Source organism: Tamandua tetradactyla, chromosome 1 (genome assembly GCF_023851605.1).
Source record: "Tamandua tetradactyla isolate mTamTet1 chromosome 1, mTamTet1.pri, whole genome shotgun sequence".
Taxonomy (NCBI): domain Eukaryota; kingdom Metazoa; phylum Chordata; class Mammalia; order Pilosa; family Myrmecophagidae; genus Tamandua; species Tamandua tetradactyla.
The window spans coordinates 118,506,900-118,578,988 of NC_135327.1; the positions used below are offsets into that span (position 1 = coordinate 118,506,900).

The following is a 72,089-nucleotide window of genomic DNA, read 5'->3' on the forward strand; positions in this document are numbered from 1 at the left end:
TTTCCCTCACCATTCTCTTTGCCTTCCTTCTCCCCATCTCTTTCACCCTTCATTCTTCCCAGTCCTTCCCTCTTCTCTTCCCTCCCCTCTGACCACAAAATCTGATAATTTATAAAGTGGTTCCCAAATCCATCCAGCCAAAATATGGTCTCCAGACCAGTATCACCTAGAGCTTAATAAGAAATGCAGATTCTCAGACCCCAACCCAGACTGGCTGACAGAATCAGAACAGCAATCTGCATTTTAATAAACTCTGTAGACAATTCTGATGCCTTCTCAAATTTCCAAAGCGCCAGGGGGCATCTTTTAAAAATATGAATTCCCTGGCCCCAAATCAACTGAATCTACAGGGGTGGCATGAGATAATCTAGGTTTTTTTGTTTGTTTACAAGTTCTCAGGTGATTCTGATGAACACCCAGGTTTAGGAAGCACTGCTTTAGGGCAATGATTCTCAAACTCAAGGGAGCATCAAAATGATCTAGAGAGAATGTTAAAACACAAACTGCTGGAAGCAGGAACATGAACAGACCTTAATACACCAATGTTCATCTTGGTATTATTCACAATTGCCTAAAATGGAAACAATCCAGGAGTCCATCAGCAGACAAATAGGTAAACGAAATGTGCTATCTACATACAATGGACTATCATGCAGCAGTAAGAAGGAATGACGTCCTGAAGCATGTGACAACCTGGATGAAACTTAAGGGCATAATGCTGAGTGGAATAAGCCAGACACAAAAGGACAGATATTGTATGATTTCACAAATATGAACTAGCTAGAACACGTAAACTCGGAGTTTTAAAATATAGACTATAGGGTACTAGAGATATATAGAAGTTAGAGAAGGGGGAGCAGTTACCTAATATACACAAAATTGTGAATGAGGTTGAACTTAAATGTTTGGGAACAGATAGAGGTAATGACAGTTCATTATTGGGATTATGTGTAATAGTGGCCTATTGCAGTTGAATTTGATAGAAAATGGTTGTTTAAAGTTATGTATGTAAATAAGTTCCCGCATGAACTACTACAAATGTAATCAAAAATAGAAATAGAGAGGTAGATGGGGAAAACATAGCCACTGCAAACTATGGACTATAGTTAACAGTAATATTTTAATATTTTGCCATCAACAGTTACAAATTTACTTCACCAATACTATAGGTTAAAAATGGGGGCAGGGGGCACAGTGGCTCAGCAGGTAGAATTCTCGCCTGCTGTGCTGGAGACCTAGGTTCGATTCCTGGTACCTGCCCATGCAAAAAAACAAAAAGAATTGGGGGGAATAAGGGGTATGGGAGGATTTGGGGGTTATTTTTTATTCCTGTTTCTGTGCTAGAGTAATGAAAATGTTCTAAAATTGATCATGGGGCTGTATGATGCACAACTGTGATGAAACTGTGAGCCAGTGATTGCCTATTTTAGATGGTTTGTGTGATGTGTGAATATATGTCAATAAAATTGGGGGGAAATACCTACACGGATTGCTGGGCCCCACTCCTTGCACTTCTGATTCTTTCGTTGTGGGTTGAGGCCTGAGTATTTGCATTTCTAACAAGTCCCCAGGTGCTGCTGGTCTCATGACTAAAGCTAAAGGATAGCTTTAGGCCACATGACCCTTCTGTCTGCAGGTGGTCACATATCTTTTGTGCAGGCTCAAATTTTGAACTCCCTCTTAAGTGTTACATCTGTACCCCTAAACATACGAGGGGTTCTACCAAGCATTATTTTTATTTGTCTTGATTTTATTCGAATCACCTTGATTTTTTTTTATGACTCATACACATAGATCAGTATACTTATTTTCGTGGATATTTCAAAATTAGAATTTTATTTTCAATGAGTTTTTTGGATGTATAAAACTTCCTGCACAGGTAGCGAAGAAAATCTTCAAGATCTGTAAAATGCCTTTCTCTTACTGAGCTATATTTAGCATTGAGAGACACTTCTGTGAATGTCATGGACCTTATCCTCTGCATCTAAAAGTTCATGAAAATGGGTAAAGTACAGACCCAGCTGGGGAAGGACAGAGGAAATTAGAAGGAGTGCACAATAGAAAAGCTAAGGGGAAAGACTAAGGTGGAAAATTAATCAGGCAGCCTCAGCTGATCTCCCTGAGGAGAGGCCATGGTAGGCTTCTCCCTATGCCCCAGCTAATCCATGAAGAGTCATAGCAGAGGAAGGATGTTTTCATCACATGCCTTCTGTGCATGGACACCGGGGTGATTGACAATATTAAAAGAGCTCGTTTTAGATCGATAGCAACTAGCATTGTAGCCAGCTTCATTTGCTAAAAGCACCACTCTGGGAACCAGCAGGTTTGTCTTGCTTGGAATAAGAAATCCACATTTTTCTATAAACATTTATCTTTGAAAAGATTTATTAATGTTTAATCTCCTCATAAGCCTTTCCTTTAAAAGATTATTGTAATAAATTTTATCAAGTGCTGCCTATGTTCCAGGGGCTTTCTAAGTACTTTAAATGGATTATTTCATTTAATCCTCACAGGGACCCCCTAAATAAGTACCATTATTATTTTCCCTATTTGACACATGAAGGTTTGGAAACTTAAGTAGCTTGTCCAAGGTCAAGTAGGAAGTGGCAAAACTGGGAATCAAACGCAGTGAGTTTAAATCCAGGGCCCTCATTCCTAATTACCACACTATTTTGCAATTATGCATTTGTGCAACCCTGGATGCACATTACAAGTACCTGGGGCATTGTCCTTGGAACAAAACAGAATTGCTTGGATCCCACCTTAAGATTTGAATTTAATTAAATCTAAGTGGGCCTGGTCACAAGTGGTTTTAAAAGCTCACCAGGTGATTCTAATATACTACTAATCTGGAGCTTCAAAAGGTGCTGATGCCTGGGCCCCACCCCCAGAGGTGTGATCTAAATGTTCGGAGGGTATATGCCCTGAGCTGTGGGAGTTTTCAAAGACCCACATGTGTTTCTAACGTTCAGACTAGTATGGGAACCTCTGCTCTAGTGGTTCTCAAACTCTGGACATTCTCAAATCCGAGGAAGAACTCGATGAAAATACATATGCCCAGGCCTTGTTCTTCTTCAGTGGGTCTGAGCCTCCGTAGATCTCAGACTTTAATATGGGTCTGAATCACCTGAGAGCTCGTTGCAAGACAGTTTCCTGGGCACCACCCCCAGAAATTCTGATTTCACAGAATAAGGTGGGCCCCCAGATTTGCATTTCTAACAAGCTCATATGTGGTGCCATAACATCATAGGGACCTCAAAGAAAGAGAATTTGCCCCTTCAAGGATGTTTGGCAATGTCTGGAGACATTTTGGGTGGTCAAAACTGGGAAGAAGGCTGTAACTGCATCTAGTGGGCAGAGGCCAGGAATGCTGCTAAATACCCTGCGATGTTCAGGGCAAAGCCCCCACAACAAAGAAGGGTCTGGCCCAAGATGTCGGCAGTGCCAAGGTTGTGAAACCCTGTTGTAGTCAAGACTAGAAGAGTATTTACGTCATTACAAACCAAGGAATTTGATAGATTTGCAGCAAAAATCAAGAACTCTTGAATTAGTATCATTGCTTTTTTAAAATTGAGGTATAGAACCAACTGCATGGTTTAAATATATATATAAGTAAAATAGTGATTTTTTTAATTTCAAAATCAAAAACTGGCAGTCCTTTGCACGTGAAAAGCAAAAAATTTTTGCTGCAGCATAAGTTGGTATTATAACATTTAGGTGTCTTCTAAAAAGTCCCAAATCCTCTGTAGGGTTGCCTTGAAATGGTGTAAAAAATTCTGAACTTACCAGAGGAACCCATTAGATGATAATTATTCTTTTTTATAAAAGCATTCAATATGGAATCTGATTTTTAAAAGCTAGTGTTCATAGTGTATTTTTAAATGTTTTAATTTTTAAAATCTGAATTATACATTTTTAGAAATGTCTATTTTGTAAAATGAGATGAAATAGATATTAAGCATTTATTAAAAGTCATTCTATGCTTGAGATTTACCAGGTAGTGAGGATTTAAGAATTTTAAGAAAACTAAGGCCCTGTCTTCAGTGGGTTTAAAGCAAAGACGTGTGTGTAGGTCTCAGGATGCGAGGCAGTGAGTGAGAAGTGCTGGGAGGGCTGTGAATATGTGCAGGAAAAGTGGATGTTTTCGAGAGCATGGGGGCGGGGGAAGGAATGCTTCGTGAAATTGGTGGTATTGGAGCCTGACCAAAACTAGGGCTTACAATACTAGCAAAATCCAGAGACTAGAAAATTAGTCTGGACACCTGATATTAAGAGTGGTGGAGGCAAAAATCTGGGAGCCAGCAATGCAGAAATCATGGTCCCGGGGTAAGCATCTGCCCTGCCCAGGAGCTCATGCACTAGACCAGGTGTCAGTCCTGCAGTGGAAGAAGGCAAGTGGGTGAGCAATCATGAGGGAGTTCTGGGAACATAGGGAGACTGGAATTTGTGGTGAGCTTGATCATGGGTCTCAGCCAAGACTCCGAGATGGACCCTTAAGGGGATACAACCCAATAACATTTGGATCTGACCCTTCTGCTGGGGTAAACCCAAGGCAAGTGAACTTTACAAATGAAACACAAATCCAATGACTGGGCCAAAATCTCAGAACAAGTTATTAGGCAGAGTGTCGGTAGACCTCTCCCACCATCCTCTTAAGTGCATTATCCTCTGTGACAAGCATGCCATTTAACGTTATGTTCCATTGTCTGTGTCATAATTATATGCCTATTTTAGTCTTAGAAAATACCAGGCTGATATTTTCTTCTTTGCCATCTCTCTTTTGAGCTCTTTTCCAGGTTTGTGCACTCTTTTAGATACCGCGTGGGTGAGGAAATATTAGCACCAATAACTCGTGGTTCCTGTTGAGATAAAATGGGAAGATACAAGCAGGTGAAATCTGTTGACATGATTTATCTGTGTCCAGGGTGAGCAGGGATGATGTTCACCTCCTGCATGCAGAATCTATGTGACTGTCAACATTTAAACAACAGCTTTCCTTTCCCCCTCATTTGCAAGCATTTTTTACATCTATTGATTACTTTAAGATGATTGTATGAATACATTCCTTCAATAAATTACAACAGGTTAGAGGACAATTTTTCTCAGTTGTCAAGCTTTACAATAGAATTTGTAGCAAAAGGCTCTTCCTTGATACTTTATTCCTCTTTTCTCTGAGACTAAAATGTTAAATAAACTGGCATTCTTTAGAACTTATTGGTAGGGTTCTGACACACATTTGAGTTCTGGGATCTCAGAAGCATTTGACTGTTTTTAAACCAACAAAGGGCTTAAGGTAGGAGCCTGGAAATTAATATTTCCCTGTATTTCTCCATGACTCTTGAGGAGAATTGGTCTTCCTATCATCTCTTAAGGAAGAGAAGCCCTTCTGGCTTGCTCTTCAGATTCGGAGATGGCACTCACAAATAGAGGTTTTCACTGTGTGGATGAACGAAATGGAAAAAGCATTTTACCCACAAGCTCTCTCTTCCTCTTCCCCTTAAATATTTACTGAGCAAAACAATTGACACTGTGGAGATATAAAGATAAATTAGACTCATTAAGAAGTTGTAATTCATAGGTGAAAGTAACTCACCAGTTTTAGGCACTTGACAAAATCATGGTTGGCTGCCTTCTCTGGATGAGGCTAATTTAGGTCCTTCGAAGACAAATCAGTGAGACACAAAGTTCTAGAAACCAAGAGATAAAGACCAAAGAGTTTTCTACTGTCCCTTCATTCTCTATTCAAAATAACATTGAACAACTTTTAGGTATTCCCATTGGTTTTAGTTCTCTGTGAGACTGTTTTCCGTTTTCCAAATATCTGAGCAGCTCTGAACTCAGAGGTTGCGGTGAGAGGAATGAAATGATACCATAATACTTCCCTGGGCTGAAAATGAGACCATGGGAGCAGCCCACATAATACTGCATTCAGCCAGGTTCCCTGGAAAGACCCTTCACTCCATAGAAACAGACAACACCATTGGACAGAGGCACTCTCCCAGGAACTTTGCCAGTTTAGGTGCCTAAATGTTGTATCATGTAAACATTTCCTTCTGGGAAAGAGGCAATATATCCGTTTGAATTTCTAAATGTATAAGGGCCACGATTGCTACACCCATTTGTTTCCCACATGAGGAAAAAAGAGCCCTTTTGTTTGGTGTATACCTGGAGGTGTGTGTAGACACCTTTAGGGCCATAAAGGGGTGTCCAGGCCAATGCTTTGTATAGCTTCTTTGTTCAAAATGACTCCCACTCCAGCCTCTACTTACATGGTAGGTTGGTATATGTCAAACTGTCATGTGCCATAGACCAGTAGCTAGATATATAATGTTTAGGATTGATGCATAGCCAGAACTTTGGTCAATATACCTGAGAAAAAAATTAAGCTTTATTTTTAGGGAAATCTTTTTCACTATGTGCGCAATCCCTATTCATGGGTTTCTCCTCCTGTTGATACAGGTATTCTAGTTTGCTAGCTTCCAGAACTTATTAATTTATTAAGTTGCTAGTTTATAGTTCTAAGGCTGTGAAAATGTCCCAATTAAAGCAAGTCTATAAAATGTATAAACTAAGGTATCCAGGGAAAGATACCTTGGTTCCAGAAGATTGATGACATTCAGCATTTTTCTCTCAACTGGGAAGGCATGTGGCAAACATGGCGAGAGTCTGCTGGCGTTCTCTCCTGACTTCTTGTTCCATGAAGTTCCCTTGGGGGCTCTCTCCTTCTTCATCTCCAAAGGTCACTGGCTGATGGAATGACTCTCTGCTTCTTGTGACTATGTCATTCTGAAGCTTTCTCCAAAATACTTCATTTTTTATAGGATTCCATTAAACTAATCAATACCTATGTAGTATGGGTGGAGACACATTTCCATCTAATCAAGCTTAATTCCCACAATTGACTGAGTCACATCTCCGTGGAGATAACCTGATCAAGTTTCTAACCTATAGTTCTGAATAGGGATTAGAAGAAAATATTGCTCTCACAAGATTGATTAGGATTAAAACATGGCTTTTCTAGGGTACATAAATCCTTTCAAACCAGCATACCAACATACTTGGAGTAGATAATCTCAATACCACAGAGTATAGCTTTTAGATTTTCTTTGTAAACCTGGGGATTCACAGGAGAAGATAAAAAAGTTTATGTGGAGAAATAAAACCGTTTTTTATTTTAAAAATAACAAAATGTTTTAAAATATATATATATACATATAGTCAAAATAGCTAAGTATTTAAATATGTAATAAGTTTTTTCATACTAAGCCTCTGATAAGTATTCCAGAAAATCAGAGTTTAAAACCACTGCAAGTTTTTGTAGTAGCAAAGTTGTAACCGAGTCATCATGAGTTGTTGAAGCATTTTAGAAATATGATAGTCATTTTGAAAAATTATCAATATAAATAAAGCCATTAAATCTTCAAAAAAATAATTTTGTGTGACAAGTTAAAAATCTAAGATATATACAGAACAGAGTTTTTTTCAGTTATGTGGTATCCATTTCCATGGTGTTGCAGCTGTATGGCTTTCCATGATGCCATCCCATACATCAGTTCTGTTGACAGTTACCATAACTCTTCTTTTATATGTGCTGGGAGTTTGGCTTTGGAGGTTTACCTAACTTGGTCTTCAGGTACAAGTTATATTACATTTTAAAAGATTAAAATAATTCAGTGAACAAAATATTATTTAAAGGTATCAGTCCAATGAAAGTTTAAATAATTTGTTGATAGGCTAAATGAGAACAAAAAAAATGATGAATAATCTTACTGTCTTTTATTAGAGTTTGTAAGAACTAATGCTTATGTGATGAGAGTAGCTGTCACATTTGGTAAAATAATTTAACTGATTACAAGTTCCTCTCTCTCTCCCTGAATTTTCTTTAAAGAGTAAGATTTGACCTTTCATTCCATAAACTGACAATATTCAAACCTAAAATGTTTTTTTACTACATTAAATATTTAAGATATTTGTACTTAGTAAATAAAATATTGGTCAGCACATTTTAACATTTTAAATGTTTTATATCACAAATTCACACAGAAATCATATACTTATGCTTTTTTGTATGCTATATGGCAGGGGTCACATTTCATTCTTTTTCCATGTGAGTATCTCGTTATTGCAGCACCATTTATTGAATTTTTGTTTGTCTGTTTTTTCTTTCTTTTATTTGCTTGTTTGTTTGGGAAGTGCATGAGCCAGGAATCAAACCCGGGTCTCCCTCGTGGCAGGTAAGAATTCTACCACTGAGCTACCCTCGCACCCCAATATACTTATGCTTTTATGTGAGTCACAGTTTTAAAAATTAACTAAAACTTTCCAGGATTACTAACCCCATTAAGCTGCTCCCCACTCCACCCCCCCACCCACAATTTAAGACCTGGATAAGGAAATAGCTTTCTTACAGCCCCTTGACAGTAAGTAATGCAGCATCAGTATAGGTTGTAATAGCCGTATATATCTCCGAATCCCTCATTTCTCATTGACGTTTCATTGCTGGCTCTTACAGAACCTTAAGCAAGCATCAGACATGACAGGAATATTTCAGCAAAACAACTGAAACAGACTCAGAAATTATTGTTAATGAGGTGCGTGGCCTAAGGTTCGTTATTCAACTTCTGTGCAAGTGCTTCCTCACATCAGCCTATCTGCCAACTTCAGAGATTTATTGTGAGAAATAAATGAGATGAGATTTCATTGTAGATGTTCCAAGAAATGCTTCCTGATGCCTCCAAAAAAAAAAACTTGATAAAATATTTTTTAATTTTTTAAAGTGATTAGCAAGTGGCAAAATCAGGGATTGTTTTAGAGACTTGGAAGTATGGAAAACTACAACAATTGCAAGGAGCAAGAAACAGAAACACAGGCTGGGTTCTGAGCATGGGATGTGGTGGGGAAGGAGAGGGGCGGTTCAAACCAGAGATACCCCTACACAAATCTAAGACCTCTGAAAAGAATCCCTATCTTTCCTCAATTCATATGAGACACCAGTTTTTAAAATTAGGAAATCCAGCATATTACAAGCAGCATAAATAAACATGAAATGACACGTAGACAATACACATATGAAATATTACCTTAAAATCAAATTTAAAAGCTATTAGGGCATGCACAGTGGAAAAATCTCACAGACATAATGTTGAGTGGAAGATGCCAGACACAACTGAGCGCATGTTGTACGATTCCCTTAATGTGAGGTTTAAATCAGACAAAATCAGTCTCTGGTGGTAGACATTAGAATGGTGGTTGTGTTAGAGGCAGGTATTAACTGGGAAGCAGTACAAGGATGTTGCTGGGCTGATGGAAATGTTCAATATCTTGATCTGAACAGTGGTTTCACAGATGGAGAATGCATAAAACTTCACCAAGATGTGCACTTAAAATTGTGTGTTTTAACATATGTATGTAAACTATACCTCAATAAAAGAGGGGGAAAAGGGATGGCTGAATAAGAACCAAAGTCATATTTGTAAACTTTTAGAAGCACAACTAGGTAATAAGACGAAAGACAGTGGTTGATGATAATTATTTTTGCATCTATCACATTTATTTCATTTCTTAAGGAGACAGGAATGAATGTGATGAATATGACAATGTAAAAATTCCATGTAATGGAATTTTAAATGTTTATTTTTTACAGTTCTCTATATTTTTTATATCTCAAACATATAGTCAAATATTTTCCCTTTTATAAAAACATTTTTTATTATGAAATATAACCTACAAAAAAGCAACAGATTTCAAAATGCATTGTAACAAGTAGTTATAGAACACATTTCCAAGTTTAGTTTAGGTCACTGTTGCACAATTTTAGGTTTTTCCTTCTAGCTCTCCAATAAACTGGACTAAAAGAAATTTCTATGGAATGATTTATCAGTCATACTCATTTATTAAATCCTATCTTCTCTGTTTTAATTCCTCCTCCTTTGATCCTTCTCCCAATCTTTAGCAGGATTTGGGCTCTGCCATTTCTAAGTTTTTCATGTTGGAAAGGGGTGTTGATAATACGGGATAGGGAAATGAACTAGTTGAGGTTCTTGGAAAGGGTGGTCCCTGTGGACTTCAGATTTATCTGGCCTAGGAACCCATCTGGAGGTTGTAGGTTTCTCGAAAGTAAACTTAATATGTGAAACTTTTGTAGAATCTCAGATCGAGCCCTAAGTGTTGTTTAGAATTAACAGGAATGGTTTTGGTCAGGATTTGAAAAACACTGGTAATTAGCAGTATCTAGCTGAAGCCTGTATCAGGGTAGCCTCCAGAGTAGCTTCTCAAATCTATTTGAATTCTCTTAGCCACTGATGCCTTATTTTGTTGCATTTCTTTCTCCCCTTTGGTCAGGAAGACATTGATCCCATGGTGTCAGGGCCAACCACATCCCTGGCATTCATGTCCCACTTTGCCAGGAAGATTTTCACCCCTGGAAGTCATGTGCCTTGTAGAGGGGAAGGGTAATTACTTTACTTACAGAGTTCAACTTAGAGAGAGACCACATCTAAGCAACAGGCGTTTTTTCTGGAAGTAGCTCTTAGGCATAATTATAGGTATACTTAGATTCTCCACTACAGAAATAAACTTCACAAAAGCAAGCCTCAAGATCAAGGGCTTGGCCTATTGACTTGGGAGTTCCTAATGTTTGAGACAGTATCAGGGGTTTCCCCAGTGGTAAAGCTTAATAATTCCATGTTTTTTCTCCTGTCCCTCAAGGGACTTTGCTAATACTTTTTAATTAACTGCTCAATATATTCTGGGATGTATCAAAGTATAACCTTAAGCTATGCAGAATTATAAGCCCTTATTCCCATTGTGAGCTCTAGGTGTTTGGGTTATTTAAATGATCTACCCAGACAGGTTATGTTCGATTATTTGCCACAGAAAATTTCGATTTTGGACAAAATAAACCTCTTTCTTTGGTCTCATACAGTAGGTGAATTTCTAAAATACAAGACAATTTTATCCTTACCCTGTGTTCTAGTTTGCTAGCTGCCAGAATGCAATATACCAGAAACAGAATGACTTTTAAACAAATTTAATAAGTTGCTAGTTTACAGTTCTAAGGCCAAAAAGATGTCCCAATTAAAACAAGTCTATAGACATATCCAATCTAAGGCATCCAGGGAAAGATACCTTGGTTCAAGAAGGATGATTAAGTTCAGGGTTTCTCTCTCAAGTGAGAAGGCACGTGGCAAACACAGTCAGGGTTTCTCTCTCATCTGGAAAGGCACATGGTGAACACAGTCAGGGTTCCTATCTGGAAGGGCACATGGCAAACATGGCATCATCTGCTAGCTTCTTCTCCTGGCTTCCTGTTGCATGAAGCTCCCCAGGAGACATTTTCTTTCTTCATCTCCAAAGGTCGTTGGCTGGTGGACTCTGCTTCTCGTGGCTATGTCGTTTTGCTCTGCTATCTGAATCTCTTTCATTCTCCAAAATGTTTCCTCTTTTATAGGGTTCCAGAAACTTATCAAGATCTGCCTAAATGGGTGGAGACATCTCGTCACCTAATCCAGTTTAACAACCACTCTTGATTAAATCACATCTCCAGGGAGATGATCTGATTACAGTTTCAAACATACAGTATTGAATAGGGATTATTCTGCCTTTATGAAATGGGATTTAGATTAAAACATGGCTTTTCTAGGAGACATACATCCTTTCAAACCAGCACACCCTGTATTCTGATTCACCTTAGTCCTGACCCCACTGGCTTCATTCTTATCTCTAACTGAAGCCCAGTCTCTTTTTCAGTTTCTCTAACAATTATTGTATGCAGCAATGCTGACTTTCAGAGCTGCAGAACTCCAACTCTCACCCTTAGGTGTCACACAGGTACCCAAAGTTCTAGGAAAATACCAGGATATACATATATAGCACAGCAACTCGAAATCTATAAATAACATTTACAACTTCAGACTAAATGTTACTGCTATAAGAGCTTACAATCTAGGCCCCAATTTTCTTATAGGTATTTTCTAAAGGAGACCATAAAACATTTGTTCTTATGTTTCTGCCTTATTTTACACCACACAATGTCCCCAAGGTTCATTCAGCTCACTACATGCCTCATGACTTTGTTCCTTTCTGTAGCCACACAATATTCCACTAAATGTGTGCACCACAGTTCACTATTCTGTTTCTCAGTCAATCTGTCATTCAGCCACCTCCATCCACTGGACATCATATATAATGTCAAGTCAACAATCTGTGTCTCACATTATCCTCACTTAGTTGTACGTTATCAACACTCTCAAATTTACACAATTTTCATTGCTCCAAAGAGAAAAATAACTGATAAACACAACCTCACCAAATAGAAAATCCAAACCTCTCATCAACTATTATCCTCCTCCTTCCCAAACTGTTTACCCTGCTATTGCTGCGGTACTGTTGCTGTCTTCCTGTTAAATATAGATCATAACATACCATAGTAGTTTTCCCCCATACGCCTTTGTTATTGACTATTTGTACAAAATTCATACTTTTGAAGCAGTTCATGCAAGAACTTCTTTATATTTGTAATGTTAATAGGTGGGGTACATGACTCTATGCAACCCCTTTCAATTCTGTTCACCTTCAATATGGCAATATTACTTATAAACCCACTAATGAACTGCCTTCACTTCTATCCATTCCCTTACATTTAAGTTCAACTTCATTAGCTATCTGTTCACCCATCTCCAGTTTCTGTGTATCACTAGGTCTCTCATATTCTGTATTATAAGCCTCTGAGTTTACTACCTTTACCAAGGTCACAAAGAGAAATCATACAGTATATATCTTTTTGTGTTTGGATTATTTCACTCAGCATTTTGTCCTCAAAGTTCAGCCATGTTGTCATATGCTTCAGAACCTCATTTCATCTTACTGCTGCATAATATTCCACCATATGTATATACCACATTTTGTTTATCCACTTGTCTGTTGATGGGCAGTTGGATTATTTCCATTTTTAGCAATTGTGAATAATGCTGCTATGGATGTTGGTGTGCAAATGTCTGTTTTGTAGCACTGCTTTCCACTCTTCTGGGTATATACCAAGTAGTAGTAGTGCCAGGTCTTATGGCAACTTGATATTTAGTTTTCTAAGGAACCACCAAATTTCCATAGCAGCTGTACCATTATACATTTACACCAGCAGTGCATGTGTTCCAATTTCTCCACACCCTCTCCAAAATTTGTAATGTCCTGGTGTTTAATAGCTGCCATTCTTGTAGGTGTGACATGATACCTCATTATAGTCTTGATCTTCATTTCCCTTGTAGCTAATGAAAATGAGCATTTCCTCATGTGCTTTTCAGCCATCTTTAGTTGCTCCTTGGAAAATGTCTATTCATATCTTTAGCCTATTTTGTAATTGGATTGTTTGTTCATTTGTTATTGAGTTGTATGATTTATTTATGTATACAGGATATCAAACCTTTATCTGATGTGTGATTTCCAACAATTTTCTCCCATTGAGTTGGCTGCCTCTTCTCCTTTTTGATGAAGTCCTTTTAGGCACAGACACATTTGATTTTGAGTGGATCCCATGTATCTGTTTTTTCTTTCATTGACTGTGCTTTGGGTGTTTCATGGTTAGGTTCGTACGTCAACTTGGTCCGGTGGTGGTGCCCAATTGTCTGGTCAGGCAGGTGCTGGCTTCTGTTGCTATGAGGACATTTCATGGACTTAAGTCATAACCATGTTAGCAGCATCCACAGCTGATTGCTTGCTGCGGGGAGTGTCTTCTGCAATGAGAGATGCTTAATCTAATCACTGAGGTTTTTAAGGAGTACTCAGAAGAGGCTTTTAATGAGGATTCAGAAGAGACGATCATTCTTCCTGCTTCAGCCAGCCAGCCTGTCCTGAGAGTTCATTGAGGACCTTCATCAGAGCTGCCAGCTGGTGACCTGCCCTAAAGACTTTGGACTCTTACAACCCCACGATTACAGGAGACACTTTTATAAATTTTGTATTTACATATATCTCCTGCTGATTCTGTTTCTCTAGCTAATACAGGATGTAAAGTTTAGGAAGCCATCTGCTATTACTAGGTCGTGAAAATGTTTCCCTGCATTTTCTTGTAGGAGTTTTAGTGGTACTGGCTCTTATATTTAGGTGTTTGATCTGATTTGAGTTAATTTTTATATAGGATATAAGATAAGGGTCCTCATTCATTCTTTTGGCTATTGATATCCAGCTCTCCCATGCCCATTTATTGAAAAGACTATTCTGTCCCAGTTCAGTGGATTTGGAGGTCTTGAAAGATCAGTTGACCATAGATTTGGTGGTCTATTTCCAGAATCTAGATTTAATTCCACTGGTCAATACTCTGTCTTTGTGCCAGTACCACATTGTTTTGATCACTGTGGCTTTGTAATAAGCTTTAAAGTCAGGATGTGTTGGTCCTCCCACTTCATTCTTCTTTTTTAGGATATTTTTAGCTATTCAATGTCTCTTTCCCTTCCAAATGAATTTGATAACTAGCTTTTCCAAGTCTTCAAAGTAGGTTGTTGGAATTTTAGTTGGTATTACATTGAATCTGTATATCAATTTGGGTAGAATTTACATCCTAACTGTATTTAATTTTCCTGTACCTGAGCAGGGAATTTCTTTCTACCTATTTAGATCTTGTTTGAAAACTTTTAGCAATGTTTTGCAGCTTTCTGTATAAAAGTCCTTTACATCCCTGGTTAAGTTTATTCCCAGATACTGGATTCTTTCAATTTCCTTAACTGTCTCTTCAGTTAAGCCATTCCTTGTGTATAGAAACATTACTGACTTTTGGATATTAATCTTGTATCCCACCACTTTGCTGAATTTTTTATTAGCTCAAGTAGCTTTGTTGTAGATTTCTCGGGATTTGCCAAATATGGTATCATGTTATCTACAAATAATGAAAGTTTTACTTCTTCCTTTCTGATTTGGATACTTTTTATTTGTTTGTCCTGCCTGATTGTTCTAGCTAGAACTTGTAGGCTAATGTGAAAAATAGTGATGACAGAGGGCTTCCTTGTCTCATTTCCGATCTTAGGAGGAAGGCTTTCAGTCTCTCCCCATTGAGTTCAGTGCTAGCTATGGATTTTTCATATATGCCCTTTATCATATTAAGGAAGTTTCCTTCAGTTCCTACTTTTTGAAGTGTTTTTATCAGAAAGGGATGCTGAATTTTGTCAAGTGCTTTTTCAGCATCAACCAAGATAATTATGTGGTTTTATTCCTTTCAGTTTATTAATGTTGTATTACACTGATTTTTTTGCATTCCTAGTATAAACCACAATTGGTGGTGGTGTATAATTCTTTTAATGTGTCGTTGGATTCGACTTCCTAGTCGAGAATTTTTGTTGAGAATTTTTGCATCTATATTCATTAGGGGGAGTGGCCTGTAGTTTTCCTTTCTTGTAGCCATTTTACCTGGTTTGGATATTAGAATAATATTAGCTTCAAAAGGTGATTTAGGTAGTGCTCCTTTGTCCTCAAATTTTTTTGGAAGAGCTTGAGCGGGATTGGTGTTAGTTCTCTTTGGAAGATTTGATAAAATTCCCCTGTGAAGCCATCTAGCCATGGGATTTTCTTTGTGGGAAGATTTTTATGACTGACTGAATCTCTTTACTTGTGATTGGTTTGCTGAGATCTTCTATTTCTTCTCGGGTCACTGTAGCTTTTTTGTGTGTTTCTAGGAACTTGTCCATTTCATCTAAGTTGTCTCATTTGTTGGTGTATAGTTATTCATTGTATTATCTTATGATATTTCTTCAGGGTTCATGGTAATGAAACCCCTTTCATTTCTGACTTTATTTGCATCCTGTGTCTTTTTTCCTTTGTCATCCTAGCTAGGGGTCCATCAATTTTATTGATTTTCTCAAGGAACCAACTTTTAGTTGTATTGATTCTTTCTATTGTTTTCTTGTTCTTGTATTCATTTATTTCTGCTTTAATCTTTGTTATTTCTTTTCTTATATTTGCTTTGGGGTTAGCTTGCTGTTCTTTCTCTAGTTCCTCCAGATGAACAGTTGCATCCTCAATTTTTGCCATTTCTTCTTTTTTTCATATAGGCATTTAAGACAATAAATTTTCCTCTCAGCACTGCCTTTGCTGCATCCCATAAATTCTAATACATTGTATTCTCATTTGCATTCATCTCCAGTTATTTACTGATTTCTTTAGCAATTTCTTCTTTGACCCACTGATTAAGAGTACATTATTTAATTGCCATATATTTGTGAAGGTTCAATAACCATTTTGTGGTTATTGATTTCTAGCTTCATTCCATTGTAATCAGAGAAAGTGTTTGAATGATTTCAATCTTTTTAAATGTATAAGGCCTCTTTTGTGTCCCAGCATATGACATTCCATGAGCACTAGAGAAGAATGTATATCCTGGTGTTGTGGGTTGTAATAATCTATATATGTCTGTTAAGTCCACTTCATTTATCAAATTGTTTACATTCTCTATTTCTTTGTTGATCCTCTGTCTGGTTGCTCTATGTATAGTGAAGAGTGGCGTATTGGAGTCTCCCCTTAATATCATTAAAACATCTATTGCTTCCTGCAGTTTTGCCATTGTTTGCCTCATGTACACTGGAGCTCCTTGAATGGAAGCACAGACATTTATGATTGCTATTTCTTCTTGATGAATTTTCTCTATTATTAATATGTAGTGTCCTTCTTTGTCTCTTCTGATGTCTTTACATTTAAAGTCTATTTTGTTTGATATTAGTACAGCTGCTTTTTTGGTTACAAGTTGTATGGAACATCTTTTACTATCTTTTCACTTTTGATCTATTTGTATCCTTGGGTCTAAGATGAATCTCTTGCAAGCAGCATATGGATGGATCATATTTCGTAATCTATTCTGCCATTCTGTATCTTTCAATTGGTTAGTTTACTCCCTTAACATTCAGAGTTATTACTGTAAAGCCTTTCTTGAATCTCTCATCTTATCCTTTGGTTTTTATTTATCAGATCTATATATATTTTTCCCTCTTTCTCTCTTTATCCTTTAAGTTATCCTACTTGTACTGTTCAATTCTGTGCCCTCCTTCAGGCTTTCCTCTCCTATCTTTTTTTTTCTTTCAGAACTCCACTTAGTGTTCCCTGTAGGGCCAGTCTCTTGTTGACAAATTTTCTCAGCCTTTGACTGTCTGAAAATTTTAATTTCTCCGTTTTTTTTTTCATGGGCAGGGTCTGGAAATCAAACCTGAGTCTCTGGCATGACAGGCAAGAATTCTGCCATTGAGCCACCATTGCAATACTCTCTCCCTCACTTCTGAAGAACAATTTGGCTGTATAAAGATTTCTTTACTGTAAGTCTTTCTGTGTCAAGATCTTAAGTATCATACCATAGCCTTCTTGCACCATGGTGCCTGTTGAGTAGTCCAATTTCAGTCTTATGTGGTTTCCCTTGTATGTGGTGAGTTGCTTTTCTCTTGCCACTTTCAGGACTTTCTCCTTCTTTTCAACATTTGATAGACTGATTAGTATGTTTCTTGGAGCAGGTCTATTTGGATTTATTGTATTTGGGGTTCATTGGGCTTCTTTGATTTGCATCGTTAGCTTTTTATAAGGATTGGGAAGTTTTGCCCCATTATCTCCTCAACTAATCTTCCTAGCCCTTTATTCTCTTCTGGGACACCAATGATTCTTATATTTGTGTACTCTGTGTTATCCATCATTTCCCTGAGATCCAATTCAATTTTTCCCATCTGTTTTGCTGTTTGTTCTTTTCTGTGTTCAAATTCAATTGTCTTGGCCTCTAGTTCACTTATTCTTTCTTCTGCTTTTTCAATTCTGCTGTTGTGTGCCTCTAGTATATTTTTTAATTTGATGTACGGTATCTTTCATCTCTGTGATATCTATTTTTCTATTTATTCTTTCAAATTCTTCTTTATGGTCTTGTAGTGTTGTCTTGAAATCCTTTATGTCATTAGCCAACCCATTAAATTTATTTAGGAGAGTTGTATGAACACCTTTGATTAATTGTGCCAATATGTTTCCTCTGGTGTTTTAATTTGGTTATTTTGCTGGGTCATAATCTGCCTGCATCTTCATATGCTTTGTGATTTTTCTGTTGGCTTTGAGACATTTGATTATCTTGATAGGGTTATTCTGAAAGCTGTTTTCTGTCAGTTGTCTAAGGTTTTGTACTTTCTTGGGTTTGTGTTGAAGGTCTCCTTTTGTACATGGTTCATCAGTAATTCCCTGCCAAACCAAGGCCCAGATCTCATGCAGGGGATGCAACTCTACTTGAGGATCTGTTTGAAGTTACATAGATAGGCAGTTTGCCAGAACAAACTTTCCATTTCTTCCCAGGAGATGGTGCTCTTGGGCCTCCTCTTCCTCCCAGGTCTGTTTTTCCCTGACTGCACCAGCCAGATGAGCTGGATAGAGACCCGGTGCAATGTCAGTCGGGTTCACTGGTCCCAGTGCACACTGAAAGCTGCCAACCCCAGAGCTGGGGGGTGGGCTGTGTGCTCCTCAGCAGAGATTTCACTTGTGTGCCTGATGAGACTGGTGACCCCCTGGCTCCCACTTGGAATGACCTTGGGCTGTGGGACTGAGAATGTCAGCTGGCCCTGTCCACAGCTGACCTGGAAATACCTTCTGGCTAAGTGTGGTGTGGAGAGCAGGGGCACAGGGACATGGGCTATAACTTGAGGGAGGGGTGTGGCAGTACAGTGCTATAGGCATGGCATGGGGGCATGGGTACAGCTATGCAGGGGGGTGAGGCATAGGGGCAGGAAGAAGCTTGGCTTGCTTTCTCATCCTGGCCTCCCAGTCTGTGCTCCTAGGGCTCTGGACTTCCATATGGAAGGAGTTTGGTAGGCCCTGGGCACTAGCTGGCGGGTCTCTATGAGCAGGGAAAGCAAGTTTACTGGGTTCCAGGTTCCCCAAGGGCACTCCAGGCTGTGGAGCTCAGGGGGCTGATCTCCTAAGCTAGCTACAGAGCAGACACTTTCCTGGGCATGGCCTCTTGTCTCCATTGGAGTCCAATTCTCTGTGTCCCAATTCCTCAGGTTTTTTTCATCTAGGACATTCCTAATAGTGTAAAAAACCCTCTCAGGTCACTTGCACCCTGGCCCTGCTGTCCCAGTTGTTTTTCTGTCACTTTGCTAGCTGTTCCTTGGAGCAGAGGTGAACTCAGCCTATCCTATTCTGCCATCGTCCTGAAAGTCCAACTTTGCCAAGTATTTTTAAATGATATTGAGACAAATCATAGTGAAAAGAATGATCAGAAGGTAAAGACAGTATCTCGAAAGTGAATTACCCAATAAAGGAGGGTAGATAAACTGAGAGTTTACTTCTCAATAGCAAATGGCAGTCAGATAGTAGCATTTACTACTACATGCTAGTAGTAAATGGCTGTTAAACTAGAAAACTAAACCCCTAAAAAATCTTTATGCCGGAGTACAGGGGTAGTTCAGTGGTAGAATTCTCACCTGCCATGTGGGAGACCCGGGTTCAATTCCCACCATGCACTTCTAAAAAATTGAGCAAATGATGTTGCAATATTGGGACACTCACATGGAAAAAGAATGAAATTGACTCTCCTCAGACAGTGTTTTAGTTTGCCAGCTGCTGGGATGCAATATATCAGAAACAGAATGACTTTTAAAAGGGGAAATTTATTAAGTTGCAAGTCTATAGGAATGTCCAATCTAAGGCATCCATGGAAAGATACCTTGGTTCAAGAAGGTCGATGGTGTTCGGGTTATTTTTCTCAACTGGAAAGGCACATGGCAAATATGGCAGCATCTGCTCGCTCTCTTTCCCTGCTTCTTGCTTCACAAAGCTCCTCTGGGGGGATTTTCCTTCTTTATCTCCAAAGGTTTCTGGCTGCATGGACTCTGTAGTCTTTCCAAAATGGTTCCCTCTTAAAGGTCTCCAGTAAGCAACCCCACCTTGAATGGGTGGAAACACACCTCCATGAAATCATCTAATCAAAAGTTAACACCCACAATTGGGTGAGTCACATCTCCATGGGAACAATCAAAAAGCTCCCAGCCAGCAATATTGAATGAGGATTAAAGGACATGGCTTTTCTGGGGGTCCACCACAGATTCAAACCAGCACAGACAGCATACAAAACATGCATAAAGAAAAAAATTCTATTTGTAAAAATGGGGATAAAATTAAATATTTTAGAGGATCAAAAATTGGGGAAGTTTAGAATCACAGACTCTTGGTAAAAGAACATCTGAAAATGATCTGCAAGGAGAAGGAAAATTATCCCAAAAAGAAGATCTGGATTACAAGAGAAAAATGGAAAATATGTAGGTTAATCTGAATAAAATTTTATTTCTCAAAACAGTAAAAAAGTGCTTACTTTGTAGAATTAAAAATTCTAAATATAATTAATATTTGAAAAACAATAGCATACATGTTAGAAATGAGATGATCAAAGACTAGAATATTCAGCTTTAAATTGTTCATAAAAACACTTTGTTTTCAATCAGATTGTTTAAACTTAATTGTTATATATGCATAAAATTTCTAAAGGAATCCCCATAAAAGATTAGAAATAGAATGAAACCTCCAAATTAGTAGAAGAAAAAATTGATAAGGGAAAATAATTAAATCCAAGAGAAGTTAAGAAAAAAGAGAGAACCATAGAAATCAAACAGCACAAATTAAGAGAATTCAAATTAATGTATGTATGCCAGTCATTATAAGTAAATAGACTGAGGCTCCAGTTAAAAGAAAAAAATCTTCATATTAGATTGCTTTAATTAGTCACATACTATTTACCAGTATGCATTTATTTTTTAAAAGACATTAAAAGATAGTCAATAAAAAAAAAGGTAGTCAATGAAAAGATGGAAAAATACACACCAGACAAATATCAAACAAAACGAAGTTAGGATAGAGGGGTAATATCACAATCGACTTTAAGACAACAGCAATATCAAAAATAAATATGGTCACTGGCATATAAAATTTTTACTTTACCAACAAAAAATATTTGCATTCTATATATATATACACCTAATAATAAAAATATAAAGCATGAAATTTGGCAATACTGCAAAAGTAAAATAAATCCACCAGCATAGTAAGAAATTACATTATACCAATTTCATTAGTTGATTTAAAAGGTAGGCAAAAAAAAGTTACTAAGGATAAGGATAATTGAACAATGCAGTTAAAAAACTTGATCTGATGTGTATATGTATATTATGCTATACTTGCTATTTGAGAGTATACATTATTTTCTAACACACTAATACTTTAGAAAATACATTATTAATAAAACCTCATCTAATTTCAAAAATCTGTATCAGGGTGGGCCACAGTGGCTCAGCAGGCAGAGTTCTTACCTACCATGCCAAAGACCTGGATTCAATTCCCAGTGCCTGCCCATGCAAAAAAAAAAAAAAAAAAGAAAGTAATCTGTACCATACACTGACTGCAAGAAAATTAAATCACATAATAATTACCAAAAGGGGAATTTTTTTAAATCCATAAATTCTAAATTTAAACACGTGCCTTAATTACCATGAGTAAAAGAAGAAACCACAATAGAAATTTAAAATACTGAAGTTCAAATTTGAATTAAAATTAAAAACTGCATAAAGAAAATTCCAGTGTGCAACTAAAGCATCTTCATATTTTCTAGGTTTGAGTGCTTGTATTAGAGAAGAAGAAAGTCTGGAAATGAAAAAGGTGATATAACTTCCTGGGTTATAGAAATGATGAAGAAATTATTGTGAACAACTATGAATCAGTTTGAAGCAGGTGAAATGGTCCAAGTCTCAGGATGAGACACATTACTAAAACTGACAGAGGAAGAAATAGTAATGCAAATAGTCTTATAACTGTATCAGTCAAGGTCCACTGAGGGAAACAGGAAAATTTTAACAACAGGAAATGTTTAAAGTGGCATGAAGAGAACTGAAAGAGCACAGGAGGAATGGAGATCGTAACTATAGGCAGCATCTGCTACTCCTACTACTGAGGGGAAAAGGGAACAGGTTGTGGTTCTCAGAATGTGACAGCTTGGAGCAGAGGGTGCTGTCCCGCCGGAGTGCTGGTATTTGGAAGCACCTCTGCAGATCTAGAACTCAGACAACTAAGGAATAGACTTCTAGCCTGAGGCTCATGCTGGAATTAGGGGGAAAACCGGAACCAACTGCCACTGCCCAAGTGAAGAAATACTTGGTGTGAAGATGAAATAAAAATTTTAAAAGCAAGGCAATTTCAAAAACTGAACTGTAAAGATAACAGAGATATTTTATAGCTATAAAAATTTAATTCTGTGCTTGAATGTTTTAGAGAAGATGCTCAGCCTTAGAGTAGAAGAAAACACTTAAGACATGATGAAAAGAAAAAAAAAAGAGACATTTTGTTGTTGTTGTTGTTGTTTCTCATAAGACAAAGCAGCAGCTGCTTTTTAAAACAACCTCACACCATGAGTCCTCTGTATGGCCTGGTACCGAAGACATTTACAATAAGGCTGCTAATGGATTTTTAAAGCTGCACCCCGGTTAGGATGTTTCCCTAAGAAAAATGAGGCTATTAAAAGGAGTTAACACACCCGATACGGCAGGGCGGACTGCCCACTGTGTGTCTGTGGACAATGGGTTCTGCCTTAAATTTATTGTTCCCAAGGCTTTTGCGGTAATGTGGAATTCTTTTATTTTTACATTGCTCCATTTGGTCTACACAAGGTTTTCAGCCACAGCACTATTGACATCTGCGGCCAGATCATTCTTTGTCGTCTGTAACTGTACTGTGTGTTGTAGGGGGGTTATCAGCATCCCTGGCCTCTACTCACTAAATATCAGTAGCACCCTGCTCCCTCCAGTTGTGACAACCAAAATTGTCACCAGATATTGCCACATGTCCCCTGAGGGATACAACTGCCCTTGGTTGAAAACCACTGGTCTACATCTTGCTAAATTCTTCAGACTGAGCCTTGATTGGCGAGGTAAGTGTTATGGTTGGAGAGAGAACGGGGTCCATTTATGGCTTTTTTGCAGGGGCAGAAATCTTCTTTTGGTAGCAGTCATAGCCCAGCATGGACCTGACTCTTTCACTAGAGGAAATGAAGGAAACCAGTGGCTACATCCTAATGGCACTCAAAAAAAGATGCTACTGTCCTCCACTGAGGCTTAGGAAATGTCACCTTGGAAGGTGTTCCTCCTGTTATTCATAAATAACAGAAATCCATTGGCAAGTAAGACTTGGACATTCTTTTGGGCACAAGTCCCAACACAAATTAAAGAGCACAGTAAAGGACAGGAAAGTTTTTAATGCCATATTCCACAACTTGACTCATTAAATAGAATCATGTTAACTGTATATCCTCAGGTAAGTATACATTTCAAACATAGCACAGCCCAGAAAAGCTCACTTGTTGTTAATTCACCTGGTGTACACTGGACAACTTAAAAGTTCTGGGTTGAGGATTTTTCTTTAAATCATTGCCGTCAACAAATACTATGTTCATGTCCAAATACTTAAAACGTTTCACATAAGAATATTAATCATGTAGAAGTCTAACTTCTACATAATTTGTTAATTTCACATTTTAACAAAATGAACTAGATGTTTGTATTGAAAAACCTATTAATTTTCCACCCTTTCCCTGACTTCTCTAAAGATTATTCAGAATTTTATACAAAACAGAATTTCTTTGTATCGTTTGGAACTTTCTCAAGGTATGGAAAATTAAACTATATTTTGCAAGGCTCATTATCAAAAATCAGTATTTAGGACTGAATAATCTTAGTCAACTGCATGGAAGCCTTTTGCTATTTAAATTTCATTAGATATGTTTGAATAGACATATAATTTAAAATTGAAATCTTTACAATTATTCAGGGCTATGTTGAAAGGACATATAACTTTAGATAAAAAAATAGAAAATTTCAAAAAGTTGATTTACATTAAGATTAATTTGTATAAAAGCACTTTAACATTTTAAAACCCCCTAACTTTTTAGTTTAATATGTTAAAATTCAACACTACATGGACATATAAGACGACTTGATACCTAGCCATTTGGGGATAGAATTGTTTTACTTTTCCAATTAAATCCAAGAATTTTTAGCCCTATTCCATCTAGAAATTCATCAATTTGCTTCTGCCTTCCACCTTCAGTACAATTCTGCAATACTGTCTTGGGATATGGTGTGATTTGTAATTTTGATTTTTTTTTTCATTTCTCTTTCTCCTCTATTTGTAAAATATTAACCGCAAAATTATTTTTCAAGATCAACAATTTTAATATCAGATTAAATTTACATGAACTGAATACGTTTACAAAGTTGAAAGGGTCTGAGGTTTCTGAAAGGAATACATGTTTGTCTTTCATGTCTTTCCTTCTTTTTCCTCTGGCCATAAAAAATCTGTCACCAGAGTCAGCAGGAAAAGGATGTGTTTTAAGGGTCACAGCTTATTCTAAGCGTTATGTACCCTTACTTTAGCACTTGAGAGGCAAAAAAGAATGCAAAAGAACTGGTTCACAGAAAACTAAACATAATTGAGTAAAATGGTTTTAGATACTATCATCTTCTCCATCACTAAAGCAGGTGCTGGTGATAAGATGAAGTTTTCTAGGATATGAGATAGTTGCAAAAACAGAGGCAACCCTGAATACCTTTTGTTCTAGAAAAGGCCTGGAAGGATTCCCTGTAAACTGATAACACAGGCAAGTTCTAAATGATGACTTGCATACACACAAAGAGAATAATACTTACATCCAAACAGAAAGGCCCAAAGCCCCTGCTGTCATCTACCTGGACAGTAGACCTCAGGAAAATAGGCGTCTCTATGTTCGAGCTCCCTAGGCATGTTCCACTACTAAAATGCAGCATGACCCAGACCTGTCTGAGTCTGTTTTACTTCTTAGGATGTTGTAAGATCAAATGATAAAATGCCAGCAACACATATAGTTGGATCATATACTTACATATGGAGAGAAGTGGAGAACCACATCTGTTGGTGACACCTCCTTCCCTCGCTCCATCATTTCTGCCAGCTCACCCTCTATGCAAATCTAAAATAAAAGTTGAAATATAAACAGAAGCTGAATTGAAAATATTCAAAACTGATTCACAAAACAGTTCCCTGATTGGGGTTAACTGCGTATTTATGGACTGAAGTTTATGAGGCCCTGTGCTTTTTGACTGCTCTCCTTTTCTCCCCTCTATTGTCATGGTCACAGACAATTTAGCAAAACCAACACTTGAATTAGGAACGTTAGGAAACTGAACCCTGATTATGTGTTTCCTAAAGGAATCCTGTTAACTCCTAATATGGAGCCTAGATCTGGAATGTGAACAATTAAAATGCAACATCTCCCTAATACCAAGACTCCAAATGACAGTTCCTCTCTTTCTGTTCCTTCCTGCTCTTTGCTCCTGGTAGGGAATTACCCAGCCAGTGACAGTGGCACTCCCCTGTGCAACCCATGCCATTCAACCAGGGTGGCCTGTGGGGAGTTACAGGAGCAGCTGGGCCTTCTATCTGCATGTGGGGGACCACACTTTGACACTTCCACCTACTTACCTGGTCCTTGATAAAACTGTCAATTTCTTCACTTATTGTCCTGTCTCCCCATCAATCTAGAAATGTTAAAATTTCCAGTTAGTTATACCTAAATTTTCATGTTCATATTTTATATTTCATTGTCTACTTTCTCCAACTAATGAACTTAAGATACATTTCTGAAAGAAATTCCAGCCTCTGCCTCCAGAAACAATTATGTTCATAGCAATTTTTCTCTCCTTCTGTCACATCATAGAATCTGGACGTTGGATCAATTATAGCAGAAAGCTTTCAACCACCTTGAAATTTTCATTTTCTAAGAAATGGTAGACAGAATTGAAGGAATAATAAATTCAGAGTTCAGAATAAAATTTCTGATATGAAGGAATGATTGTAGGTAATCCAGCTATAATTTTTAAAGCCTGCGTTCCAAGTTTTTCCCACTAATATTTGCTTTTAGGATAAGTTAGATTTCATGAATATGTAATGAATGTCTGTTTACCACCAGTTCCGTCATTCAATAAAACTCATGATTATCTCAGAAGGAAACTCCTGTTATGATCCCTCACAGAAATCTGTTAAACTAAGACTCTTAAAGCCCAGACAGGTTTTATTTCTGTACATTTGGTGCCTTTATCACAGAACAGCTTGGGGGAAGAAAGCCTCAACCCTATACTTCCTCTGACATTTAAATCATCTACATAAAGGAAAAGAAAGTAGAAAATTTGCCTGTTTCTACAATTATTCAAAGAAAAAGAAAAACAAGATCAGGGAACAGAAAATGTTTTGGTCCTCAGGTAAAATTAGGATTCACTGTTTTCCTTTGAACTGTGAAAAAATATAATTTGAAGACATATAACAATTGAGTTGAATAATGTTCAGACTCTGAGAATTGAATCCAAGAGCACAGGTTATCAGGAGAAGGCTTGTTATAAAGGTTCCTAGACTGTGTTATGTTTTTAAACGGCAACCGACTGAAAAATCAGAGGAACTGAGTCCGAGTTTAAAAAAAGTGAGGTTCCCGGGTCCAGGTGCTCAGGTGTGGGCCGGGGAAGTGGCGCCTCCCTAGGAGGGGCGGGGTTAGATATAGGCTAGCTAGTGGAGGTGCTGATGATGCCACAGGGGCCTCCTGTGGTAGGCTAGGAGTTTCACGCACTTTAGGGGCCGGGGGCATAGCTACGGGCTGTGTATAGTGGGCATAGCTACGGGCCGTGTGCAGTGGGCATAGCTATGGGCCGTGTGCAGTGGGCATAGCTACGGGCTGTGTACAGTGGGCATAGCTACGGGCCGTGTGCAGTGGGCATAGCTACGGGCCGTGTGCAGTGGGCATAGCTACAGGCCGCGTGCAGTGGGGTCCTTTGTTTGTCAGGGCAGGTCCTGATTGGCCGAGTTTGAACAGCTGTAGGCCCGGATGTGCACGGGCTTAGTTCTGGTGGGGGCCTTCCAGCCAAAGGCTACCGGACCAGGCCTTACAGTAAGCTCTTAGAGCAGTCACAAATAGTCCTAATTGTAATGGTTATTTCTAAATTCTGAGATGCTGAGCTCTTTATGTATAGCCTTGTCAGTTTCTGGAACTTTGGGTATCTGTGTGACACCTGAGACTCAAAACTAGAGTGCCGTAGCTATGAAAATCAGCAATATCCATAAAGTAACTGTTAAAAACATTGAAAAAGAGACCAGATTTCAATCAGTGATATGAATGAAGCAGATCTGGTTATGAGTAAGGTAAATCAAACTAAAAGGTAAAGGATGATTTTGACTATATGTTAAAACTTCAACTTCTGTGTGAGACAAAGGAAGAGATGTTTATTTGGTACAAACTTTATATTTTCAGTTACACACTATCTAATTTAACTTGTATGGTCAGTTTATTTGAACACCACAGTTACATAAAAACTTGAATAGGGAGTGAGATCTTGATGGTTTGTATAGGTTAGTTTGATGCCCTGATATATCTCAGAGTAATCTGGGTGGAGAGTAAAAAAGTATAGAATCTTGTGGCTGATGCTCCCTTTACTCAGTGTATGGACAGATGAGTAAAAAAATAAGTACAAAAAAAACAAATGAATAATGGGGGATGGGGATAAGAGGCATGGGATGTTTTCGGTGTTGTCATTTATTTTTTATTCTTGTATATATTTTTTTGAAATAATGAAAATGTTGGAAAATTGATTATGATGATGAATGCACAACTATATGATGATACTGTGAGCCACTGATTATATACTTTGAATGATTATGTGGTATGTGAATATATCTCAATAAAATTACATTAAAAGAAATTTTGCAAACTCTTAAAAAAATGGGTTGATAAAAAATGAATACATACTCATAGTAAGGTATCCAAAGTTGGCAAGTAGAGTGCCAGTTATAACAGGTGTGTAGGAATCCATCAGCAAATGGTGAGCCTAAATTCCAGCTCTTGACCATTCCAGAAGGTCTGCCTGCCAACTCATTATGTGAAAAGGATATTGGTTAGCATGGACCTACTACAGAACCCCACCTCCCACCCCACTCTCAGCTGAGGGATGGGAAAGGTGGAGACTGAAAAGGGAAGTGGCCTTGATTTCCTGGTTTCTCCCATCCTGAAAAGCAATGGATGCCACCAGTCCCAATCAATCAAGGTCATTTTTCACACAGCAGTTTGGCTTCAATGATTTCAAGACAAATACCAAAGTCTTCAGGTAGTAATTTTATCATATGTTTAGCTAAAAACTGCTATTACTAGCGATAATTGCATTTTTCAGCTACCTAATATTGAAACTTTGAGAGAAACCTTGGTCTAGGTAAAAAGAGCACTTGAGTGCTAATTTAGCTGGCCCCACTATGACATAGTTTCCATACATTACCTTCACCCCCAACTCAACAATTCCCTTCTATGAGATATTTGTTACTTTATAGGCCAGAGGTACTCTCGGGTAACAAACAGACCTGAATTTAAATACTAGATTCACCACATTTGAGCCACGTGAGCTACTGCATTTCTTCATATCTCTGTGCTTCCGTTTTCTCATCTGTAAAATGGGGCACAACACCAGGAATGACTCCTCACTTAAATTTAGCAAATGTTATAAGTTTTGTTTCCCTGTGGAAAAACTAATCCAATAAATTTAGCAAAGTAAATCTAGACACGCTTTTCTCATCTCCCTGTGTCCTTGTTGCTTTTTTATCAGGATGCTCCCAAACATCCTCCTTTTCCAAGACCTGAATCCAGTCCACCACAAGGTCAAGATTTGTAAGGTTCCAAAAGCACCTGGGTCAGGTATGTATAAGGAGACGAAAGGCCACCTCTCCCTCATTTGCTATTTCCAGCATGCGTCCTTCTGTCCTTCCTCCTGAGGGTCCATCCTTTAAAGGTGGGTGCTTTAAGCCTTTCTTTTTTATGGTTAGAAATTTTGAGGTAAATAGAAAAATACACTATTAAAATGCATTTCTTTTCCTTCCCACATCTCATAGGGACAGTTTTTTAATAAATAGAAAGTTCTCCATCTACAGAAAGAAAACAATCTTTCCAATTTCCAATCCAACAGGAGATAGAGCCCAGAGTATCATTTTCTACAGTACAAGGGTATAACTTTGGGTAAACCGTGACATAGCCTGTTTATGCATCTGTACAATGGATATTTAGATTTTTCCCTTCCTTTGTAAGTATTTAGTTCTTGAACAATATTTAAATTTTTCCATTGTAGCAATGTTTAATTATATATGCCCTAAAGATACACTATCTCTGAAAGTTCACTAAAAATGATGCTGGCATTTTAATAAAGTGTTTCACTGCGTGTGGGAAAGCCACATAGCCCAGAGATGTCAAAGTTAATCTGTCAAAGTTGGACTTCGAGTACATACTACGGGCTCTTTCAGCATAGCCAGGAATCGCATTAACATTAGGAGAACAACCAAATCCAAGTCTGTAGGGTAGCTTACTATATTGTCAAATTTATTTAATTTTAAATAAATAAATCATCTTCACCAGTCTTTGTTTAGGTACATTTCTTAGGTAAGTTCATGAATGATTTTTAACCTTTCTTCATAATATAATTGTTCTTGGTATATGCAAACCTTAAGAATGAATCATGAGGAATACATAAACATGAAATTTTATCTAGTTCCTGAGGGGAAAAAATAACAATATTGATACCACAGCGTTAGACTAATTTTTTTTTCTAAACATAATGTAGAACATCCTAAACTTAGGCTATCATTTATCAATCCTATAAAAACATTTAAAATATCTCATTTGCAGAATGTATCCATTGGGAAGAAAAATTATACATTCCATTGTAACATTCAACATCATTTTTTTCCTACTGCCAAGAAATGAACACAATGTTTACTTTTCACTGAAGCAAACACATAATAATCTCACTCCATCAAATGCCAAACTTGAGACTTACACAACTGAGAGAAGAATTTTCCTTTACTTTGCTGAAAATATACTTTAGTATGTAAGCATAAGCTGACTGGGTAATGTTAAAGCTCCCACTGGTTTGTGAAATATGATTATCTTAAAAATGAGTATGAATCTAAAGACCCATATGTTATACACACTATCAAGGATGTATGCCAAAGGAAAAGTAACTCTGAAAAGGAAGGAGATAGAGTTGTGAAAAGAAACCCTAGAAGAAATGGAAACTTTGAACCAGGTGGTATGAAAGGTTGCATTTTCTCCTTCCCTTGGGGCTATGGGAGCTTTGTTGCATGAAAGTTTAGCCCAGTTTGGTTGCACTGTGGAGACAGTCCCTTCTTGATGAAAAAAAGTCAAGGAGGAGTGGGCTTTCTTGCCCAGATTAGGGAGCCTAGTCTACTGTGGTTGGTCACAGTACTGCTCTTGCTGTCTATTTGCATACTAATTCAGTTGTGGGGTGGGGGGAATTTCTGTTCCTATGGTCTCTGGCTATTTAGGAGAGCATAAACAGGAAAAAAACAGAAGAGGACAAAGCAATGAGTGTTAGGGACAAACAATAAAATGTAGAGATGAGCCTTTTTGAATTAAACATCCCATCTTCATTCCACAACCTCAGAATATTCCCCAGTCAGAATTTTCCAGTCCCTCCTTCCACTCTCTCCTTGTTGCTTCTGTAGGATTTTGTTCACACAAGAAGCACATATCACTCTTTTCTTTGCCTACCTTTCCCAGCAACCTTTAGACTTCTTAAGAGACCATCTTATAAAGTTTATAGTTGCTTTTCCAGTAAATAGAAAAGTGTCTGGCCCATGGTAGCTGTTCAACGCACACCAGAGGAATGAATCATCACATGCAAAACTGAATTAGAATCTGTTTTCATGACCCTCTCCACAGGGCCCTTTGGAACTGGTCTATACTCCCTGCATAGGACGCTGGCCCTGTTTTGACTGGGAAATATTGACAAACCAAGTGCCAAAGACAACCTTTAACATGAGCCCAATCAACGACAAAATCTTTAGATCAGAGAGGAAAACCAACCTTCAAAACAATCTTATCAAGATAATCAGATGCACAGATACCAGCAAAAATTATAAGGCATACTAAGAAACAAGAAGATATAGCCAAGACAAATGATCAAAATGAAAAGTTGAAGGAGATACAGAATTTAGACCAATGAATCAAAGATGTTCAACCAAATCTCCTAAATAATTCTAATGAGATAACTAAAGAGATAAAGGATATTAAGGAGACAGTAGGTGCATTAGTTAGGGTTCTCTAGAGAAACAGAATCAGCAGGGAACACTTGCAAATATAACATTTATAAAAGTGTCTCATGTGACCACAGGAATGCAGAATCCAAAATCCACAGGGCAGTCTGTGAAGCTGATGATTCTGATAGAGGGTCTGGATGAACTCCACAGGAAAGGCTCATGAGTCAAAGCAGGAAGAGAGCCTGTCTCTTCTGAATCCTCCTTAAAAAGCTTCCAGTGATTAGATTGAGCATCACTCATTGCAGAAGACACTCCCCTTGGCTGATTACAATGGAATCAGCTGTGGATGCAGCTGACATGATTATAATCTAATTCTATGAAATGTCCTCATTGCAAAAGGCAGGCCAGCACTTGCCCAACCAGACAAACAGGTACCACCACTTGGCCAAGTTGACACATGAACCTGACCATGACACTAGGAGAGCATAAATAATTTGAAAAAATATAGAGAAAACAATAAACCTCATAGAAATGAAAGATACTATAGATGAAATTAAACATATACTAGAGGCACACAATAGCAGATTCAAAGAGGCAAAAGAAAGGATAAGTGAGCTAGAAGACAGAGCAACCAAATTCAAACAAAAAAAAGAATAAATGGAGAAAAACTGGAAAACTTTGAGCAAGGTCTCAGGGAAATGATGGGCAACAGGAAGCACACAATATACTTATCATAGGTGTCCCAGAAGGAGAAGAGAAGGGAAAAGGTCAGGAAGAATATCTGAGGAAATAAAGGCTGAAAATTTCTGAACCCTTATAAAAGACAAATATGTAAATTTAAGCAGCCCAACTAACTCCAAATAGAATAAATCCAAGTAGACCCATTCAAAGACACATACTATTAAGAATGTCAAATGCCAAAGAGAAGAAGAGAATCTTGAAAGCAGCAAGAGAAAAATGATCCACTACATACAAGGGAAGCCACATAAGGCTAAGTACTGTTTTTGCAACAGACACCATGGAGGCAAGAAGGCAGTGGTACAATATATTTAACATATGGAAAGAGAAAAATGGAATGGAAAAAATATTCCACTCAAGCATATAACTTGGAAAAAATTGGAATAGTTATACTAATATCAATCAAAATAGATGTCAAATGCAAAAGTGTCATGAGGCAAAGGAGGGCACTATATATTAATGAAAGGGGAATTCATCAAGAAGAAATAAAATCACAAATATTTAGGCACCTAAGTAAGATGCCCTGAATTACATGAGGCAAACACTGGGAAAACTGAAGGAAGTAAGAGACAACTCAGCAATAATAGTAGGAGACATCAACATACCACTCTGTTCATAGACAGAGCATCTAAACAGATCTTCCACAAGGAAACAGAGAACCTAACTAATCTAATAAATAAACTAGTTCTAACAGACACATAAAGAACAATACACCCCTGAACAGCAGGATATATATTCTTCTTAAATACTTAATGATTATTCTATAGGATAGACCACATGCTGGGGCACAAAACAGGCCTTAATAAATTTTAAAAGATTTAAATTATACAAAGCACTCTCTCTGAGCATAATAGAATGAAGCTGGAAATCACTAACAGCTAGAGGACTATAAAATTGACAAATATATGGAGGTTAAACAACATAGTCTTAATCAGTGGGTCAAAGAAGAACTTACAAGAGAAATCACTAATATTGCTAGATGAATGGGAATGACAACACAACATATCAGAACCCTTGGGATGCAGTGAAGCAGTGCTGAGAGTGAAATTTATAATCCCTAAACGCCTACCTTAAAAAGGAACAAATAGCTAAGATCAAAGACCTAACTGAATGATTGGAGAAACTAGAGTAAGAACAGCAAACTAAGCAGAAGTAAAGAAAGAAAGATTAGAGCAGAAATAAATGAAATGAAGAACAAAAAAATAGAGAGCATCAATAAAACCAAAACTTTGTTCTTTGAGAAGATCAATAAAATTTATAAACTCTCAGCTACACAAAGGAAAAAAGAGAAAAGATGCAAATAAAATCAGAAATGAGAGGGAGTCATTACCACAAACCCTGAAGAAATGAAGATCATAAGAGAATACTATGAACAACTGTACACCAACAAACTACACAAGTTAGATGAAAATTTCCTAGTGTTCTGGTTTGCTAAATGCTGACAGAATGCAATATACCAGAAATGGAATGACTTTTTAAAAAGGGGATTTATTAAGTTACAGATCTAAGGCTGTGAAAATGTCCAAATTAAGGTAACCAACAAGAGGTTATCGGCACTCAAAAAGGCCAATGTCCATTTCATGGAAAGGTACTGACATCTGCTGGTCCCTTGCTCCTGGGCTCCATTGCTTTCAGCTTCTGTTTCCTTTAGGGGTTCCTCATTCAGCTTCTCCAGGAGTAGGTTTCATCTCTTGGCTTCCCTTGGCTCTCTCCAGGTTCTGGATTGCTTAGCATCTCATGGGAAGGTACATGGTGACATCTACTGGCTCTGCATTTCCAAATGTCTGGGTTTCTTTTGGCTCTGTCAGCTCTGTTCTCCAAATATCTGAGGCTTCTCCAAAATATCTCCCGTTTTATAGGACTCTAGTAAACCAATCAAGACACACCTTGAATGGGTGGAGTCTCATCTCCATCTAATCAGGCCATACCCAACCACTGAATCATATCCCCACGGAAATAATCCAATCAAAACTTCCCATCTTGAGTTATAGGTCTGGCCCTACAAGATTGGATTAGGAATGAGATGTGGCTTTTCTAGGATATGGAATAGTTTCATACTGACACACCTAGAAACAGAGAAACAACTTACACTGACTGGAGAAGAAATAGAAGACCTCAACAAACAAATTATAAATAAAAAGACTGCAACAACAGAGACTGAGCTTGGGCATGGTTAAGGGGTAGGATCAGGTTCTGGCCAGGTGCTCCCATCTCCGGGTGTCCAGGCTGCCTGAAGTAGATCCTGACCATGGGCAAGGCTGCAGTGCCACTTGCAGCTGCTGGTGCTGCTGCCTCTGCTGGTGGTGGCCCTGGCTGCATCCCATCTTGCCACCAACTCCCTTCCTATTGCCCCCTCCTGAGCTCCAGAAATTGATTCCATCTCAAGAAAGCACCTTCTTTGCTCATCCATAAGAAGCAGCTCCTCATCCATACAAGTTTTATCATAAGATTGTTGGCATTCAGTCACATCTTCAGGCTCACCTTCTAATTTAATTCACTTGCCCTTTCCACCATGTCTGTAGTTACTTTCTCCACTGAAATTCTGAATCTCTCAAAGTCATCCATGAGGGTTGGAATCAACTTCTTCTAAACTCCTGTAATTACTGGCATTTTGACCTCCTCCAATGAACCAAAAATGTTCCTAATGGCATCTAGAATGATGAATTCTTTCCAGAAGCCTTTCAGTTGACTTTTCCCAGATCCATCAGAGGAAATCCTCACTTGTAGTCATGAGGAAAATTTGTTACAATTGATGATAGCACTTTTTTTGTAATTCTATTATTTTAATAGTAGTTACATTTGTTATAATTGATTAAAGATTATTTAAAGTAGTACTATAAACTACTGTCCACAGTTAATGTGTGGGTATTTTTCCCCATGATCCCACCCAATTATTCTTTTCATGCATGTCTCTGCCTGTTTGAAACTATCCTGTACCCCCAGAAAAGCCATACCCTTTAATCCTCATTCAGTATTGCTGGGTGGGATCTTTTTCATTGTTTCCATTGAGATATGACCCACCCAGTTGCGGGTGGTAACTTTTGATTAGATGGTTTCCATGGAGATGGGTCTCCATCCATCCAAGGAGCCCTTTGAAAGGAACCATTTTGGAAAAAAATTTTAGAGCCCACACAGCCACTGATCTTTGGACATGAAGAAAGAAAATGCCAGGGAAGCTGTTGAAGAAGCCTGAAGAGAAAGCTAGCAGACATTGCCAGGTGCCTTTCCAGCTGAAAGAGAAACCCAGAACATCATCACCCTTCTTGAGCCAAGTAACATTCCCTGGATGCCTTAGTTTGGATATTTTTATAGCCTTGCCTCAATTTGGACATTTTCATGGCCTTAAAACTGTAAACATGCAACTTAATAAATTCTCATTTTAAAAACCATTCTATTTTTGGTAGATAGCATTCCAGCAGCTTAACAGACTAAAACAAATTTTGGTATCAGAGAAGTGGGGTGCTGTGGTTTGCAAATACCAATATGTTCGAATGGCTTTTTTAAATGGGTAAAGGGAAGATTATGCAAGGGTTGTGAGGAGCTTGATAGAGAAGGCCTAGAATGCTTTGAAGAGACTGTCGGTAGAAATGTGGACGGTAAAGATACCTCAGATAAAGCCTTAGGCAGAAATAGTGTATGTGTTATGCAAACTGGAAAAAAAGGCAATCCTTATTTTAAAGTGGCAAAGAATCTGGCAAAAATGACTACTGGTTTTGGATGGGAGGCAGATTTTAAAAGCCATGAACTTAGATATTTAGTAGAAGAGATTTCCAGATTAAATGTGGAACATGCAACCTGGTTCCTCCTTGCAGCTTATAGTGAAATGTGACAGGAAAGAGATAAACTGAGAACTGAACTCTTGGGTACAAAGAAACTAGAAGTTGATGGTCTGGAAAATTCTAGGCTTCCACAAAGAGAGACCCCAGAGATCAGTGTGCCACATGAGGATTTAACCAAACATGGAAATAGTCAGCCCATTTCAAGAAAAGCCAGGATTGGAGATGGAGTTATTTGTAGGGAAACATCTTCATGATCTAGTGATAGGTGGTAGTTTTCTAGACCTCATACCCAAGACAAAAGCAATGAAAGAAAATTGATAAATGGGACTTCCTCAAAACTGAATACTTCTATGCTTCAAAGAACTTTGTCAAGAGGGTGCAAAGGTATTTGACTCAGTGGGAAAAAATATTTGGAAACCACATACCTGATAAAGGGTTTGATGTTCAGAATAGAGAAATTCTACAACTAAACAACAAAAAGACAAAGAATCCAATTAAAAAATGGGCAAAAAAGATGAATCGACATTTTCCCAAAGAGGAAATACTAATGGTTAAAAAGCACGTGTAAAGATGCTATCTTCACTAGCTATTAGGGAAATGCAAATCAAAACCTGGATGAGATATCACTTCATCTCACCCACTAGAATGACCACTGTTAAACAGAAAACAAGTGTTGGAGAATATATGGAGAAAGAGGAGCACTTATTCTCTGCTGGTAGGAATATAAAATGGTACAGCTGCTGTAGAAGATGGTTTGGCATTTTCTCAGTATGCTAAGTGTAGAGTTGCCTTACTCTCTGGCAATCCTGCTACTCAGAATATTCCCAAAAGAACTGAAAACAGGGATGCAAACAGACATTTGCAAGATGATGTTCATAGCGGCAGTATTCACAATGGCCAAGGGGTGGAAACAATTCACCCAAAATGTGATATATACATAAGATGCGATATATACATAAGTTGGAATATTCAGCAGCAAAAATGAATGAAATCCTGAAACATGAGACAACATGGATGAATCTTGAGGTTATTGTGTTGAATGAAATAAATCAGACAGAAAAGGATAAATATTGTATTATCTCACTAATATGAACTAATTATACTATATAAACTCATAGACTCAGAATCTAGAATATAGGTTACCAAAAGATAGAATGAGGCTAGGAATGGGGACCAGTTGGTTAAGATGTGCAGAATTTTTAATTAGGTTGAATTTAAATGAGTGGAAATGGATAGAGGTGATGGTAGCACATGATTGTGAGTATAATTAATGGTGTATGAATGTGATTGATAGGGGAAGTTTAGAGTCATATATTTCACCAAAAGGAAAGCTAGAGGTGAAAGCATGAGACTGTATAACTCACTAAATTTTGTGGTGGATGATGAGTGGGATTAACAGTACAAATATAAAAGATTTCTTCCATGATCTAGGACAACTGTACTAAACTAATACAAGGACTTAATATTAAGTGGTATATGGGGGAAAATGTCATTGCAAAAAATTATGAACTATAGTCAACAGGAATATATTAATATTCTTTAATAAGCAGTAACAAATGTACCACACCAAGACTGGGGATCAATGACAGGGAAAAACGTGTGGGATATTTGGGTTTTTTTGTTTTTGCTTTCCTTTTTATTTCCTTGAAGTAATAAAAAATATTTTAAAATTGATTGTGGTGATGAATGCACAATTATGTGATTTACTCTGAGCTGTTGATTATATACTTTGGATGGATTGTATGGTATGTGAATATATCTCATTAAAATTGCATTAAAAATGAATTTGACTGCACCTAGAGGGTGGACTCATCGCTTACTTCCCCTTGTATTCCCACTTCCTGGCACCGTTCCTGTACTGGCAGTGTGTTAGTATAATCTAGTGAGAGTGAGCCTAGACTCTGCCAGCAAATAGCCCTGAAGTTGAACCCCAGCTTTACAACACACAAGTCTTGTAAACTAGGGCAAGTTACTTTCCATCTCTGTGCTTCAGTTTTCTCATTTCTAAAATGGGGCTGATGATAGATTAATGAGGTAGCACATTCAACAAAGGCCTTAACACAGTGCAGCCATCTCAGAATAAAGAGTTTGCTATTAATTCCTCAGGCTAATAGTTGGCTTGAATGTTGATTTAATTTTTAAGGTTCAAAATTGCATGAGAAAAGGCTGATGTGATAATAAAAAGACTTGTATGCCTGACACATTATCCATGAAACAGTTATACAAAATGGAATTATCCCAAAATCAAGGGTCATAAACTGATGCAGATAAACATCTACTGACCACAGCTAACCCTAGACAGTCACCGAGCTGGCCCTGTTGTGCACATGGTCACCGTACATTGCCATCACCCCCAACTCAATAAATCCTTTATGAAACCATAAGGCTATGAGATATCATATCCCAATTAAAAGTATTTCCCACTTTATATCCCAGAAGCATTTTCAGAGTTTCATACACAGCCCCTTTAGTTTCATGACATTCTTGTGACAGACAGAGGGAAAAAATGTGGTTTTCATTTTTGTGAATTGAGATGGTTGAAGTTTAGGTTCAGTAATTTGGCCTAAAATAATATTTTTGTAAGGAAATATCCAATTGGTAGTTGGATATTAATTAACAGTTGGATAAATATTTATCAGAGTCTCAGTCTACCTTAACTAGCTGGGTGTATGTGTGTTCTAGTTTGCAAGCTGCTGGAAGGCAATATACCAGAACTGGAATGGCTTTTCAAAAGGGGAATTTAATAAGTCACACATTTACAGTCTAAGGAAGTAAAAGTATCCAAATTAAAGCACCAACAACAGGTTACCGTCATTCAAGAAAGGTCAAAAGGTCAGGAACACCTTTGTCATCTGGGTAGTCATGTGGCTGGCATCTGCTGGTCCCTTGCTCCTGAGCTCCATTGCTTTCAGACTCTGTTCCTGTGGGGGGCCCTCACTTTGCTTCTCCAGGACCAGTTTCATCTCTTGGCTTCCCTTGGCTCTCTCCAGGTTCTGGTTTGCCTAATATCTCATGGTGAGATATCTGCAGGGCTCTAAGCAACTCCAAACATCTAGTTTTCTGTTCTCCACATGTCTGCATCTGTAACAGCTCTGCTGTGAAGTTTCTGTTGGCTGTTGGTTCTGGTGGCTCTGAGGCTTCTGGCTGTCTCCAATATATTTCCTCTTTTTAAAGGATTCCAGCAAACTAATCAAGGCCCACCTAGAATGGGTGGAGTCACATCTCCATCTAATCAGAGGTCACATCCACAATTGGCTGTGTCACATCTCCGTGGAAATAATTTAATCAAGCTTCCAACCTACAGTACTGGATAGGTATGAAAAGAAATGGCTGCTCTCACAAGATTGGATCAGGGTTAAACATGGCTTTTCTGGGGTACATAACACTTTCAAGTTGGCACAATGTGGGTTCATCTTTTAATTTCTCTGAGCTTAGTTTCTTCATTTATAAAATGTGGGTAATAGCGTCAGCTCTCCTTAACTTACCAACTTTTGTGAGGATCAAATGATCTAGTATGCCTGAAATACTCTTGAAAATTATAAAGCAAATATTAAAAGTTAAATATTAAATTCTACATCTAAGTAAATCATGTTTGTTGCCTCTCCTTCAAAAGGATCTGTCTTTTACATCATTGCCAGGAAATAAGGAAGTGTTGCTGCAGTTTGCTTTGGAGGGATCCTTTTTCCATTAGATCAATTAGTTCTCCAATAATCTAGCATGATTATTTTGACTTAGATAATGAGGAAACTAGAACACAGTAGTGCTCCAACTTGCCCAAATTTCACACAGCGAGTTTGTGAGGTGTCTTCTACATGGGGAAACCAAGCCTAAAGCTTTTCTGTTCTCTGCTGCAACCACAGAAGTATAAAACCTTTGTATATTCTGAATAAAAGAAATAAACCTAGAAGTGATAAGTTGACATAAATAGGCAACCTATTTTCTCAGAACTGAGTTTCTTGAACATTCCATTTGAGTATTATGATTTTGCCAAGACAAAAAAAAATACATAAAATTTATATTTATCACAGTAGTATCAAGGAATTGGAGCTTTTGAAACTATACCCTTGAGGAAGGGCTCTCTCTAGAGAGCTGGTGTTGAAATGCATATAGATCTGGCAGAACCTTGTTTTCACACTGCCTTTTCCTATTGCAGGTGGCATCTGAACCAAATTGAGGCTGTGGCTGTATTATGTCCAGGAAGGTCCTCTATTGTCTGCACACTCAAGTAGGAGCAACAGCACCTGAGAGAACACGAGGAAATTCCAGCACTATCCTCAGGTCACTAACCAGTGTCCTACTGACAGAGTACTTTGACGTGCCATCTGCCAGCAGGTCTGAGAGTGGTTTCAGCTTTAAACGGAGATTCGATTTTTCTTTTTTGAATACCAGCAAAGACAACCAATTCATTTACTAATTGATTCATGGTCTGTGTTCAGCTCTGTTGTCAAAGATAATTATTCATACATACTTAATGGACAATCTGCCTTCATTAATGTCTTAAGGATCATTAATAAATAAAAATGTGACTGGATTTCATGCAATTTGCATCTCATAATAGAGGCCTAAGCTAAGTCAACATTTCCCTGAAACAAATACTTAGAATGGAATTGAGAAAAATAGATTAATTCAACAAATTATAATTTTTCCCTGACGTCAAAAATCACTAGTCTCTAAGAACAGCACAAAAGATGACCCACTGGAATATGGAAAGAAATTATTAGAATTTGTATTTCCTTTTTTTTTTTTTTTTTTTTTTTTTTTTTTTTTAAAGGAAAGACAGAGAGAAGGAAGGAAGGATAGAAGGAAGGAAGGAAGGAAGAAAGGGAAACATTTTTAAACATTTTCTTGTTTTTATTGTATTCTGTTTCTCCGTTTTTGTTACATGGCTGGGGCCGGGAATCGAACCGAGGTCCTCCGGCATAGCAGGCAAGCACTTTGCCCGCTGAGCCACCGCGGCCCGCCAGGGGGGGGGATGTATTTCCTTTTAATATTAAAAAAAAATTATCCTTGACACATGCTAATATACTGGCTGACCCCTGTGTTCTCACTCTGTCCACATGTCCTATGACAATACGTCAGGAACTATGCTGAAGACCCCCAGAGTCCCAGGTGGCCGGCACCCTCAGGTCTTCATTCAACTTCACAGTAACAAACACCGAGCATCTTCCATGTGCCAAGCCCCATTCTAGGTCACTGGGACACCTCCACATTCCTCCCTTCATAGAAAAATACATTCTAATGAGGAGAATGGGCTCGGCTTAGAGGATGTATTAATTATATTATTTAGTTTTAATTAATTCTCATAAATAGGCAAGTGACTTGAAATTATTTCTGCAAAGTATATTTTGAAGAACATACAATAAGAGGGCAAGGTTTTCCTTGAAGAAAATGATTTCTACACAGAGCTTCTGCTCATAATACTAAACCTACATAACTGTGATGGTCACAGCGATAAGCAGATGTTACAGGAAACCAGTCCCCCAAAGTTCAAAATGAACAAGAACCATATTCAACACCTGGAATTACATCTGTTTTTGTTAACAATGGACTTTCTCCAATACATATTTTACCTTTGGGATATAAGCTTTCATATGAAGTCATGCCTTAGTATCAAGACAAGCATCCTGAACACAAAACAAGAGAAAAACTTCTATATTTTTTCAGCAATGTTTAAAATATGCAATCTTTGAAGCTCATTTGTTATTTATATAACTTACAATTCCTTCTGCTTCACTTGTAAGAACTGATATAAAAAATGAAATTTATTAGTCACATTACATGAAAGCATGAAGCACAATTAGAGTTTAGAACTAACAAATGAATATCATGGCCTTGAAATTGAACAAATGAAAGGGGATGATAATTACCACTGCAGCATGGTATTCAATAGTGCATTCGTTCCTTTCAGAGCTTTGTGAGGAAACTTTTTTAGGTTGGATGTCCCTGAAAACAAACATCAAAATAAACTAAATTTAGAACAAATTGGACATTCAAAGTGTAATATAAAGATGTGTTGAATCGAGATTTTCAACTATAATGAAGTGCAATCATTTCATTCTTATTAATATTTAAATGAGAAAAAAGTTTTTCTACCATTAATGAATAAAATATTGCTTTAAAATACTTATTTTGTAAAAATCTTTAACTCATTAAATCTATTTTGCCTGTTTTATATCACATCTAGTATATTAATCATGTTATTCCTTGCACATAATTTACAAATAAAAGAACAAATTGATGTTTATAAATATGTGTGTGTGTGTGTGTGTGTGTGTGTGTGTGTGTGTATTACATACAACTTTGTTTTAACTTTTGGTATGCAAAATTAGAACAGTTTTGATAAATTTGCATATCTTTTTTCTGCTGCCAACTTTAGCTGGGTATTAGATCTTTAGGTAAACTCATCCAGTGCCAGGGCTCTGAATGTCAGCTAACCACTCACAATCCCCAAGTCAGCCCCAAGCTCTCCCCTCATCTAGATTAGCTATCCAACTTGAGAAAATCAGCTGGTTGTCTAATAAACCTCTCAAATCTAGCATGCCCAGAAGAAGAGCTAGTGACTTTTTCCTGCATGTCTGTTTCTCCCCTACACTTGCCCCTTCCTCCTTAACTGCACCATCGAGTCACTTAGGCCAAAATCCTAGGATTCTCCTTTAAGTCTTTTCTTTCCCTCAATTCCCATATCCAATCCATATCAAGCTCTCTTGGTTCTACTTTCAAAGTAAATTTCAAAGCTAGCATCTTCTTTCCAACCTCTCACCCAGTGCCTGCTCCAAGCTACCATCATCTCTCACCTGGACCAAGGTAGCACCTCCTAAAGGTTCTCACTGTTGGCCCTTGGTGATGTCTACAGATGCCCTGTGGGGGGAAAAATCCTACACACAAAGGAAACTAGTTTCAGAAAGAGACTTCTGATAGCTTGCTCAAGTTTCCTGGCTATTTCTACTTGTTTATTTCATAAAAAAGTATATAAAAGAACATCTGTCATTTCAAAGTACTAAAGAACTGAGAGAGTGTATGATGAATATAAAGATGGGCTGCCCAGAACCCCCTTCAAAAAAGGCTTGTGTTCTAATGGTTGCAGATGGACACACCAAAGTCAAGTCTTTCCTGGGGTAGCTACATCCAAAGACCAATGGAGGCAGGGGTGGGGGGAGCCAGGGGTAGGGGTAGGCAAGGAGAGTAAAAAGGCACAGCCATTTCATTCCAAGGGGGGCCAACTCTGAAGGGCCGTCTCCACTCCAGAGCAAGCCATGGCATCAGTAGAGGCTGTCCTCAGATGTTTCTCAGCTTAAATTTCCCTGTGCCCATACCTGCTTCCCACCTGACCCTTCCACAGGTGTTGCTTTCCAAATGCTCTCTAATGAACAGCCTGCTCACTGAACTCCCAATTCTGCAACTGCTTCTGAGAGAATCTATAACATGTATAAGATAAACACAAAATACCACATTCCAATTTGTTCTCTTGTACTATAGCTGACCACATGTAGTTGCATCAGCTTTGGTAAAAGACCAGAACAAACAACAGCCCAGTTGGTCATTCCACAGTAAGCGATGGCATTCTGTCCAGGCTGAGACTACCCATGTGATCTGCCCTTGTAAATGCTGGTGTGTGGGCTGGAGAGAGCTGAGGTGGTGGCTGACTTTTACACCCACACCTAGGAAGTGTTGACCATGTCCTTTGGGGTCTAGGGATGTTTTTGATTCATGAATGTATTATATTTGTTTTAATATTATATTGTCTAACCCCTAATTTGTGAGTAGGAACTAAATAAAGCAAAGGATTTACCCTTAGAAGTTTTAAGTAATTCATGGGAATGAATCCACAAACAAAAAAATTTTTAATCAATATACACATATGATATGGGAATTATTGTGAAGTTGTAAGATAAACTATCAAAGAGAACAATAGAATACATATGCCATGTCTGTAAGAAAAAAGTTGATAGTATGCTGAGAAATTGCTTTCCATATATAAAGAATGAAATAAGAGTTATAATTGAAAAATTGTCAGTTTTAAAATCTAGGGAATGGTTTTTTGAGATATAAAAATTGGTACCAGACTACTCAATGGGACTTGTCTGAAGTGGGGGCTGTGAACTAGAGTTGCCAGAGATGGGGCCGTCCATAAGCAGTGAGTGCCAGTAAGAATAACGAGGATGCAAACAAACAGTAATCAGACATTCAGACTACAGTTAAATACACACATGTCCTGGCATATGAAATTAGTTTGTTCTCCTATTAATCAGTGTCAGCTATGAGGGCTGTGCCAGATACAGGGCTTCAAGTCTACGCTGGCATGTCATAATAAATTGGGAGCATCTTGAGGGCAGGAATCATGCTTTATTCATGTCTGTACACATTAGGCATCAAATGTTTGATATGCAAGGAAGGAGATGTTAAGCACCCCCAACAAACCGACTGCTTCATGATTTACTTCATGATATACTGAGTCCTGTATAGTCAATTGTCTAAATTATCTAATAGCTATTAACCGTCTCCAAGAAAAAATAGATAGCTCATATTCAAATCTGTTTTTGAGGTAGAGGAGAGCAGGTTTAATATTGAATTGTAATTTTGTCAGTGTGCCAATATGTGTTAGGTATGATGGGTTAATGTGTTATGTATGGTAAGTAAGCAGATATATGCTTTCCTTAATTCCTCATTCTATACTATTTCATCTATGTATTTAACTGCGTATTTCATGATCTCTCAAAAAAAGCAATACATTTTTATGTTTTAATAATTTTCCATAGATATATTTAAAAGAAATACAGATTACGGAAGATATATTTATAACAACAAAGAGATAAATTTGGGTTTAAGTCTTCATTTCACATAGGAATTGATAATAGCATTCTAATACCCAGAAGTTTCCCTTATTCTTTATAGTTATAGTATATATGACATAAAATATATTAAATCTTAGGTAAGTACAAAAATCCCTCTCACATTTTCTTAGATGGAGAAATCTGACATGTGTGCATCTCTCTGCCATGGAGGTTTTGTTGCAGTAAAAAGGTATGAGACTGAAGCTATTGGGGTGGATCCAAGTTGGCTGATTAGAGAGAAGCTAGGCTCATATTTCTCTCCCAGTAAAATAACTAGGGGTCAGGCAGAAACTGTCCATAATAACAGATCTGGGACTCTGGAGAAGGGGATAAGGAAAGTGCTATAGAATACCCAAAAAAATAAAGGAGGAAGAGACAGAGAAGCTGTAATCCTCTGCAGCCCAGGCTCCTGGTGCCATTCCCCCACTCATGGGGCAAAAAACATCTGGTTCACCAGTCTCTGACCAGTGGGGAGCTCTAGACTGAAAGGGCAGTAAAGGTCCATTCTCCCCAAAATAGGGCAAGACATGATCTAGCACAGTGCCAGTTTCTTGCTGGCCAATTTGAACAGCTGGGACCACCGACATTTTAAACATGTCCCCATCAGGTCTAGCCATGGCCTGAAGATGACAGGGAGCATTTCAGCCTTCTGAGGGCTATGGGGGAATAGGTTGCCAAAGGGCATCATCTGCTGGCAGACAAGGAAAGTGCACCCCTTTGGGAGCAGAATTAAGAGGCTTTTAGGTATCTTTACTTGACCACCTCCCTGGGGCCCTATGGAGCTGGTTTGTATCTACTTTGTGGGTTCTTACTAAGCCCAAGTTGGGTAATACCAGTGACCAAGTGTCAAAGAAGAGCAGTAACACAAATCCAGTAAAGAACAAAAGTTTTGACAAGAGAATCTGGGCTTCAAAGCAAAGTCACCAACATATTCTGATGCCCAGACATCAGCAAAAAATAATGAACTATATTAAGAAACAAGCAGATATGGTCCAGTCAAAGGAGCATATCAAAAAGTTGAAGGTGATACAGAATCTGGAACTAATCATATATGTTCAAACAAATATAAACAAATTCAACAAGATGCCTAAATAGATAAAGGATGTTAAGAAGACACTAGGTAAGCATAAATAAGAATTTGAAAGCAGGCAAAGAAAAATAACAGATCTTATGGGAATTAAAGGCACACTAAATGAAATTTAAAATACAGTAGAAGCACATAGCAGCAGATTTGAACAAACAGAAGAAAGGATCAGTGAGCTAGAAGACAGGCATCTGAATTTGAATAGACAAAAGAACAGATAGAGGAAAGAATGGGTAAAATTGAGCAGAGTCTCTGGGAAATGATCAAAAACATGAAGCGCATGAACATAAATAACCATCACGGGCATCCCAGAAGATGAGAAGGGAAAGGAGGCAGAAGGAATATTTGAGGAAATGATGGCAGAAAATTTCCCAACTCATGAAAAGCATTGATATACAATTCTAAGAAATGCAACATACCCAAAACTGAATAAATCTGAAAAGATCTACTCCAACTCACATGCTAATCAGAATGTCAAATGCCAAAGAGAAGAGAATTCTGAAAGCCCCAATAAAGAATTGACTTATAACATACAAGAGATGCCTGATAAAACTAAGTTCTGATTTCTCATCTTACACCATCTCATCAGACACCACGGAGGCAAGAAGGCAGTGGTATGATATATTCAAGATCCTGACTGAGAAAGATTGCCAATCAAGAATACTCTAGCCAGCAAAAATGTCCTTCAAAAATAAGGGAGAGTTTAAGATATTCATAGATAAGCAATAGCTGAGAGAATTAATCACCAAAAGATCTGCACTACAATAAATACTAAAGGGAGTCCTGCAGGCTAGAAGGAAAGGAAAGGAAAGAGAAGTGAATATAGAAATGAAGATTATCAGTAAGGACTACTAAAGGGGGTGAAAAGAGAGAAAAAATAAGATATGACATACAAAAACTGAAGGATAAAATGGTTGAAGTAAATACTTCTTTTACAGTAATAATATTGAACGTTAATGGATTAAACTCCTCCCAAAGACACTGGCAGAATGGATAAAAAATATATATATATGAGCCATCTATATTTTGCCTATAAGAGACTCACCTCAGATCCAAGGATACAAACAGGTTCAAATTGGAAGGCTGGAGAAAAGTATTCCATGCAAACATTATCACAAAAATAGCTGGGGTAGCTATACTAATATGACAAATAGACTTTAAATGCAAAAATGTTATGAGACAAAAAAGGACATTATAAAACAAAAATATATGCACCTAATCTGGGTGCCCAAGAATATGAGGCAAATGCTAACAAAATTGGAGAGAAATAGATGTACCTACATAATAGTTGGAGACTTCAATATAACACTCACATTAATAGATGGAACATCTAGACAGAGGATCAATAAGGAACTAAAGAACTTGAATAATTTGTTAAATGAACTAGACCTAACAGACATGTACAGGACACTGCACCCCAAGACAGCAGAGTATCAAGTGCACAAGGCTCATTCTCCAGGACAGACTGCATGTTGGGTCACAAAACAGTTCTCAAATTTTAACAGATCGGAATTATACAATGCACTTTCTCTGATCATAATGGAATGAAGTTGCAAGGCAACAACTGGTGGAGTACTGGAAAACGCACATATTTCTGGAAGTTAAACAACACACTCTGAAACAATCAGTGAGTCAATTGCAAGAGAAGTCAGTAAATATCTTAAGATGAATGAAAACAAGAAAGCAACATATCAAAACTTATGGGACACAACAAAGGCACTGCTGAGAGGAAAATTTATAGCCCTAAATGCCTACATTAGAAAGGAAGAAAGAGCTAAAAATCAAAGACCTAACTGCACACCTGGAAGAAATAGAAAAAATAACAGCAAACAAATACCAAAACAAGCAGAAAGAAAGAAAGATTAGAGCAGAAATAAATGAAATTGAGAATAAAAGAATATTAGAGGCTCTAATATTAGAAACATGTGTCACAGTTTAACCAGCAGAGCTTGAAAATGTAAAGCAGGGCAGCCTAGCCCAAGTGAAACTGATCCAGGCAGCTGCCAGTGTGAATCTTATTGTCCTGCTATTCATCTGTCCCCTAGCAGGGCTGTGAGGTCCCCGAAGGCAGGACTGCAGCATTTGCCCCACAGCCCCTGGGCAGGCACTGAGCTGCCGATCAGAATGTTTGCCAAGTCTGGAGAGTACATGCAGGGGCGTTTGGAGAGTTGGGAAGATGGCTGAGGTGGGCTTTGGGCTCAGCCCTCTCTCTGAATCTAAGTCCCACAGGCTATATTGCTGAGCTCTGGGTCAGATAACCTGGGGCACCAAGGCTGGTGCTGTCACCTGGGACCTCCTGTCAACAGTGCCTGCTGAAGCTCAGTTTTCCTCCTCTGTTATAATGGACTGTCTACAGCTGCAGAGCAGGTGATGGGCACAGAGGTAGACTGACAGCAGGAAGGGTTATGGTGACAACAGCCAACAGTCATGGGACTCTTCATTCAAAGTAGGCCCTGAGCTCAGTGCTCTCCACCTCCTTCTCCATGTTTCAGTTGGGGATATGGAGGCTGTAGAATCACAGACCTGGGATGTCACCCCTGGTGGCCAGACCCCAGTGCCCAAGCCTTCAGCACTGGGCTGGGCTGGGTTGTCTCCTACATGCTTCACTGTTGTTATGGAAGAGAAGCATGGGCATCTGTTTCCTTTCAGCCCTAGTCATCTGGGACTCCCCTCCCCCCGCCACCTTACTAGCACTGAGCACTCTGACCTGTAGGCAGGTCCTCCCTAAGTTCTTTGTGCCCTCAGGCCTGGGGTCCACCATGCAGGTGACTTACAGGCATCAAAGCCATTCATTACCATATGCAATAGCAGCATTACTGAACTGGGGTAGAGGTTGGCTGGTAGTGATGTGAAAGCTGACTCTGAATTTAACAAAAATGTGTGATAAGCCCTACAGGGCTACAATCACTTTGGAAAACAACCAGGCCAGTTGAGAAGTGAAGATGCACATCCCATTGAACCACCAATTATACCTGGATGGTTAACCCACAGCCAAGCTTCTTAGAGTGGGATCCCTGACCAAGCAGCAGCATCCCCTGGGGATCTGTTAGAAATGCACATTCTCAGGACCCACCCTGATCTGCTGAGTCAGGAACTCTGGGAGTGGGGCCTGACTGCCTGGGCTTTAACAGGTTCCCAGGAAATGCTGGTGCCCCCCTACATACACAAACACAATGGGTGACAACCTCTACCCATGGGCATCCAGTGACTTAAATAAGGATTTTCATAGCTCTTTTAGTAATCATCAAAAGAGCAAAGAAAAAATAAAGGAAACTACCCAAATTTTTATCAATGAGTGAATGAAAAACTGTCTTGTAATACATGAATTCCAAGTACATATGTTAACACAAATAAAGCTTAGAAATACTATTGAACCAAAAAAGCAAGTGGTAGAAGAAAACATATTTATAGAAAATTTAAAATCTCAATCATTTGTCACTGAAACTACAGAGCAATTGGGGCCTGGCACTGCCACTGGAGTACAAATGGGTGGGCCACTTTGGAAAACCATATGGCAGTGTTTACTAAAACTAAGCACATGTGCAGTCCAATACCTGCAATTCTAGTTCTGGGGAAACTCCCAGAAGAAATGAGCTCATGTATCCTGTAAAAGGAGTGTACAGGGACATTTGGAGCAGCAGGATCTGTTATGTTTAAAAGTTTAAAGAACCCAGCATGTGTCAATAGTCTGAACAAATAATCGTGATATAGTAGACAATAGAATACTATACAGCAAGGAAAAAGAACGAACAATCTCTACATGCTACTTATCTGAATCTGAGGCATTGTATTGAGTGAAAGAAGCCAGACACACACTCTTCTGTTCATACTCAACATGGTTTCATTTTTACAAAGTCATCTATGACAATAGAGATCATAGTAGTGGCCCCCTTTGGGAGGGGCAGGCATTGACTGGGAGGCTGCGTGAGGAAGCCTATTGGGGTGCTGGAAATATTCAGGAATTTAGTCTGTGTGGTGACCACATTAGCTTTTGTAAAACTATATCAGAACACATTTAATATTTATTATCCTTAGAGTATGTGATTATACCTCAATGAATAAAGGGGGAAAAACATGAAAAACTAAACACTGTTTTGTTTTGCTATACATACAAATATAATAAAACTAAAAGATGCAAGGGACAGGCAGACACCAAAATCTAGGGCAGAGGTTATTTCTAGGAGCAGGAAAGAAGAAAAGAAGATGGGATGGGATGGTTAAGGCAGGGGAACCCTCACGTGTTTCTAGGCATTGGAATGTTCTGTATGAAAACTGGGGTTCATTTTTACTACTATTCAATACATATTTTCTGTGTTCTAAAAAAGAGGGAGAGAGAGAACAAATAAAAAGCTGGTTCTTTGAGAAGAACAAAATTGACAAGCCCTTGGCTAGACTGATGAAGAAAAGAGAAGATGCAAATAAATAATATCAGAAATGAGAAAGACATCATTGCTACTGCCCCATAGAAATAAAAAAGATCATTAGAGGATATTGTGAGCAACTGTACACCAACAAGCTAGAAAACTTAGGTGAAATGGATGATTTCATAGAAACACAACAACAACCTACACTGGCTCCAGAAGAAATAGAACACCAACAAGCCAATCACAAATAAAGAGATTGAGTCTGTCATCAGAAACTTCTCAAAAATAAAAGCACAGGACCAGATGTCATTACAGGTATATTCTACCAATCATTCCAAGAAGAGTTAATACCAATCCTGCTCAAACTCTTCCAGAAAGTTGAAGAGGAGATAAGGATACCTAACTCCTTCTATGAAGCCATCACCCTAATATCAAAATCAGATGAAGATACTATAAGAAAGGAAAATAATGGATAAATCTTTCTAATGAATATAGCTGCAGAAATTTTTGACAAAATACTTGCAAATTGAATCCAATGGCATATTAAAAGAATGATACACCATGATCAACTGTGTTTTATCCCACGTGTGCAAGGGTGTTTCAACACAAGAAAATTAATGTAATTGACTACATTAACAAATTGAAAGGGAAAACTGCATGATCATCTCAGTTGGTACAGAAAAGACATTTGACAAAATTCAACATCCCTTCTTGATAAAACACTTTGAAAGATAGAAATAGAAAGTAATTTCTAAACATGATAAAGGGCATATATAAAAAACTCATAGCTAATATTGTAATCATTAGTGAAAGACTGAAATGTTTCCCACTGAGATTGAAACAAGACAAGGATTCCCACTGTCACCACTTTAGTCAACATTGTACTAGAAGTTCTAGCTAGAGCAATTAGGCAAGAAAAATAAATGAAAGATCCAAATTGGAAAAGAAAAAGTAAAACCTTCATAAGTTCCAGACGACATGATCCTATGTGCAGAAAGTTCCAAAAAACTACAACAAAGCTATTAGAGCTAATAAATGAGTTCAGAAAAGTGGAAGGATACAAGATTAATATGCAAAAATCAGTAATAGTGTTTCTATATACTAGTAATGAGAATCTGGGAGGAAATCAGGAAAAAATTCCACATACAATAGCAACCAAAAGAATCAAATACCTAGGAATAAACTTGACCAAGGACTTAAAGGATCTGTATTCAGGAAACTATATAACATTTTTAAAAGAAATCAAAGAAGTCCTAAAGAAATGGAAAAACACTCCATGTTCATGGATCGAGACTAAATATTGTTAAGATTCAATTCTACCCAAACTGATTTACAGATTCAATGCAATTCCAACCCAAATTCCAAAAGCCTTCTTTGCAGAACTGGAAAAGCCAATTACCAAATGTATTTTGAAGAGTAAAGGACCTCAAATAGCCAAAAAATTTTGAAGAAGAAAAATAAAGTTGGAGGACTCTTACTTCCTGCCTTTAAAACATATTGCAAGGCTGCAGGGATTAAAACAGCATGTTATTGGCATAAAGATAGACATATTGGTCAGTGAAATCAAATCCAGATATCAGAAAAATATCCTCATATCTACAGCCAGTTGATTTTTGACAAGGCTGCCAAGTTCCTCCAACTGGAACTGAGCAGTCTCTTCAACAGAAGAAAGAGGATCCTTATTTTATACCTTATATAAAAAGATATAAAATATTTTATACCTTGTATACTTCAAAATGGATCAAAGACTTAAAGGCAAGAGATAGTACCATAAAACTCCTAGAATAAAATGTAGGGAAACATTTTCAAGATCTTGTGGTAGGAGATGGTTTCTTAGACCTTACTTCCAAACTACAAGAAATGCAAGTAAAAACAGTTTAAGAGGACCTCCTCAAAACTGAATATTTTTGTATTTCAAAGGAACTTGTCAAAAGGGATAAAAGGCAGCCTAGTCAATGGGACAAAATATTGGGAAATCATATACCTAATAAGGGCTTAATATCCTGGATGTACAAAGAGATCTTCCAATTCAGTGATAAGAAGACAAAACAATGCAATTTAAAAATGGGCAGAACATCATGACAAGCAAACTCACTGCCCTCCCCCATCTACATGGGTCATGACTGTTGAGGCGTGGACCTTCCTGGCAATGTGGGACAGAAATCCTAGAATGAGCTGGGACTCAGCATCATGGGATTGAGAAATCTTTCTTGATCAAAAGGGGGAAAATCAAAATGAGACAAAATAAAGTGTCAATGGCTGAGAGACTCCAGAGTCGAGAGGTTATCCTGGAGGTTATTCTTACATATTAAATAGCTATCACCTTGTTATTCAAGATGTACTGGAGAGGCTGGAGGGAACTGCCTGAAAATGTGGAACTGTGTTCCAGTAGCCATGTTTCTTGAAGATGATTTATAATGATATAGCTTTCACAATGTGACTGTGTGATTGTGAAAACCTTGTATCTGATGCTTTTATCTACCTTATTGACATATGAGTAAAACATACGGATTAAAAATAAATAAATAATAAGGGGAACACATGTTAAAATAAATTTAGTAGATTGAAATGCTAGTGATCAATGAAAGGGAGGGGTAAGGAATATGGTATATATGAATTTTTTCTGTTTTCTTTTTATTTCTTTTTCTGAATTGATGCAAATGTTCTAAGAAATGATCATGTTGATGAATATACAACTATGTGATGATATTGTGAGTTATAGATTATATATCAAGAATGGAATGATCATATGGTAAATATGTTTGTGTTTGTATATTATGTTTAAGAAAAAAAAACTTTATTAAAAAAAGTGGGCAGAAGACATGAATAAATTTTTTCCAAAGAGGATATACAAATGGCTGAAAAGTACATGAAAAGATGCTCAACATCACTAGCTAGTAGGGAACAGTAAATTAAAATAACAATTTAAAGTAATTAAGATGGTGGCTTAGTGAGGTGCAGAATTTAGTTTGTCCTCCAGAGCAGCTAGTAAATAGCCAGGAATAGTACAAAACAACTGCTGGTGCCACATCAGTGACTGGACACACAGTGTACACCAGGCTGTACAAGCTGGATCAACTGTGATCCCACCCAGAACTGTAAGTTCCCCAAGCCATGGAAGCTGGTACCCCACCCCTACAGGTTGGTTCCCAGTGGGGAAAGGAAAGAGACGTTGCTAGCAGTAGGGGCTGAGCTCAACCAAGCTCCAATTCTGGAATTAATTAACAAATTCTGACTACTGAAAATAGGCCCAGCTCAGATAAACCTTGTATAAGAGCTAAAGATACTAGGAGTTTTTATCCCTGCACAGAGGGGGCAGGGCTGATGGGGGGTGGGGGAAGAAGTTTTTGGATCAGACAGCACAAAATACTTGAAAAGGGCTGGACCCTTAAAAAGTGGGGGGGGGGGGGGGGGCACATATAACCTGGAGATACATAGAGCAACATACCAACCTAAGCTGTTGATTAACAAACCCAAGGAATGGGGGTCCTGCTCTGAAAAAGGAATTTTTTTTGGCTTTGTTTCTACTAGTTAATTGCTCATTAGATAGAACTGCAAGGCTTCTCAGGCTCCAGTTGCCCCAGGCAAGTGTGGAATGAAGCTTGTCTGAGAATCAAGGAGGCTGGTCAGGTGAAAGGAATTAATTCCCTAGAGGCTATGCCTTCCCCAGGAGAGGGGTGGGGCCCAGCTCAGGTGGAATCCCTCCCTCAAGGAAATCAGAACCCAGGGACTGGAAAACTGAAACAATTATAGCCAGCCTACTACCTCTTTTCTGTATCAACCTAGCAGGGAGAGTCTACTGAAGTCAAAGGCACCACATCACTTTATATTCACAGAAAACCACAGGCAGACAAGTGCCACATACTAGGCAGGACAGAAAAAGCACTGAGTATAGAGGCTTCAAAGTAAAATCTGTCAATCTACTGGGTCTCATCCTCAGGGAAAATTGATGCAGGTGACTCTTTCCTTCTATGAGGAGGCCAGCCTGGTCTGGGAAAATCTGATTTGGTCTATAATAACTAAGTAGACCCTTCTAAGACAAAAAAAAAAGTCTACATATAGGCAGGGCAAGAAACAGGGAAACAAGAACTGAAAATTTCTGATCTGTTAAACAAAACCTATGCTAGAGATCTAGAATAAGCTGAATTGAATGTTACAGAACAGATAGAGAACAAAGCCATCCAGTAAGAAAGTCCTAGGTAAAAGAGTGAAAACACTCTCCAGAATTAGGGAAATCAAATACCTAGATGCCAGCAAAAAATAATGTCATATTAGGAAAATTGAAGATATGGACCAGTCAAAAAAGCAAACCAACAATTCAAATGTGAAAAAGGAATTGAAATAACTAATTCAGGATGTTCAAACTGATATGGAAAATCTCATCAAAAATCAAATCAAAGAGTTGAGTGAGGATATAAAGAAGGCAATGGTGAACAGAAAGAAGAAATCAAAAGTCTGAAAAACAGATCACAGAACTTATGAGAATGAAATGAACTGTAGAAGAGATTAAAAAAGACAATGGAAACCTACAATGTTAGATTCCAAGAGGCAGAAGAGAGGATTAGTGAACTGGAGGACAGAACACCTGAAATCTGACAAGCAAAAGAAAATATAGGGAAAAGAATGGAAAAATATGGGCAGGGACTCAGGGAAATGAATGACAACATGCTTCATGTTATTGAACATAAATATCTATGTCGTGGGTGTCCCAGGAAGGAGAAGAGAAGGGGAAAGGAGGAGAAAGTCTAGTGGAGGAAATTATCACTAAATATTTCCCATCTTGTATGAAAGACTTAAAATTATGGATCCAAGAAGTGCAGCATACCCCAAACAGTATAGATCCAAACAGACATAATCCAAGACATTTACTAATCAGAATGTCAGATGTCAAAGGAAAAGAAATAATTTTGAAAGCAGCAAGATAAAAGCAATCCATTACTTACAAGGGAAGCCCAATAAGATTATGTATAGATTTCTCAGCAGAAACCATGGAGGTGAGAAGACAGTGGTATTATGTATTTAAAATGTTAAAAGAGAAAAGCTGCCAACCAAGAATTCTATATCCAGAAAAAATGTCCTTCAAAAATGAGGGGGAAATTAAACATTTTCAGGCAAAAAAAAATCACTGAGAGAATTTGTGACCATGAGACTGGTTCTGTAAGAAATATTAAAGGGAGCACTGGAGGCTGATGGGAAAGTACAGGAGAGACAGATGTGGAGAAGAGTGTAAAACTGAATACTATCAAGAAAGGTAAAAAGAGAAAATGATTAGATATGACATATAAACTCCAAAAGGAAAAATGGTAGAGGAAAGTACTGCCCATACAGGAATAACACTAAATATTAATGGATAAAGCTCTGCAATCAAAAGAGATAGATTGGCAGGATGGATTAAAAAAATAGGACCCATCTATATGCCGTGTACAGGAGATGCATTTTAGGCCAAGAACAAACATAGGTTGAAAGTGAAAGTTTGGGAAAAGATATTTCATGCAAACAGCAATAAAAAAAAGCAGGAATAGCTATACTGATATCTGACAAATTAGAATTCAAATGTAAAACAATTAAAAGAGACAAAGAAGGACACTATATATTAATAAAAGGAACAATTCAGCTAGAAGGTATAACAATCATACGTATTTGTACAGAGCCAGAGTGCTCTAAAATACATGAGACAAACACTGACAAGAAAAATAGACACATCTACCATAATAGTTGGAGACTTCAATTCCACACTCTCATCAACAGATAGAACATCTAGATAGAGGATAAATAAAGAAACAGAGAATTTGAATTATGCAATAAATAAACTAGACTTAACAGACAATTATAGAACATTACACCCCACAACAGCAGGGTACACCTTTTTCTCAAGTGCTCATGGGTCATGCTCAAGGATAGACCATAAGGTGGGTCACAAAGTAAGTCTGAATAAATTTTAAAAGATTGAAATCCTACAAAACACTTTCTTGGATAATGAAGGAATGAAGTTGGAAATCAACAACATGCAGAATGCCAGAAAATTCACAAATATATGTAGGCTCAAAAACAAACTCTTAAACAACCAGTGGGTAAAGGAAGAAATTACAGGAGAAATCAGTAAATATCTCGAGGCAAATGAAAATGATAACACAACATATCAAAATTTGGGGGATGCAGCAAAGGCAGTGCTAAGAGGGAAATTTAACCTTAAATGCCTATATCAAAAAAGAAGAAAGAGCAAAAATTAAGGAATTAACAGTTCACTTGGAGAAACTAGAAAAAGAACAGCAAACTAATCCCAAAGCAAGCAAAAAGAAAGAAATAATGAAGATTAGAGCAGAAATAAATGAAATTGAGAACATGAAAACATTCAAGAAAATCAACAAAACCAGAAGTCGGTTCTTTGAAAAAAATCAATAAAATTGATGGACCCTTAGCAATGTTGACAAAAATAAAAAGAGAAAGGATGCAAATAAATAAAATCAGAAATGGAAGAGGAGACATAACCACTGATGCTGCAGAAATAAATAAGGTAATGAGAGGATACTATGAACAACTTTATGCTAATAAACTAGACAACATAGATGAAATGGACAGCTTCCTAGAAAGGCATGAACAACCAACATTGACTCAAGAAGAAATAGACGACCTCACCAAACAAATCAAAATAAAGAAATTGAATCAGCCATTAAGAAGCCCCCCAAAAAGAAAAGTCCAGGACCAGATGGCTTCACATGTGAATTCTACCAAGCATTCAAGAAAGAACTAGTATCAATCCTGCTCAAACTCTTCAAAGAAATTGAAGAGGAGGGAAGGCTACCTAACTCATTCTATGAAACCAACATCACCCTCATACCAAAGCCAGACAAAGATACTACAAGAAAAGGAAATTAAAGACCAAATTCTAAATGGATATAGATGCAAAAATCCTCAACAAAATTCTTGCAAATTGAATCCAGCAGCATTAAAAGAATTATACACCCTGACGTAGTGGGATTTATTCCAGGTATGCAGGGATGGTTCAACATAAGAAAATCAATTAATCTAATACACCATATCAACAAATCAAAGCAGAAAAATCACATGATCATCTCGATTGATGCAGAAAAGGCATTTGACAAAATTCAACATCCGTTCTTAATTAAAATCTTTCAAAGGATAGGAATAGAAGGGAATTTCCTCAACATGAGAAAGGGAATATATGAAAAACCCACAGCTAACATCATCCTCAATGAGAAAAACTAAAAGCTTTCCCCCTAAGACCAGGAACAAGACAAGGTTGTCCACTGCCACCATTGTTATTCAGCATTGTGTTGGAAGTTCTAGCCAGAGCACTTAGACAAGAAAAAGAAATACAAGCTATCAAAATTGGAAAGGAAGAAGTAAAACTTTCACTATTTGCAGATGATATGATACTATGTGTCAAACCCCCCCCCCAAAAAAAATCCACAGCAAAACTACTAGAGCTAATAAATGAGTACAGCAAAGTGGCAGGTTACAAGAGTAATGCTCAAAAATCTGTAATGTTTCTATACACTAATATTGAGCAGTCTGAGGGGGAAATAAAGAAAAAAAATCCATTTACAATTGTAACCAAAAAAATAAAATATTTTAGAATAAATTTACCTAAAGATACAAAAGACCTATACAAAGAAAACTACAAGAAATTTCTAAAAGAAATTGGAAGGGCATACCATGCTCATGGATTGGAAAACTAAATATAGTTAAGATGTCAATTCTACCTAAATTGATTTATAGATTCAATGCAATATCAATTAAAATCCCAACAGCTTACTTTTCAGAAATAGAAAAACCATAACCAAATTTATTTGGAAGGGCGGAGTGCCCCGAATAGCTAAAAATATCCTGAGAAACAAAACTGAAGCCGAAAGTCTCATGCTACCTGACTTTAAGGCATACTACAAAGTTACAGTGATCAAAACAACAGTGACATAAAGATAGATATACTGACCAATGGAATCGAATAGAGCGTTTGGATATATATCCTCTCATCTATGGACAATTGACCTTTCATAAGGCAGTCAAGTCAACTCACCTGGGTCAGAACAGTCTCTTCAATAAATGGTGCTTGGAGAACTGAATATCCATATCCAAAAGAATAAAAGAGGATCCATATCTCACACCTTATCCATAAATTAACTCAAAATGGATAAAAAACCTAAACATTAATGCAAAGACCACAAAACTTAGACGAAAATGTAGGGAAATATAAAACTTATAATAGGAGGCGGTTTCTTAGATCTTACACCAAAGCACAAGCATTGAAGAAAGAAATAGATAAATGAGAACTCCTCAAAATTAAACACTTTTGCGTATCAAAGAACTCTGTCAAGAAAGTAAAAAGGCAGCCTACACAATGGGAGAGCAACATATCAGGTAAGGAGTATCCAGAATATATAAAGAGATATTCAACTCAACAACAAAAAAACAAACAACCCAATTAAAAAATGGGCAAAAGACATAGACACTTCTCAGAAGAGGAAATACAAATGGCTAAAAGACACATGAAAAGATGCTCAACTTTTCTGGCTATTAGGGAAATGCAAATCAAAACCACAATGAGATGTCATCTCATACCCACCAGAATGGCCATCATCAAAAAAAAGAAAACAACAAGTTCTGGAGAGGATGTGGAGAAAGAGGCACACTTATCCACTGTTGATAGGAATGTAAAATGGTGCAACCACTATGGTAGGCAGTTTGGCAGTTCCTCAGGAAGCTAAGTATAGAATTGCCATATGATCCAGCAATACCATTGCTAGGTATATATTCAGAGGACATGAGGGCAAGGACACAAACAGACATTTGCACACCAATGTTTACAGCAGCATTATATACAATTACCAAGAGATGGAAACAGCCCAAATATCCATCAACAGATGAGTGGCTAAACAAGCTGTGATATATACATACAATGGAATATTATGCAGTTGTAAAACAGAGTAAAGTCATGAAGCATGTAACAACGTGGATGGACGTTGAAGACGTTATGCCGAGTACAATTAGCCTGAAACAAAAGGACAAATACTGTATGGTCTCACTGATATGAACTAATATTAATGAGTGAACTTGGAGAATTCCAGTTAAGAACAGAGGTTATCAGGAGATAGAAATAGGGTAGAGATTGGGCAATTGGAGCTGAAGGGATACAGATGGTGCAACAGGACTTACTGTAAAAATTCAGAAATGGATAGCACAATACTACCTGATTGTAGCATCATAATGTAAGTACACTGAATGAAGCTGAAGGTGAGAATGATGGCGGGCGGGGGCTGGGGCCACACATGAAACTAGAAGGAAAGATAGATGATAAAGACTGAGATGATATAGTCTAGGAATATCTAGAGTGTACAACAATGGTGACTAAATGTACAAATTAAAAAACATTTTTGCAATGAAAAAAATTACAGTGAGCTATCATTTCACACTTACTGTAACAGCCACTTTGAAAAGAAACCTGCAAGTTTGGGGAGGATGTGGAGAAATAGGAACACTTATTCACTGTCGGTGGGAATGTAGAATGATGTAACTGCTGTGGAAGACAGTTTGGCAATTCTTTAGGAAGCTAATATGATCCAGTGATCCCACTGCTCAGTATATACCCAGAAGAACTGAAAGCAGATAAGTGAGCAGACATTTGCACACCAATATTCATAGCGGCATTATTTACAATCGCCAAAAGATGGAAACAACCCAGGTGTCTACCAACTGATGAATGGATTTTAAAAATGTGATATAAATATATATTTTTGATGACCCATCAGTAAGAAATTAGGTCATGTCACATGTGAGTACATGGGTGAACTTTGATGCTATTATGTTGACTGAAATCAGGCAGACACAAAAGGATAAATATATATGACCTCACTAATATGAACTAAATACAACTTGTAAACCCAAGGTGTTAATATCTAGAATACAGGTCACCAGAAAATAGAATGAAGGCAGAGAATGGAACACTGATGCTTAATTTGTACAGAATATGTAAAAGGTTGATTGTAAATGTGTGGTAATGGATGAAGATGATGGGAGCACACTGTAGTGAGTGTACATGACAGTGATGGTATGTCAGTGTGATTGTGGTTGAAAGGGAAAGTTTAGGGTCGTGGATGACACTAGAAGGAAAGCCGGAGGGTGAAACGTGGGACTGCGTAACGTAGGGAAACTTCTTCAGGATGAAAATGTTCTAGGACACAATCAAATGATTGTGGTGCTGGGTGCACAACTCTGAAAATATAGTAGAGGACAGAGATTGTGTACTTTACATGGATTGTATGATATGTGAACTTAACTCAATAAAACTGCTTCTTTAAAAAAAAACTTTCAAAAAGAAAAGAAAAAAGAGTAGAGATATAAAAATGAAAAGCTAAGAGAAGACCATAGGCATAAAGAAAATATCAGAAAGGGGTAACGTGAGGCAGTTTAAAGAACATTTTTCATTTAGAGAAGGAAAGGAGAAAAGCAAACATTTGCACGTCTAATTTAGAAATAAGTTAGGAGAGAAAGGATTGGGGAAAGGTTTTTAAACATGATGAATTCTTCACCACCTCCCTTACTTCCGCAATAAAGTTTTAATAAATATTCGTATTATGTCATTATGTATAGATTGGGTCAAGAGGGTAGATTTGGCATGTGTGTTTCCAATCCCTCTTTAAAGTATCATAAAATATGTTTAAAGATAAAAATGCATAGCAACACTGGTAGAGTCTCAAAATTAATATTCAAGATTTTAAAAGTATAGATGATGCCAATACACAGAACTGAGTGAAGAGGGAAATCAGTAAAGGATTAAATTCTTGACCTTTACAGTGAGAAGATAGTTAAGAATGCATTCAAAACAAGAAAATAAAAACATAAGTTTCAACATGTGCTTCAAAATATTATAACAACCACAGAGGTAGGCAGATTAAAACTGCTATGCATGTTACAAAAGCCTCCTGAACCCAGCCTCCTTCTCTCTCTGGATAGAGTACTCAACCCATGTAGTTTCTTTCTTTAAGGCTACGTCATGATAAAAGATGGTTGCTGATGCTCAATAGATTATATCCCTATTACAGACCAAATGAAGAAAAGGAAAAAGAATGAAAAGGTACAAACCGTTCAGTCCGTTAAACTTACCGTATGCAGCTTTCCCAAAAGAACTATGGGGAGGAAATATACACACCATTAAAGGACTCTGAAGAGGAGAATGAAAACTGCTTTTTTCCCCAGTCCTACTTTCCTAATATCTCAGGGTTTTTATGAAACTTCAGGTAGACCAGTCCTGAAGAGGGAGAGACGCACCTGCCTTATGTAGAGGTTAATCTGGCCCTGACCCAAATCAGGAGATAAATAACAACTCAGCAATGCTGAGAAGCTCACTCAAGTAGGCAGTCCCTTGTCTACCCAGTTAGATTCATTTTATCCTTTCCTCCCCGACTTTATTTTTTACACATGGCACAAACTTCCACAAAATTTCTCTCCAGACGCCATTCACCAAAGTAAACCTAACTAGAATTTATAACCAACCCCTTTCCAATTACTGTTCACTGTGTTTGTCTGTGGCTTGTCTAATTAGAATGCTATTCCTGGTCCCACAGCTTGCATAATGGAGAAAAGATTGTGCAGATTGCGGTTTTTACCAGTTTTAATTCTATTTCGTTAAATCCTTTCCTTGTTGTTGTCTGTCCTAACATTTGTAGTTAAAGGATTACAAACCATTTCTTGATTGTTTTCTTTCCTTTTAATTGTCTCTTTTAAGGTTCTGTTGACCTCATCTCTATAAGCTAAACTTGATTCCACATCCCCACCATACAATGGGTATCCCTAAAATTCCTCCCTGATTTCCTGCTCTGATAAACAGTTCCCTCTTAACCTTTCTCTATGTAAATGCATATAGAAAGATTCAGAAAGCTATGCATCAAACTCAACAGTGGTTATTTCTGAAGAGAAGAATATGATTGGGAAATGGGGTATAATGGTAAAAACTCTCATTTTTTACTCGATATATTTGTGTATATTTATATTGTTTTCATTTATTACAGTGGACATGTCTTTTTGTGTTGTATTTTTAAAAATAGGGCAAAAGATTTTTGGAGCTTTGCATTATCTTTCAATGCTTTGTTTTGGGGAAAAGTTTTTTGCAGATATTTATTTTCCTTTTTGTTTCTTTGTTTTTAAGTATCCATAGAACCGTCTTTGAGTGAAGCAGACAAATCCATAGAACTGTCTTTGAGGGAGGTGGGGGCTGGGAACAGAAGTGGGGTACCTGAGATCCACAATCATATACTTCTCTAAATATACCACCACAAAGTGAGTCACAAGACAGCCTTACCTTGCCTGACAACATACTTGATTTATGGAGCAAGCAAAAACAAATCCAGGCTGACACAAGCTTTGAAAGTTGTTGGAAAACCACCTCAAAGAGAGAAATTTTGAAAATTACTTTGAAATAAGAATTCAACTTTTGGAGAAAATATGCTTTCCATGACTTGATATTTCAGGTAATCAGAATACCTAAAGTTATGTGAATTCAAATGGAAAAGACCAATAAACTTCCACACAGAGTTGAAGATTGTTAGTTTTCAAATTAGCCTGCATAGACGTGTATTTCTTCATAGAGTCCTACCCAAAAGGGGAGTTAAAGCTTGTGTCCCTTTGCCCTGAAAGGTTCCAAGTCTTTTCTCTGCTCTCTGCCTGAGAGAGGATACTCCAGATCCCCCAGAGCCCAAGCCTCTGACAAGTCATTAAGCAGATTTTGTACCCACTGCTAGAAGCCACCTCTTACGATAAAAATAGAGAAAGTCAGTGGCAATGTGGTACAGAGATGGTAGAAGGAGGTGTTGAATCATGGATGGCACACACTACTAAAAGGCTGTGCTCATGGCAGACCTCTCTAAGAGAAACAATAAAGGCTAAACAGAAGTTGGCAGGATCCAGGACTAAGAATAATATATAAGCTTACATTTGCAAAGACCTTTTCTCTAGAGCAGAATGATAGCCCTCAAAAGAGTGTGAAATTTTATGTCATAAGATAAAGGATTTATATTACAGTTGACAAAACCAACTTGTACATTTCAACTACATAGAAAATATAAAAGTTTCAAAGATGAGTGGATAGTAGAAGGGGGACTGATAGAGTAGGGTATTAACAATGGAACTTGGATGATGCCTCAGCAAGAATTGTGATAGAATCTTAGGAAGACAACACAATTCACTGCAGCCAAGATCAGTCTCACTGGAAAGGGCAGAGAAGGATTCCTTTAACAATTGCCTGGTTGGGAGAGAAAATATGAACATGAGTGACTGAAATATCTAATATTTACACAATTACAGCTGGAAAAAGATCTATGCATAAGGGCTAAATATTTCAAGGAAACATAGCAAAGTCGCATGAGATTTATAATGAGAAACCAAACTCTTAGGGGATGTAAACCATTCCCACCCCACCTCAAGACAGAAAATTTACCAGAAACACAAGAAAGTGCCAGACTGTCAATATTCTCTTGAGGTATACAAAGTAAAATTGTGTGTATGTGTTTGTGATTTAATTTATATATATATATTTATATATACACACACACATGTGATTATATTCTTTGTTTCTAGCATGATGGTAACATTTGAATGTTTTGTTTGTTTTCAAATCTGTGTCTTCTTGGTAGAGTACAAGCAGTATTGATTTTATTAACAAAGGCCTGTTTTGATTAAAAAAAAAGAGTATGAAGCTGGTAAAATTTTTATCTATTGTTCATAATATCAGGATAAAAGGAAAAACAGAAATAATTGTATATGTGTTCAGTGTCCCAAGTCTTTCATACAAGCTATGATAACGAGGGTGAGAGGGTAATTCAGTTGTAGAATTCTTGCCTGCCATGTGGGAGACCTGGGTTCGATTCCGAGCCCATGCACTTCTCAAACAAACAACAAAGAAACCAACAAAACAAACAAACAAAAAATTCAACAAATGGTGCTGTGATAACGGGATACTCACATGGAAAGAGAATGAAATGTGACCCTGCCGTACAGCAAACCAAAATAATAATAATAATAATAATAATAATAAGATATGGAACACAGCCTGGAGAATAAAGAATTGTAGAGAAGGCTCAACCTTCATTAGAAGCTGGAGTGGCCCATAATGGTCAGGCTAACTCTGGAAGAGGAATCAAAACCCCCCTAACTGTCATCAGGAAAGAAGAACAGTGGTGAGTTTGAACTAGAAGCACTCAAGCAGACTTTGCAAGACAAAGGTAAGACAGACAGGATTCAGTCCCCTGAGTTGGAAGCCCCAGCAGGCAAGATTTTGGATGAACGATAGAGCCAGTCTGGGGCTCAAGTCATATATCTGAATTTCCTTATGACATGGCAGAATCAGTTGAAAACAGTATTACTATACTTGTATTGATCCTAATCCTCTGACAGCCCATGAACCCAACACATAGGGAATACATTACAGAATAACTGGCATCAACCCCATGTTGTTTTGATTGCTGAATGGAGGGACATATTGCAGAAGACTACACCCATAATGTAGGATGTGATAAACATACAACCTTTGCTCCCTGGCAGGAGAGGTAGGCAGAGAAGGAAAGCACAGAAGCTGGCAGGGAAGCTCTCCATGAATTCTGCTCTCAAAGTGTTTGTCCCGAAGGCAGTGACAAGGCTATCATCAACAAGAATCTCTAGAGATTTTGGGTGACAGCTAAACTAAGTCAGCCCAGGCATTCCCAGGGGAACCCAGGATAGTTATGTCCAACTCAAAGAGGATAGGGTAGGAGTAGAGCCATTATATAGACAAAGTGCTAATGACACAAGGGAATTTTACACCTCTTTAAAAATCCTGCAAAGTTTTATTGGGGAGCAAATGTAGTTTGGAAAGAAATCAAGGGTTAACATTTATTCCTTGCCCTGCATTCTTTGTTGTTAAGTAGGAGTTACAAATGAAGTCCAGAGAGGGCTAGAATTCTGTCCTAAATAAGGAGATGACTAGAGATTGGAGAGAGAAGTAAAAGAAAGAGTGCTAACCAAGAAGGAGGACTTGTGAGGAGAGGTATTGAAAGAAAAAGGGAAACATCTAGGGAGTTGCCAAAAGGAGTGTGACTTCTAGGAGAGAAAGAATAAAAGGACAGTTGTTAATATATTTGCAGTGTGTTATGTTGTTAGTCCCTGGTTCATATCCCCAAATCTATAATAAAAAGGTTTGTATGTGTTAATACAACGAAACAGGAGCTTGACTGTGAAGTAGATCTAGGCTGAAAGTGCGACTGGTACAAGAAAGTCTTAATTTGCACATGACTTTTCTGTAATGTATTTACTCTTTGGAGAAGGAGGTGGGTATGTTTCCTCACTAATTTCCCAAGATCTTTATAGGCCTATGACAGGTCACATTCAGGTTGTGTTCTAAATACACTACCATGAAGCAATGAGTAGTGTGAATGAATGCTGGCCTTGGAGTCTGGGGACTTGGCTTTAAGATCCAGGAAAATCATTTAACTCCTCTGGTGTTTTTGTAGATGGAACAGAGAAACTAATTCAGTATTTCTCCCAAGAACAGAATGCCAGCCAATTGGTGGAACTTACATGAACTATTTTGGCTCCACCAAGTAGAACATACCTCCTGAGGTAGTAAGTGCCATGCTACTGAAAATGTTCATGCAGAATCTCAGTGCCCTGTTGGGAATTCCTATACAAGGTGGAATGAACTAAATTGCACTAAATAGCCTCCAAAAGTGTTTTTCAACCCTAAAGACTGAGATACTATGTTAAAGCAGCCAGTACTCCCTACTGACAGGTCAATGTCTGGCTCTGTTTCCCACATGTGACCCCTTTCATAGCATCACCCAACACTTTTTCCTACTTCCCTTTGCTGGCTGTGCAGCGCTTCTGCTCTGTATCTGCCCACATCAATCAATCTGAAAATGGCACCATTCTCCCACTGTTCTCTCATTGCTTTCCAAAGGCTTGTCAGGAGTCAGAAGGGAAGTGATTGCTGCCTGTTATAGATTGAATTCTGTCCCTCCAAAAGACATAGTCAAGTCCCAACCCCCAGTCCTGAGAATATGAACTTGTCTATAGGCTCTTTCAACATATTATTGTTAAGAGGAGACCAAACTGTATTAGGTTTGGCCCTATTCAAATATGACTGGTGTCTTTATAAGGATAGGAAATTTAGACAGAGAGACAAGATAGACATGTGATGGAGACAGAGATTGAGTTATGTCATGACAACTCAGTGGAACACCATGAATTGCTGGCAACAGATCAGAGACCAGGGGAGAGGCATGGAATGGATTATCTCCTTTAACAGAAGCATGGCCCTGGAAACAATTTGGTTTCAGACTACTAGCCCCTAGAATTGTGAGAAAATAAGTTTCTGTGGTTTAAGACACCTTGTCCATTGTACTTTGTGACAGCACATCTGGCAAACCAAGACTGCCTGAGTAAAAAAGGGACAGTAGTAGAATCCATGGTCTCTCACCAAGAATAACTTTACCACAGTGCTGGGAGTTAAAGAGACTTTTCTCAATTCTTTTATTGTGTACTTAATGGCTAATTGAGGACATTTTATCTGGGGAGACTAGAAGGAAGAAAGTGGAAAGGACAATTAAAATTCTCATGCCATAGGTAACTTTAACCAGCTTTATAGTTGACTGGAGGCAACATTGAGTAGGAAATGAATTCTGTCCTGTTCTCATTGGTTTGTTTTTGTGCTGTGGTTCTATTAATTAGGAAGATTTCATCTATCAGTGAGAGAAAATCCTATTTCAACTGACTTAAGCAACATGGAAATCCAAAGTTGGTATAGTTCTTCAATGGATAGCTAATTCAGTGGTACAGTGACTTCGTTAGAAACATGACTTCTTCCTATCTTTCTGTTCCTGCCATCCATAGAATATTAACTTTGTCCTCAATATTAGCTCTCCTCAAATCTAGTGGAAGAACACCAAACTAACCCCAAAGCAAGCAAAAGGAAATAAAGATTCGAGTTGAAATAAATGAAATGGAGAGAAAAATAGAGAGGATCAATAAAACCAAAAGTTGGTTCTTTGAGACAATCAATAAAATTGACAAACCCTTAGCTAGACAGACAAGAAAAAAAGAGAGAATATGCACATAAATAAAATCAGAAATAAGAGGGGGACTAATTACTACAGACCCCAAAGAAATAAAGACAATAATAAGAGGCTACTATGAACAACTGTACACCAACAATCTACATAACTTAGATGAAATGGACAATTTCCTAGAAACACATGAACAACCTATACTGACTTGAGAAGAAGTAGAAGACCTCAACAAATCAATTTCAAGTAAAGAAATTGAATCAGTCATCAAAATCTCCTCAACAAAGAAAAGCTCAGGACCAGATGACATCACAGAGGATTTTTACCAAGAATTCTAAGAATTAGTACCAATCCTGCACAAAGTCTTTCAAAAAATCTCTTCTTGATAAAGACACCTCAAAAGGTAGGAATCGAAGGAAACTTTCTCAACATGATAAAGGGCATATGTTAAAAATCCACAGCTAACATCATATTCAATGGTGAGGCTTTCCTTTTAAGAGCCAGATGCCAACTGTCGTCATTGTCATTTTAAATTGTGCTAGAAATTCTAGCTAGAACAATTAGACAAGAAAAAGAAATTAAAAGCATTCAAATCTGAAAGAAGTAAACTTACTATTTGCAGACAACATAATCTTACATTTAGAAGGTCCTGAAAAATTACACCAATGCTACAAGACCTAATAAATGTGTTCAGTAAAGTGAACAAGAACAACACACAAAAATCAGTAGTGTTTCTATACAGTAGTAATGAGCTATCCAAGGAGGTAATCAAGAAAAAATTACATTTCAATAGCAAGTAAAAGAATCAAATACCTAGGAATAAACTTAACCAAGAATGTAAAGGACCTGTATTCAGAAAACCATAAAACATTGCTAAAAGAAATCAAAGAAGATCCAAACAAATGGAAAGACACTCTGTGTTCATAGATTTGAAGGCTAAATTTCATTAAGATGTGAATTCTGCCTAAATTGTCAGTTGAATCAATGAAATATCAATCAAAATTCCCACAGCATACTTTGCAGAAATGGAAAAGCCAATCATCAAATATATTTAGAAGGGTAATGGGACTTGAATAGTCAAAAATATCTTCAAAAAGAAGAATGAGGGCAGAGAACTAATGCTTCTGACTTTAAACCATATTATAAAGCTAGCGCAGTCAAAGCAGCAAAGTAGTGCTCGCCTTGGCAGCACATAAACTAAAATTGGAAGGATAGAGAGAAGATTGGCATGGCCACTGTGCAAGAATGATATGCAAATTTGTGAAACATTCCATATTTTTTAAAAAAGCAGTATGGTAGCCTAAAGATAGACATATTGATCAATGGAATTCAACTGAGAGTTCAGAAATAGACCCTTACATATATGGCCAATATATGGAATAGAACAGTGTCTTCAATAAATGGTGCTGGGAGAACTGGATATCCATATACAAAAGAATGAAAGAGGACCCCTTTCTCATACCATATACAAAAATTAACTCAAAATGTAACAAAGACTTAAATATAAAAGCCAGTACTATAAAACTCCCATAAGAAAATACAGGGAAACATCTTCAAGATCATGTGGTAGGTGATAGTTTCTTAGACCTTACACCCAAAACGGAAACAATGAAAGAAAAAAATAGATAAACGGGACTACCTCTAAAAAAATGAATACTTCTGTGCTTCAAAGAACTTTGTCAAAAGAGTGACAGCAGTCAATACACTGGGAGGAAAAATTTGGAACCCACATATCTGATAACGGTTTGATATTCAAAATATATAAAGAAATCCTACAACTCAACAACAAAAAGAAATAACGCAATTTGAAAATGGGCAAAAAATATGAATAGACATTTTTCCAAAGAGGAAATACAAATGGCTAAAAAGTACATGAAAAGATGATCATCTTCACTATCAGGGAAATGCAAATCAAAAACACAGAGATAGCATTTCACACCTACTAGAATGGCCACCACTGAACAAACAGGAAGCTACAAATTTTGGAGAGGATGGTAAGAGATAAGAACACTTATTCACTGCTGGTAGGAATGTAAAATGATACAGCTGCCATGGAAGATGGTTTGGCATTTCCTCAGAAAACTAGGTATAGAATAGCTTTGCAATCCAGCAATCCTGCTACTCAGTACATACCAGAAGAACTAACAGCAGGGACGTGAACAGACATTTATACACTGATGTTCACAGCAGCATTACTCACAACTGCCAAAAGATGGAAATGACCCAGACATCCACCAAAGAATGAATGGGTAAACAAATCTGTTATATAAATATAGTGGAATGATTTTCAGCAGTAAGAAGGAATGAAGTCTTGATACTTATGACAACATGGTTGAATCTCGAGGACATTGTGTTGAGAGAAATACGTCACGCAAAAGGACACATATTGTATGATCTCACTAATATGAAATAATTATACTATGTAAACTCAGACATAAACTCTAGAATATAGGTTACCAGGAGACAGAATGAGGCTAGAAAATGGGGAAGTGGTTGTTTAATATGTGCAGAAGTTTTAACTAGGTTGATTTTAAACGTTTGGAAATGGATAGAGGTGATGGTGGCATGTCTTTGTGAGTATAATTAACAGTGCTGAATTGTGTGTGAATGTGGTTGAAAGGGTAAGTTTGGTGTCATGAATACCACCAGAAGGAAAGCTAGTGGTTAAAATATGGGATTGTATACACAGCGAGTTTTATGGTGGACAATAACTGTAATTAACAGTAAAAATATTTTAAAAGTTCATGAACTTCCTTCATGAACGGGAACAAACGTACAAAACTTTATAAGGAGTTAATTGAGTTGTATATGGGGAATATGCATCTAATGCAAACTATGGACTATACTTAACAGTAATATCTTAATATTCTTTCATCAACAGTAACAAATGGACCACACCAAAAATAGGGATCAATGCGGGGGGGATGAGGAGTGTGTGATATTTTGGGTTTTCTATTTTTATTTTTTATTTCTTTTATTGGAGTAATGAAAATGTTCTAAAATTGATTGTGATGATGAATGCACAACTATGTGATGCATTCATTGATTGTAAACTTTGGATGGATTGTAGGATGTGTGAAAATATCTCAATAAAATTGCATTAAAAAAGATGAAATTTAAAAATGTAGTTCTTCTCATGGTCACAATATGCTACCATAAGTCCAAATTTTCATCCATACACTCAACATATTACAGGTTATCTTGTTCCATGTGGCTTTTCTTAAAAACAATGAACCCCTTCCCAGAAACCCCCAATGGCAGACTTTTCTCATGTGTTTTGGCCAAAATTGAATTACTTGCCCATGTCTAACACAATCCCACTGGCAAGAGAGATGGAATTACTATAATTATTCTAGATTTATCAAGATTTAGACCTGAGGTAGGTAGAGGGCTACCTTACCTGAGGACTAAACATTTACACAAAATTGGGCCTCATTTAAAAAGAAAAAAATGATGGACATTGGGGAGGTAAACAAGTTTCTGCTATCTGGTTGATTGCATGGAAATAATAACAATTATAATAATGGTAGTTAATATTCATTAAACTGCACTGTGTGCTCTGCATAGTGCTAAGTAAGTACTTTCTATAAAATATCTTAAGAATAAGCATTTGATTTGAACTAGGTATTAATATCAGCTCCATTTTATGGATGGGGAGATAAACTTAGTGAATTAAGTAACAAGTCCAGTTGCAAATAAGAAGCAGAGGGATAGGCAGAATCCACACTCTATGCTACTTCAATCTACACATTCCTTTACATTTTCCAAAGTACTTTATGTACTTTTTTCTTTGTTTGTATATTCACTTTAAGAATGCTTGTTCTTTTTTCTTTTTTATTATGATGGAAGCTGAAGAAGCTGCATGTTATTCTCTACGTCAAACCATGACTGCTGTAAGAACCATGTACGTAAGGTTTTCATGATGTACACCTAGTGGGGGGCACAATAAAAATTATTTCCTATTACATTCTCTTTCAAGTTCCCAATGCTATTTCCTCTACAACTTTTTCTTTCATTATCATTTTCCTCACTTCTTATACTATATTTCCAATAAACAGAACTAGAAAGACATACTATGTTTTAATTACCATTTCCCTATGCCCTCTTTCTTTTCATCACCAGCTCCATATTATGAGCTGATTGTCCCTAAAGTGTCACCAAAATAGCATGCACTTTCACAGCATAGTACCGATCTGGCAAAACCTAGGGTCTCAAAAGAGGATTCTGCCAGTGACTTAATTGGCATCCTTCTGCTTCCAGAAAATCTCCTTCTAGGCCTCTGCACAAGAGGCCATTGTTGGGGGTCAAAAGGCAGTAATGAGGAGTAATGAGGAACTGTAAATCTCATTATGTTTGGCATTTTTGTTGTCTGAATCTTGCTACAGGGTGTTAAAACCTAGCAATGGACTGTAAAGATTGGATTTCACATTCACAAAATGTATTTCTTTAGAGTTATAATTTTTTAAGTTGTTTTTTTTTTTTTTAACATGGGCAGGCACCGGGAATCGAACCCGGGTCTTCTGGCATGGCAGGCAAGCATTCTTGCCTGCCGAGCCACCGTGGCCCACCCTTTTTTTAAGTTTTTAAAGTTTGTGTTTATTGCTCACACTTCAGACAAGTTTGAGTTTCCTAGGGTAGGCTAAATCCTGCAGGTGATTAAAATTTCTGGTCTCAAATCTCATCAATAGGTAGTGAAATGTTGCATTGAATTTTGATATAGCTGAGTGACCTCAGAGTCAGTGATGAATCATCTGAATGTGATGTGTTTAATTTAGGATTTGGAATTTTAAACATTAACAATCAGTTTTTGTATGTTTTAAGTTTAATATGGTAAATGAGACCAAACAAATTTTTTTTGTTTTGAAGTATGCCATTTGATGAGGAGATTAGAAACTATTGTTTTAAAGTTACATCAAGTCTTCTGCCCCCTCAGGAGCAAAAGCTTATATTATCTTTGAAATTTGGTCTAGTCCAAAATGCTAATTTGCCAATAAGAAATCAACTTAAGAGGCATCCTGCCCTCTTACTTGGGCCTGGGTCAAGTCACGGTCCCATGGTATGGTTATGTACCCAACACTACTCCAGGCTAGTACCCTTATGGCAAATTTAGCAGGAAACTTCAGCAGGCAACTAAGCAGGGATAAGCCTCTTACCCACCC

At 37.6% G+C, this 72,089-nt stretch overlaps 2 long non-coding RNA genes and 1 other non-coding gene across 3 annotated transcripts; 2 read left to right on the forward strand and 1 right to left on the reverse strand.

The window, feature by feature from the left end:
* Positions 1-24,685: 24,685 nt before the first annotated feature.
* On the reverse strand, positions 24,686-27,965 carry LOC143686177 (uncharacterized). Its single transcript, XR_013176953.1, has 3 exons — positions 27,800-27,965; positions 25,492-25,547; positions 24,686-24,979 (listed from the first exon to the last, which is right to left on the reverse strand). It is a non-coding gene; the product is annotated as an uncharacterized LOC143686177 (long non-coding RNA).
* On the forward strand, positions 26,850-40,240 carry LOC143686169 (uncharacterized). The gene is made up of 3 exons (XR_013176952.1): positions 26,850-26,944; positions 28,644-28,732; positions 39,757-40,240. It is a non-coding gene; the product is annotated as an uncharacterized LOC143686169 (long non-coding RNA).
* Positions 40,241-68,103: 27,863 nt separating this feature from the next.
* Positions 68,104-68,210, forward strand: LOC143653171 (U6 spliceosomal RNA). Its single transcript, XR_013161143.1, has one exon. It is a non-coding gene; the product is annotated as a U6 spliceosomal RNA (small nuclear RNA).
* Positions 68,211-72,089: the final 3,879 nt, after the last annotated feature.